At 47.7% G+C, this 69,698-nt stretch overlaps 1 protein-coding gene and 2 long non-coding RNA genes across 3 annotated transcripts; 2 read left to right on the forward strand and 1 right to left on the reverse strand.

Moving 5' to 3' along the window:
- Positions 1-42,042: 42,042 nt before the first annotated feature.
- DUSP1 (dual specificity phosphatase 1) lies at positions 42,043-45,126 on the forward strand. The gene is made up of 4 exons (XM_049648686.1): positions 42,043-42,671; positions 42,957-43,102; positions 43,455-43,674; positions 44,096-45,126. Exons 1-4 carry the CDS (start codon positions 42,305-42,307, stop codon positions 44,464-44,466), a joined length of 1,104 nt encoding a protein of 367 aa, XP_049504643.1. The 5' UTR covers positions 42,043-42,304; the 3' UTR covers positions 44,467-45,126.
- An 861-nt stretch (positions 45,127-45,987) lies between these two features.
- On the reverse strand, positions 45,988-47,633 carry LOC125935005 (uncharacterized). Its single transcript, XR_007461594.1, has 2 exons — positions 47,545-47,633; positions 45,988-46,857 (listed from the first exon to the last, which is right to left on the reverse strand). It is a non-coding gene; the product is annotated as an uncharacterized LOC125935005 (long non-coding RNA).
- Positions 47,634-47,668: 35 nt separating this feature from the next.
- On the forward strand, positions 47,669-56,264 carry LOC125935003 (uncharacterized). The gene is made up of 3 exons (XR_007461590.1): positions 47,669-48,950; positions 50,675-50,728; positions 54,193-56,264. It is a non-coding gene; the product is annotated as an uncharacterized LOC125935003 (long non-coding RNA).
- The last annotated feature ends 13,434 nt before the right edge of the window (positions 56,265-69,698 follow it).

A 69,698-nucleotide genomic window follows, 5' to 3' on the forward strand; every position in this document is an offset into this window, starting at 1 on the left:
GTCTTTCCAAATTTGAACTCTACCTGCCCTTTACCTAATCTGCTTGTGGTTTGTACCATGTTTCTTTTGGCTTATGACATCATCAAATGGGCCATTTAAAGGAGATTGATCATAATGCATGGGACAAATTGGCCACCTCTCTTTCCTGTTAAAATACCTCCATGGTTGCCCGGTACCCGGGGCTGGGTCTAAGTCCCCCAACCTGGTAAGACAAGATCTTCTAGACAGGGCTCCTTATAAATTCCCCAGCCTCCCTTGGTCAATGTTCCATTCGGAATGTGTTCTCCAGCACCTCCAAGCAATTGACTAAATTCTGGCACTATCTACCTGGAGATAGCACCAGATCTCAAGGATTAAGGACTCAACCCCACAAGACTGTCCCGCTTCAGGTGCCCTCCTCAAGTCCAGGTTGTCATCTGTGCTTCTGAGGGACCAGCTATAAATGAGAGGTTCCTGAGACCTCTTCCTTGGGTTAAATTATTTGCTAGGTAGGCTCACAGAACTCAGATGTTTACTTACTTACATTTACCAGTTTATTATAAAGAATATCGTAAAGGATACAGATAGCCGGATAAAGTACGTAGGGTAAGGTGTGTAGGAAGAGGTGACGAGCTGCCACTCTCCGAGCACCTCCACATGTTTACCGACATGCAAGGTCTCCAAACCCTGTGTCCCTTTGGGCTTTTATGGAGGCTTCATTGCATAGGTATGATTGATCAAGTCATTGCCATTGGTGATTGAACCCAATCCCCAGCCCTTCTCCCCTTCCTGAAGTTGGTGGAGGGGCTAAATTACAACCCTGCCAAAGAAGTTGTTGGTTCCCCTGGCAAAGGGGAACCATCCTTAGGGGCTTTCCAAAAGTCACCTCAGTAATGCAAACTCAGGTGTGGTTGGAAGGGGATCATTGTGAATAATAAAAGACAACCTTATTGTGCTTATCTTGTAGGAAAGTCTAAGGGTTTTAGAAGCTCTGTGTTAGAAATAGGATGAAGACCAAATACCTGTTTCTTATATCATAAAATCACACTCCAGAAAAAATAAACCACTGAAGGTTGCCTTCATGCCACACCGTTATTTCTCCCCCACTTCCTTGCCCATATGGTTTTAATGTTTATTTATTTTTGAGAGAGAGAGACAGAGACAGAGACACAGAATGAGCAGGGGAAGGGCAGAGAGGGAGGGAGACACAGAATCTGAAGCAGACCCTAAGCTCTGAGCTGTCAGCGCAGAGCCTGACGCAGGGCTCATGAACTGTGAGATTGTGACCTGAGCTGGACACTTAACCTGCTGAGCCACCCAGGTGCCTGGACCTGCTCTTCACCTTAACCTTTCTTTGCCTCCTTTACTCATCCTTTACGCATCCCTACAAATCCTTTGCCACTTGATAGAGTCTTGGTTACCCCCAGGCTGGGTTAGATGTCCCTCCTCTGTGCTGTGGCCCACAATGCTTTCTACTTATGGGCTTCAAAACATTTTCCATCCCATTCTAACTGCCATTATATCTGCCTCCCACTCTTGAGGGTGAGCTCCTTGAAGTGAGGGTCCCTGTCTCATTCATCTGTGTCTCCAGGCCCCAGACAAGCCCTGTACTCGTGGTGAGTGCCGCCTATATGTCTGTGAAAGACATGCCTGCCTCAAAACAGTGAACAGTGGAGTCTGTTGTCGTGTGTGGAGCTTTCAGTGATGATATGAGAGAGAAAGGAGATACATAAAATGATAGTGTGGAAGGAAAATCCCAACATGTATGGAATTAACTTTACCAAATGGCAGCTAATACTATCCAGATATATGGTGATTGGTTGAGCCCTATTTTCTCAAACCATCTTCCAGCTCAACTATTTCTCTTAGCTCTGGACTGTTCCTCTTTTTCTTCTCTCTCATCTGCTGAAAGGGGATGCGTGCCAAAATTTTCCTATGAAATCAATGCTGACAAGCGCTGGTTGAGCCCCGTGGCTTCATCTTCTTGATTATGTCCCTCGTTTCAAAAGGGCAACAAAACCCTCTGCCCACTCTTGAAACTGGCAGGGATTTCCTGAGAAGAGGGACTGGGGAGTTCACTTTTGGAGGAACCATTTCCTACCTCAACTGCAGTGGAAACTCATTATCTCTGAATTAGTATTTCGCCTCAAAATTTTAATGTCATCTTCTGCTACCACTAGAGTTAAGGGAAGCCCAAAGCTTTCACCCATGTCTCCTCATTTCCCTTTTCTCTGCACAAATCTGAGGGAAAATCTCTCTTCTTTTTTTCTTAGTATAATTTTTCTTTTTTCTTTCTTTTAATGTTTATTTTATTTCTGAGAGAGAGCACGCGCAGAGGGGCAGAGAGAGAGGGGGACAGATGATTTGAAGCAGGCTCTGCGCTGATAACAGTGAGCCAGATGCGCAGCTCAAATTCACCAACCGTGAGATCCTGATGTTCAATCGACTGAGCCACCCAGATGCCCCTAATATCATTTAATTCCTCTTTCACTATCAAAGTATGAAAGAATATTTTTAAAAATACAGGAAAACAAAAAGTAAAATAGCCTCCCTACTGAGACAACATCATGTGTAGAGTTCTTCCAGCGTTTTTTTTTTTTTTATGTATAGGTTAAAAAAAGTTTGTTTTTTTTTAATATTTTCTGTGTATAGGTATATGCACACCAAAAGAGTATATAACACAGATGTGTAACTTGAAGAATTGTAGAATGAATATCCATGTATCCATCACCCAGCTTAGGAAATAGACCATCACCAATATCTTAGAAATCTCTACATGCCCCTCCCTCTCAATCCACCCAGAGGTAGTCACCATCTTGAGTTTTGTGTGAGTCATTCTTTTCTTTTCTTTTCTGTTCTTTTCCTTTTAATATTTATTGATTTGGGGAAGAGTGCAAGTGAGGGTGGGGCAGAGAGAGGGGGACAGAGGATTTGAAGCGGGCTCTGCGGGACAGACTGACAGCAGAGAGCCCGATGTGCGGCTCGAACTCACGAACCATGAGATCATGACCTGAGCTGAAATCAGACACTCAACCAACTAAGCCACCCAGATGCCCTATTCCTTTGTTTTTCTTAATAGTTTTACTCTCTGTACATGGTGTCCCCAAACGATGTAATGTTTTAAACTATATAATTGGAGTGTATTATTTTGCAACTTGCCCCTTTCATTTATTATGTTCGTGAGATTCATCCAGGTAGTTGTAAACTGGCGTAGATTATTCACCGTCACTGCTCTGAGGTACTACATTGCATGTGTATATTGTGCTCCGACTTATGTATCCATTCTCCTGCTCATCAACATGTGGATGGTTTCCAGGTTTTCTTTTTCATCTTTAAAATGTTTTTTTTATTAAAGAAAATGATTAAAGATCTATTTTTATTGTGGTAAAACCTATATAAACATAAAATTTACCATTTTAGCCATTTTTTAAGCGTCCTGTTCAGTGGCATTAAGTACATTCACATTGTTGTGCAACCGTCACCACCGCCCTCCTCTAGCGCTTTTTCATCTTTCCGGGCTGCAACATTGTACCCATTAAACAATAATTTCCCCTTCTCTCCTCCCCCTAACCCTTGACAACCACCATTCTAATTTCTGCTGTTGTAAATTTGGCTACCTTAGGTACCTCATTTAAATGGAAAGTCTTTGTCATTTAGTGACTAGTTTATTTTACTTAGCATAATATCCTCAAGTTTCATTCATATTGAAGCATGTGCTGGAATTCCCTTCCTTTTAAGAACAATGTTTTTTTAACATTTTTCTTTTTTGAGAGACAGAGTGTGAGTGGGGGAGGGGCAGAAAGCGAGGGACACACAGAAACCGAAGCAGGCTCCAGGCTCTGAGCTGTCAGCACATAGCCTGACACGTGGCTCGAAGCCCCGGGCTGTGAGATCATGACCTGAGCCGAAGTCAGACGCTCAACTGACTGAGCCACCCAGGCACCGCTCCTTCCTTTTTAAAAAGATAAATAGGGGCGCCTGGGTGGCTCAGTCGGTTAACCGTCCGACTTCAGCTCAGGTCATGATCTCACGGTCCGTGGGTTCGAGCCCTGCATCAGGCTCTGTGCTGACTGCTCAGAGCCTGAAGCCTGTTTCAGATTCTGTGTCTCCCTCTCTCTCTGCCCCTCCCCTGTTCATGTTCTGTCTCTCTCTGTCTCAAAAATAAATAAACGTTAAAAAAAATTTTTTTTTAAATAAAAAAATAAAAAGATAAATAATATTCCATTGTATGTATATACCAACTTTTGTGTATCCATTCATGTATTGATGGATACTCGGGTATTGTTTCAACCTTTCACCTCTTAATGCTGTTCTGAACCTGGGTGTACAAATATCTGTTTGAGTTTCTACTTTCAATGCTTTCAGGTACATAAGTGAAATCGTTGGATCATATGTTAATTTATTTTTCATTTTAGAGAAACTGCCTTATTGTTTTCCACAGCAGCTGTACCATTTTACATTCTTATCAGCAATGCTCAAGGGTTCCAATTTCGCCATATGTTTGTCAACATTTATTCTTGGGTTTTTCTGGGATGTTTTTGTTTTTGTTTTTGTTTGTGTGTTTTTTTTGTTTTTGTTTTTTTGGAGGGTTTTTTTTTTTTTTTTTTTTTTGGTGTTTCAATAATAGCCATCCTAATGTGGATGTGAAGTGGTTTTGGGATTTTTTTTTTTCAGTTTATTTATTTATTTTTGATGGGACATTTAATTTTGTGTCCACCTTGATGTTTATTTATTTATTTATTTATTTTAATATGAAACTTACTGTCAAATTGGTTTCCATATAACACTCAGTGCTCCTCCCAACAGGTGCACTCCTCAATGCCCATCAGCCACTTTCCCCTCCGCCCCCCACCTCCCATCAACCCTCAGTTTATTCTCAGTATTTAAGAGTCTCTTATGGTTTGCCTCCCTCCCTCTCTGCAACTTTTTTTTTTCTCCCTTCCTCTCCCTCCTGGTCTTCTGCTGACTTTCTCAGGATCCACATATGAGTAAAAACATATGGTGTCTTTCTCTGCCTGACTTATTTTGTAGCAACTGGATGGAACTGGAAAGTTTATTTAGAGACAGAGATAGCACGAGCAGGGAGGGACAGACAATGAGGTAGAGAGAATCCCAAGCAGGCTCCAAGCTGCCAGCACAGAGCCAATGTGGGGCTCGAACTCATGAAACGGTGAGATCAGGACCTGAGCCAAAACAAGAGTCGGACACTTAACTGACTGAGAAACCCAGGCACACTGGTTTCAGGATTTTTAATAAACAAAACAGTTATGACTATTCTAATACATATATCCTGGTGCACATGTGTAAGAGTTTTTCTATTAATATAATTAAGAATGAAATTTCTGGGTCATAAGATATATGTGTGTTATTTTTCAGTGCAACAGTCCCAACATACACTGTTGTTCTGTGTAAAGGAGGTATATGAAAACGACCTCTAAAGGAGACATAAGATCAAAGAAAAAAGCTGACAAGCCCAGCCTGAGAAGTGGTTTATTAAGGGGACTTACAGACAGAAGTATGCCTTGGGTGTGTCTTGGGCAGCTGGAAGAGGAGGAGATCTCCGTGACCCCACCTCCTGCAAGACCTGCTTTTACAGCCTACAGACTGGACAGCACAGTGCTGGTAGTCTTATCTCCTGAGCAGATCAAGGATGTTATGTCCCAAGGGTGTATTTAAGGGCATGGTTAGACAAAAAGAAAGAATGTGTGTATGTGTGTGTGTGTGGGGGGGGGGGGGGATGCTGGTGTTCAAGAAAGCTTCAGGTCTTAGACCGGTCATCATGGCGGATTTGTCCAAGATGGCATCAGTATGGTTCACACACCTGACACCAAGGGTAGGTGATCCTTCTATCTAGCTGCTCTCTATCCTAATACTTAATATTGTCACACTTACAATTTTCACTGGTTTGATGGGTGTGAAATGACAATGTGGTTTTATTTTGCATCGTTATGAGTAATAACAAGATGAAGTACCTTGTCATAGGTTTCTTGGCCGTAATTGTTTCCTCTTATGTAGAATATCTAAGTCTTTTCCTCATTTCCCTATCAGATCGTTTTAGTTTTATGAATTTGTAGGACTTTATCTATTTTATATACTAATCATTTGTTGACTACGTGTTACAAATATCTTCCCCAAATTTATCACTTGTCATCTCATCTCTTGGGATGCCTTTCGACGAACAGAAATTATTTTAATCAGTTGGATGTATCAACCTGTTTCTTTGTGGTTTCATTTTCTATATTTTGCTTAAGAAATCTGTCTCTCCCAGAGATCGTAAAGATATTCTTTATTTTATTCTGAGAGGTTTCTTTCTCCCAGCTTTATGAAGATATCATTAACGACATTGGGTAAGTCTAAGGTATATGACGTGATGATTTGATACACACACCTATTGTGAAATGATTACCGCAGTGTGGTTAGTTAATGCATCCCTCCCCTTACATAGTTACCATTTGTGTGTGTGTGTGTGGCAAGGACATTCAAGATCCACTTTGTTAAATTTCAAGTATACAATGTAGTATTGTAAATAAAGTCACCATGCTGCAGTTAGATCTTCAGAACGAATTTATCTCATGACCGAAGTTTGTACCTTTCGATCAACATCCCATTTCCTCCACCCTCAGCCATCGGTAACCACAATCTATTTTTTATTTCTATGAGTTCAATTTTTTTTAGATTCCGCATACAAATGAGATCATACAGTAAAGTATTCTTTCTCTGTCTGACTTATTTCACTTAGCATAGTGCCCTCAGGTCCATCCATGTTGTGGCAAATGGCAGGATTTCCTTCTTTTCTGTGGCTGAATCATTCTTTTAAAAGTTTTTAAGGTTTTTCTTTCACAGTTAAGGCCTTGACCCACCTGGAAGTAATTTTTTGTATACTAAGGGGTATTGTTCTCCCCATTTGGAGAGCCAGTTTTCACAGCCTTATTTATGGAATAAGGGTTCCCCACCTCATTGGTCTTTAGGGCATCCTCTATCAGAAATCAGGTTTTCTGATTCATGTGGATCCCTCTATTAGAGCCTTTTCTTCTGTTTCATTAATCTATTTGTCAATCCCTGTATCAGTTTAATACTGTTGAAAATGCGTTTCCTTTATCATAAATTTTGGTATGTGACGGGCTAATGCCTTGCCCAGAATTCTGCTTTGAGAGTGTCTTAACCTTTCTTGGCCCTTTGGTCTCCCGTATATGCTGAACCTTCAGCTTGCTAAAGATTATAAGAAAAACTGAGTTGGGCTTTTGACTGAAATAGTGTTAGGACACTGAGGAGAACTGCCTTCCTCCCCATGAAAATGGTATGCGTCTTCACGTATTTAGGTTTTCTCGGATGCCATTTAATAAAATTTTGTAATTTTCCTAAAAAGGCCTTGACCTCGTAGGTACCTTAGATTTGCGGTTGCTTCTATAGATAGTATCTTGAGTCCATGTGTTCTAACACGTTCTTGTATGTATGTACAATACAAATATTCTAGGGGCGCCTGGGTGGCTCAGTCGGTTGAGTGTCTGACTTTGGCTCAGGTCATGATCTCACAGTCTGTGAGTTCGAGCCCCGCATCGGGCTCTGTGCTGATGGCTCAAAGCCTGGAGCCTGCTTCGGATTCTGTGTCTCCCTCTGTCTCTGCCCCTCCCCTGCTCATGCTCTGTCTCTCTCTGTCTCAAAAATAAGTAAAAACATTAAGAAAAAAAATTTTTAAAAATACACATATTCTACATCACGCTATATATAATGTGCTTTTTCCACTTATATCATATTACATCAGCTTTTCATAGACTTACTGAGTATCAGTAGGGAAGAGTGACTATCTCACTATCACCGGACACCTCAGACTTCTGGTTTTCAGTTTTCTCGAGTCTCGTGGGATGTTTAGTTTCCCTCCAAGAACTTGGAGTTTGGAGTGTGACCACCTTGAATCGCAATCCTTGCTGTCCCTCATCGTAGCCTATATCCTTCCTTCACCTTGCTGCACCTATGTTCCTCATCTCTAAAATGGAAATGATGATGATACCTCCTTCATGGGTTGATTGTGATGACTTAATGAGATAATATAGTAAATCACCTAACACAGAGCCTGGCACCCAGGAAGAGCTCAGTGAAAGCTAGCTGTTATTATTTCTTTTTTTTTTTTTTAATGTTTACTTATTTATTTTGAGAGAGAGAGCGTGCTCACGTGTGTGCGTGCACACACGAGTGGAGGAGGGGCAAACAGCCAGGGAGAAATTGAATACCAAGCAGACTCTGCCCTGTCAGCGCAGAGCCGGACGTGGGCCTTGATCCCACGACCCTGGGATCATGACCTGAGACGAAATCAAGAGTCTTCGTTAGGTATTGATTTTTCTAGCTGAAATCAGGGTTTGAAAAATCGAACAACAAAAGTCAAGATTTCTGTTTTCTGTTTCACCTTCTCTTCCTCTCACATTTTCCCTCCTCCTGCCACCTGCCCCCCACCCCCACTCTCATCCCTGGGTTAAACCCAGACGATCAATGTTGGACAGAGGGCTCCTTGACCCTCTAGGTGACAACAGTGGAGAATGAGGACACCTCCCCCTTTGAGGATTCTAACTCCAGGCCAGCTCTGTAATCTGTCCCCCCTTCCCCAGCTACTGCCTGAGCACAGGCCCCGTGGCCGTCCTCTGGTCTCCCTGCCTCTTGCTTCTTTCCATCTTGCCACCTGAGCAAGCCTGCCCACATCTCAGCTCTACCATCTGGCAGTGCCATCCCCGGTTTAGAGCCTTCCATGGCTCCCTACCACCCTCAACATGCCGTTCAAATTCACTCATCTGCTTTTCAAGGCCCCGTATGATCTGGGCTCCACCTAATAGCCATCACTGACCAAATTCCTGTTCATTGTCTTCCACGTGTTTTTGGTGATCTGTGATACAAAACTGCTGGGTAGGAATCATTCTTTCACTTTATAAATGGGGGCAGTGATACTCAGATTGGTGAAATGACTCCTCAGAGACCCACAATCACAAAGTACAGACACAAGATTTTCATCCCAGTCTCTGGCTCCCCAGCCAGTTGTATTTCCACTCACTCTGGCTCTCTGATTAAGAAATGAAATCTAGGGGCACCTGGGTGGCTCAATTGATTAAGCTTCCGAGTCCTGGTTTTGGCTCAGGTCACGATCTCACAGTTTCGTGAGTTCAAGCCCCACGACGGGCTCTGCGCTGGCAGCATGAACATGCTTGGGATTCTGTCTCCTCTCTCTGCCCCTCACGCACTCGTGCTATCTCTGTCTCTCTCAAAATGGATAACCTTAAACAAAAAAAGGAATGAAATCTCAAACACGGATTTGAGCTCATTCACACTACTTCTGCAGGGGTGACTAAGAGGGTCCGATATGGGTCAGGAAGAGGGTAAAGGTCAAAATTGCAGCTTGAGGTAAAAGGGAAAGTGTGCCCGCTGGTCCTTTTCCTCTAAGGCTGAACTGTGGGTACGGGGTGGGCTAAGCCTGGGGCAGGGAGTGGTGATGTGGCTAATGGGAGGGACTGGGTAGGGAGGGTGAATGAGGTAAAGGCTGAGGATGACGTAAGAGGTGATAAAGGAAGTGATTATGACCAGGAAATAAGTGTGCTGAAACCACCCTAGAAGGATCATCGAAATATTCCTGGCATCGATTGACATTTAAAAAATAGTAACCATTACATTTAAAAATCTTTGTGCCACTCATTTGCCTGGCCACCCAATCGTTCCGATAACCCAGAAAATGGTCATGACTATTCCCGTTTTACAGGCAAGGAAACGGAAGCTCAGAGAGCTTCAGTGGGTTTGTTCAAAGCCCTCAGCTAAGAAGTGACAAAATCCAGCATGCTCTACAGATCTGTCTGATGCCCCAGCCACGCCCCCTCACTCTGCCCTCCACCCATGTGCCATTCTGCACATGGGAACCTCGGTTCCTTCAAATGTGGCTGAGTAATTTGGGGGCCACATAAAGGTCATAAATGTTCTGCTAGATGTTAAATGTTCTGACAGTACGGAGGAATTTAAGGGATAGATGCTGGCAATCCTACTGTTGGGTAGAGGCAGTATTAACACCTCCTCACATGTTCTGGGCACCCAGGACCTGTGCATCTCCTGCTTACGTATTCCCAAGTTCACTTCCAGAGCCGGCACAGGCCTCTTTCCAGGTCCTACCTAGCAAGGGAAGACCAAGAATCTGCTTTTGGCTCTGGGGGAGTTGGCAGAGCAAATGCAGGCTGGGCCGTCCCCCCACAGCCACCCAGAGGCTGGATCCAGGACAGGGAGGGAAGGAGAGGGTAGGCAGTGGTCACAGGCCTCCTTTTGCTCTCTCTTTCTGGGCCCTGCGATGTTAGAGACGGGCCTGGGTGGGATATCATTATTTTTTTTAATATAAAGTTATGTACATGCAAAGAAGAAATAAATTGTTCAAAAGGGTATGAAATGATATGCCAAAGCCTTGAGGTCCATCCAGAAGTCATCACTGGAAGGAGTTTCTTGTGAGTACAGGTGAGACCCAGGACATTGAAGGACGGCAGTGCCCCAGCTTGACTCGAAGCCCTCTGCTTGTGTTGACAAATGCTCAGTCCCCCTTGGCTTTGGTCTTGCTAGGCAGGAAAACGGAAGGAGCAAGGAGAAAAAAAGGGAAGAAGTCTGGGAGCTTGGAGAGCGGGGAGGAGCGTTCACAGGTGGTGCTGGCAGTGGAGCGTTGGGAAGAGGTGGGGAGAGAGGCTTTGGGAAGGGGGCAGGGCTATTTCAGTGGAGTCTTCAGAAGCATCCAGAGCCCTGTGCCATGCATTGCCTTCCTCCATCTCTGTGGGGAACCAGCAGTAAATCTGATTTTGAGACTTCCAGTTCTGGCAATTCGGCAGACCCGACCATTGTATACTTTTCATACATAGTTCATAATAAAGAAAATTAAAAACAAAATCCAGACACTTGGCCGTACTTTGGGATTGGGTTTGTGGTTTGGGGGTGGGGGGAGATGGTCAGGCTATGCTGGGACTAGCATCAGTGCAGGGGCGGGGCCACTGGGAGGCCAGTTCCCACCCTGGGTAACGGGTCTGTGTGTCTCTGCTGTTTTCTTTCTGCCTCCCTCCTTCCTTTACTTCCTTCCTTCCTCCTTTCTTTTTATGTATCTATCATCTATCGAACGACCGATCGATCTATCTTCTACTCATTTTTTCCTGCGACCTAACTCTTCCATTCGATGCTATCTCTTGGACAGCTGTGTCAGCCCATGATCATCTATCCCATCTCACCCAAAGGCTGCAGGTGTTAGCAGGCATCTTTTTGAAGGCTGAAGACATCTTATGTCCATGGATGGCTTCTGCTGCTGGAAGGACCTGCCATCCACCCATCCTTCGGTTTTTTAAAAATGCATTTATCAGACTCTTGTGGTAGCCTCTCACGTGGTCCCCCAGGGGCCCCCATGAGAGTCTGTGTTCAGCTCAGCAGCCAACATGATTATGCCTCTCCCGTGCTCACAGCCCCCCTCTCATGGGGCTCACGGGCAAAGGCCCTGCCAGCGCCCTTTCCCCCTTTCCTCTCCGGTCAAGTTTCTCCAGCCACACCGGCCCCTTTGCGGTTCTTATCTCAAGAACTGCATGCTTCCATCTCATAGCCTGTGCACTGCCGTTCCCTGTGCTTGGATCACCCTCCCCCCAATGTCAGCCTCTCATCGTCTTGTCGCCTTCTCATGGAGGCTTTTCCTGGCTGTGCTCTTTGGAATTGCAACCCCCCTCCGCTGCAAGCACCCTCCGTTCCCCTGCCCTGCTTTGTGCTCCCACCACACCTAGTGCCACCCGACGGGCCATGCATTTTACTCGCTTCTTGGCTTCCTGGCTGTCTCTCCCTCTCCCCCACTGCCGGACTGCTAGCCCCACGAGGGCAGGCATTTTTGTGTGCGGCTTTCTCATCTCCGTCCTTCCCAGAACAAGGCCTGGAAGATAAGGAAAGCTCACGAAGTATTTCTTGAACCGGGTGGAATATAGAAATTGACTTCCGTGGCTGTGTTTCATCTCTGCTTGTTGAAGAGGGAGAAGCATTTCCTTTAACCCACCACTGAAGCCCCTTTGTGAGTTTGCCTTTCAACCACTCTGGCTTCTTTGCCAGCCCTTTTCCTGCCTGCCACCTTTATCCCTCTATACCCTACGATGCCCTCCTGGTCACACCCAGATTCCCACAAAGGTTACATTTCTTTTCATGTACACCTGTTCAGAGAGCCCTGACCCTAGGTGACTTTGGGCCTTCCAGACACAGGTGGCATTCCGGCACCTCCACCAGGTGACATGACCTCTGGGCTCCCCTGCCAGACCCAGAGGTCTGGCCCCTAAATATCGCCCCTCACCACAGAGGCCTACTTCTTCCTCTGCCTCCCTGGGGGCTCCTGACCCAAGCACCTGGCACACAGCAGGGCTCACACGTGGGTGCAGAGTGATAGAGTGAGTGGAGCGGGGCAGTGGGGGGACTCACCTGTGGCACGATTTGGTCAAAGGCGGCTCTTGCCCTGATGCAATCATGAAAGAAATACTCTATTCATGAAGGAATGGAGAAACAGATGAGCAATTAAATGCCTGAGTCCAGAGTAATGATGATTAAGGAATGTTGGGAAAGGACATTATTACAAGGCTCTGAAAGCATTTGAAAGCTCTCAGAGTTCAGGAGAGTGGTTTGGGCGGGCGGGACTCGACTTTTATCAGAAGATGCCAGGCCCCTCATTCCTGCCCCGTTAGGTCACTGTGAGCCCAGAGTAAGGCTAGGTGTCAACGTTTGCACCCCACCTTAGCTCACGCCCTTTTGAGAGGTAACAATGGGCAGATCTGGGGATGAGGGTCCCTGCAGGTGGATTCCTCAAGAAGGAGAATGTGGTTTGTAAAGTGGGATAACAATTATGAGACATAAAACTTGTCTCATGAATTAACTAAGGAGATCGAATGAAATCCTATTGAGGGCATGGTACAGGACTCCCGCCTATAATAAACCCTCAATAAATGTGGTAAAGGGGCACCTGGGTGGCTCAGTCGGTTGAATGGCCAGGTTCGGCTCAGGTCATGGTCTCGCAGTTCGTGGGTTCGAGCCCCGCGTCGGGCCCTGTGCTGACAGCTCAGAGCCTGGAGCCTGCCTCGGATTCTGTGTCTCCCTCTCTCTCTGCCCTCCCCCGCTCACGCTCTGTCTCTGTCTTTCAAGAATGAATAAATGTTAAAAAAAATAATAAAATAAAAAATAAATAAATGCGGCAAGACGTTGTTAGTGCGTATTTTTCTTCCAGAATGTCAACTCCCTGAAGCGGGAATGCTGGGTCTTTCCCCACAGTACCCTCAGAGCTTGAAACAGTGCCTGGCATACAGTTGGCACTCAATACACAATTGTCGAGGATGTGAGCAAACCAATTACGTAACTGTCTTCTGGTAACAGACTCGCGAAGATAGCTCCAGGGTCTGAGGACTTGGTTCTCAACGCACAGTGCCGCAATCCGCCCATTTCCCCGCCAGCCCTGCGCAGCCCTGACAGGCAGTGACCACACAGGGCGGATGACTCCCAGAGTACTTCTCTAAACGCTCCCCGGGGCCGGTGGAATCCCCAGGGCCTGGCTCATCAGGACAGGCAGATGACTTGGGGCCCAGTGTGGCCCATCTTCCCGTTAGCCCCAGCGCTGGTCATTAAGCCTGCCCGTTCTTGGGGTTCTGCCTGGGGAATGGAACAGAATGTTCAGTCCCAGGGAGGAGGGACACTGCACAGGTGCCCTAACGTGAGAAATGAACCTTGGCCTGTCCCACATGACAGCCCCTTTTTGAAGCTCCCTCCTCTCCTCCTCTCCCTGCTCTGCCCCTGAGCCTGCCTTCATCCTGGGAACCGATGGGGTCAACTTTTATGGAGCACTACTCCGTGCCAGGTCCTGTGCTAAATGAAACGACTTCATTTCCTCTGAAGAGATGCCCAAGTGTTCCCCAAACACTGTGTTCTTTGATGTGGCTGGGCCTTCACATAGGCTATTCCTCAGTTGAAAATGTTCTTCCGGGCTTTATCCATCTGGTGGATTCTCACCCTTTTGCACTCAGCTCCTCTGTCGCCTTCTCTTGGAAGTCTTCCAAAGTTTTCCCAAGACAATAACATCAAAGCTTCCAGTAGAGCCCCACAATCATCATTTGGGTCTATGTGTCTATCTACCCTTGAACTGTGGTTCCTCCAAAGCCCCAGGCTGTACCATTTTCACCTCCTTTTTTTTTTTTTTTTTTTTTTTTGAGAGAAAGCGAGAAAGAGGATGGGGAGAGGGGCAGAGAAAGAATCTTAAGCAGACTTCACATTCAGTGCAGAGCCTGACATGGGGCTCAATCCCACGACCGTGGGATCGTGACCTGAACCTAAATTAAGAGTGGAATGCTCACCTGACTAAACCACCCAGGGACCCCCGTTTCCACCTCCTTATCCTGCTGTCTACCTCCATGCCTGGCACATGGTAGGGGCATGAAAACACAGGTTTTTTTCTTCTCAGTTCCTTGGAACTTCATCTCCTTCTCTTAGATGCTCCTCAGCCCTTTGCCTTCATGTAATATTTTTGTCTTTATTCCAAGAACAATGCTAGTTACATTGGAGGTACTGACAAACGTAAACTGAATGACACAAATGAACCCCTGAACTTATCTGCGGGGTACCAGATAGGAGGCATTGAATTATTTGCCTTTAGAATCCATAATTACCTCCAGGAAGACATCATCAGAACAGGTAGGGAAGGATGAACTCAGAAGAAGGAAGAGAATGAGAGAAAGTGCTGGAGCTAACATTTTCCTTCTTTGTTCATTTTTTCATTTTTTTTTAATTTGAGAGAGTGAGAGGGCATGAGTGGGGGAGAGGGGCAGAGGGAAAATCCTAAGCAGGCTCCATGCTCAGCGGGGAGGCCAACATGGGGCTTAATCCCATGACCCTGGGATCATGACCTGAGCTGAAATCAAGAGTCGGACACTCAACCACACCCAGACACCCCTGGAAATAACTTATTCTGAACACTTGTGTGTGCCAGGCATGTGTTTCACTAACTCCCCACGACGATCCAGTGAAGTGAATACTGTGATTCTCTTAGTAGACAAAAAAATAAAGGCACAGAGAAGTGAAGCGACTTGCCTAAGATCATACAGTAAGCAAGAGCTGAGATCTGAGCCCCATCTGCCTCCTTCCAACAGTTGGGCAGAGAAGGCTAGGGTGTCCCTGCAGTGTGAGAGTATGGGGAAAGGGAGGAGGGGCTGGCAGACCCTGGGGGAGAAGGAATGGGATGCCTGCCCTGTGGCCTAGACCCAGATCCCTGGGCATGTGTCGTCCCTGAATCCAGATGTCCTATGTCATGTTTCCTCAGGACAGATGTTTGCTGGCCTACAGACTTACCCCAGACTCTCCCAATACAGTTAACCACTTTGAAGCTCCACTTTTAAGTAGACCCTTTCTTTTTTCTAGTATCAGTCCTGTCCTGAACACTTCCCTCTCAGTCCTGGACCAGGGTTTGGGTAACCATGACCCCACAAGATTGTGCAACAGCCACTGAAGGCTCCAGGAATCCACAACTTCTCAATAATGCTGAACTGGGCGAAATTTCCCAGTAACCACCTCCTCTGCCTGACTAACGCTTTCTTAGCTTGGCAATGCAATGTCCTATTTTTAAGGAGCCCAGTCATTTGGTTTAGATTCTTTATTTGTTTTATTTTAATGACCTTCTGAATCATTCATTTTTCTACTTTTGAACAGATTCACTTTTGGCCACTTCCTTGTATAGAACTTCAAACCTTCCTTTAAAACTCAGCACCAACAACCCCCTTCTCCTGAAAATTCTCACCCATACCATCCCCTCTTCAGGAAGAAGTATTCCCCTCCCCACCTTCAGTACTATTCATCTGGTATCATCATTATCATAATGATAAAAACGAGACGTGGCAGACACTTGAATAACTCCTCATAATTCTCTGGATGACCCTAGGAAGAAAGTAATTCTCATTTCCATTTTACAGATACTGAGACTGAGCCTCAAGGAGCTTAAGCCTCTTGTTCAAGCTCATGAAAAGTAAGTCAAGGAGATGAGATGTTAAATCAGCCCAGCCAAACTCCAGAACGAGTGTATTGAAAGGTAGCTGTTTGTGTGGGGGTGCCTCGCTCTTTCTGTGATGATGGTTTTGATGTCTGTTACCCCCTACCCCCAAGAGTGTAAGCTCGATGAAGTGTTTGTTCCCCATTTCATTGTACGCAATACATATCTGTAATAGATAGCTGGTGCTGACCGATGATTAGAAGACTTCCTGTCCCTTCTGTAGTGTTAGCTGCTTGAAACTTTGCACAATTCTGCAGTCTTACAACACCAAGAGCTGGGTAGCAAAACAACCAATGCATATTGAATGAAGGAAGTAGGAGATGGGCACACACTTGGAAGATTCCAGCGGATATATTTTCTAGCCGAACATCTTTGATAGAAAATTAAAAAAATAAATTTTCTCTGTAGCTCAGGACCACTGCTGCCAGATAAGATCTCCATATCATTTGGGGGGGGGGGTGGGTGGAGGGGGCTGAACTAACAAAATCTTACTGACTAAGGGTTCTTAGCTTTACTCAACATGCCTTTAATGGGTACCTATTGTGGTCCAGGCCTATACTCATAAACAAGTGCTGGAAATGACTGTGGACACAAGTCACCAGGCAGAAGTCCTTTGGGTGCGTACCCTCTGCCCATTCCTTCTGGGAGACAAGCTCACGACTCCTCTGAGACCAGGCAAGGGTAGAGCCTTGGGAATAGGGGGAGGGAGGGGCCATAGCCCTGTCTGGTCAAAGAGGACCAGGCAGGAAAGATCTCAACAGGCCAGCAGTCTCTAAGAAGTGAATGCCAGCAGCAGAATGGAGGCCTGGAGGAGGTTGGCTCATCCCTCAGGGAATTAATATGAAGACAAGCCTCTGGACCATGAAGTGACATTGCAGGAACCAGACAGCGAGGGAAAGGTCTGGGAAGGATAATAAAAATGAGAAGCCCGTTGGGGTGGTACCTGGAGACAAAGAGAGTCAAGAGTCCCCTTGTCATTTAGTGGAGTGCCTTTTACCTCAAATTCTGTTTTGTCCATTATCAGCATTGCTAGTCTGGCTTTCTTATTGTTTGTCTTTTCCTGATAATCCTGTGCCTAGCCTTTCGCTTACAACCGCCCAGGGACACTGCCCCAGGTGGGTCTTCTGTTACCAACATCTCACTGGCTTTTTGGGGTGGGGTTTGGGAGCCAAACTGCAAGCTTTGTCTTTTGATAAGAGCATCCCACCTGGGAAGCAGTAGGGCCCAGTGGCTAAAATGGGCCTCTGATGCCAGGCTGCCCGGGCTGGAGGGCCTGCCGGCAGCCTGCCAATATTTAATGGGGCATACCATGCACACCTAGCACTTTCTCTCTTGTTCCCAACCCAACAGTAAGGGAGAGCAGAGCACCCTCCCCGCTGGCAGATGGGGAAACTGAACCTCAGAGACTTCAGTCAGTTGTTCAAGACCACATGGTAGGAACATTTAATTGACATGTCAAGGGACCCACATATTGGGGTGGACCGATTGACCACCTTTAATCCGAGAGCTTCTTGACTCTTGGATCTGGCTGAAAGGACAGAAAGCCCTGACCCACTTGTCAAGGTCAAGGATAAGACTCAGACATGTGGATGGCAAAGCAATAATAACAGTAGTGATAATATTACCAGCAAACGTTTATTCAGAATTCACTATGCATCTAACATCATGCCGCACACTTTGTGGGTTTCATCTTGTTTACTTTTCTCAACACAATGCTTAAGTGCATGGACCCTGAAGCCAGACAGCCTGGGTGTGAATCTCAGCCAGCTATCTACTGGCCATGTGGCATTAGGCAAGTTGTTTTACCTCTCTGGGTCGCAGTTTCCTCATCTGTCAAACGGGGCTAGTGATGGTACCTTATAACAGATTCCTGGCACATAGTAAATAGGATATAAATATTACTGCTTCATTTTTTTTAAAACTGAACTATAGTTAACATGCAATATTACTTTAGTTTCAGATATACGACATTACTGTTCCATTTTAAAACTCTAGTATCAGCTTCTTCTTTTCTTGGCTTATGGATGGAGTGCATATAAAAAAAGAAAACTGATAGGATGGAATAGTTCATTTTTCAGAGCTGCAAGCAAATGGGAAGAGACTCTTTCAATGAAGAAGACATCAGAGTTGACAGCCACAGTCTCCATTTACAAATAGGGAAACAGAAGCTCAGAGAGGGTAAGCTAATTGCTTGAAATCGCACAGCTAACAAGCAGCAGGTGGAGGATTTGAACTCAGCTCTGTCCGGTGTCACAGCTCATGTCCCTAACCCTGACCCCATACGGCTAGCCCTGCTGGTCATGGAAAGATCTGGTGCCTGACTGTGCACTGAAAATGGAAATGCGAGTCCCCAGCCGCTCCCAGGGATGACTGGGGAGTGAGAGGAGCTCAGCTATGGGGCAGAATGTTCTGCCAGATGCTGGGGAGGAGCTGCCAGCAGCACTCAGTCTCTTTCATCCTGAGGAAAGGGAGGAGGAAGGCATGGAGGAACAGGGCTCACAAGCCAGCAGAGCGCAGCCTGGAATTTGGTGAGGTGACGTCAGGCTCACACATCTGGCCTCTGGAATGCTGAGGTCCCAGAGGACTGCCAAGCCTCTGCTTCTCCTTGCAGCTCTTCCTCTGAGATAACTCGGGCAGTTTTGCTGAGACAAGTCTCGGGCTTTCTAGACTCTCCTGAACACATTCAGGTGGTGACATGGGTATCTTCGTCCACGGATGACGACCAGGTTTCTGTAGACACAGGGCTAAAAGAAGCAAGACTGCAGAGTCAAACAGCCCTGAGAAGGATTCCTGGCTCGGGGATCCTGGCCGGTGCCTCAGTTCCTTCTTCCGTGCATGAGGATCGGATCCCTTCTTTGCAGGGTCTGGAGAAGGGAGAGCACGGTGAATGCCTGACACCCAGTCAAGGCTCCTGACCACCCGCCTGAGTCGGTGAACTAATGAGCCAACTGAGCTTGTTGTATGGCATCCTGCATAGCGCCAGCCTGCAGCGGGCGCTCACTACCTTGCTGACCCATGTGGTTAGAGGCGTGGTGCCTGACTTTCCTTTTCTGATTCCAGTTTCCACTCTGCTCCAAGAAGAACGAAGTCCCATCTGGCCTCTTCTAAGCACCAAGCTGAAGGCGCACAGTAAGGAGGAGCTCAGCCTTTCTGCCCTTGATTGTGCCCATTGATGGGAGCCCCACCTGACTCATTTTCAGTGCTTTTTACCTGGGAAAGTTTGGGACTGGCCAGTGTGACTTGTTGAGATTGGTGATTCATTTTAGTCCCAAAGGGAACAAAAGCCCAGGTCTTCCCAAAACGCCCTCTGCTTGGGGTGGCCTTATCCCTTGGTCAGGGAATGAGTCACCCCATCCTTATGGGTCCTCCTGTTTTCACTCTGCCTGGGCCTTCAGAAATCAAACAGCAGCTTCCTCTTTTCTCTGCTCCCAGGGGGAAAAAGGTGAGTATATAAAAGGAGAATTGAAGAGAGGAACTAAGCCACCATTCATTCTATGGTGGCCACCTAAAGGGAAGAGACTTCTCAGGGAAGGATAACTTGAAGTACTGCACATCAGGATCTCTTTCTCTGCCTGGCTGGAGGCAGGACCTGCCTCCTGTGCCTCCAAATACCCTCTCCACAGGTGGAAAACCAACCCATCCTCCACGATCTGCTGGAATTTAAAAAGGTGTCCTTGGGGCACCTGGATGGCTCAGTTGGTAGAGCACCCGACTTCAGCTCAGGTCATAATCTCACGGTTCGTGAGTCCGAGCCCCACATCGGGCTCACTGCTGTCAGCCTGCCAGTGCGGAGCCTGCTTGGGACTCTACCCCCTCCCCTGCCCTTCTTCTGCTTGCACTCTCTCAAAAATAAATAAATATTTAAAATAAATAAATAAATAAATAATAAATAAATAAGGTGTCCTTGACGATAGAATTCACCTGCGGCACTGGTCGCTGATTCCCTGCTTAGATAAAGCATATGACCTCAGTTTTCGGCAAAATGAGGATTGCCGAATGGCACTGGCAAAGCTGTCCTGGCTGCGAAGATGACAGTGAGGGCACAGCACCAGTGAATGTGCCCCCGCGGGGTAAATCCCCTCCCCGGGTTTCGATGAGGGCCAGGCAGTGGATGGGGCGCGAGCTCCTGTGATTCAGGGCTCTCGTATCTGGAAGTCAGACCTCCTGCCAAAGGCCGGACCCTCACGTATCTGGAGCTCAGCTGTGGGCCCAGAGTAAGCGGACAGGAACTGAGTGGGGACTGAGGGTCACAGGGCTCAAAGCGCATTTCTTTGATGTCTCTGAGATGGTCGGGATAAAAGGAGCTAGAAGGAGGATATCCTCAGAGCCCATCATCTGAAACAGCGTGACGTGGCCTGAGTCACTTCCCCTTTCTGGGCTGCAGGGTTTTTTTTTTTCCTTCTAATCAGTAGAATGGAGATAATAATTCTTACCTCACAGGGCTTTAGGGGCTTGGGCATGATCTAGTGCTTGCAAGCCTGGCTCTTGGGCTCAAACCCCAGCAGGATGAGGCCATCTCATCACACGGGCCCTACCTCGGGCATCCTTATGGTGGTGAGGAGGCTGGTGATAGCTTTGCAGAGGGTTAAATGAGAGAAGGGGTGAAGCGTTTATGGCTGGTGGATCCTAGCATTCGATAACTGTCAGCGGCTATTGTATCAGTCCGAGTTTAGTTTCTGGCATATAGCAGGTGTTCAATCAATGCTAGCTATTGTGGGGATGATGATGCCATTAACAGAGAGCACAAAAATAGAATAATGTCAAAGGGACAGTGGGCCGAAATGACAATCTTATTTTAGATCACCTCCTTATTTTACTACAGGGGACGTGGAGGCCCACAGGGGAGACGTGCCCAACCCGAGGTCACCTCGAGCTCATTTTTCTGTCTAGGGCTCTTCTTGGCCTACCTCACTTCACCCAGACGATTGGGGCCGTTTAGAGTGAGGACACTCATGGGCCTCAGTTTCTCCTTAGGAATTGCTGTGGGACTGCCCAGGGCAGGAATGAAGAGGCTTCAGGCTGGCTGGAGACATCCAGAAAGAACTGGAGGGTATCACTGGCAGCAGCAGAGAAATGCCGATGCCTTGCAGAAAGCTCTGCTCCAGCCTGTCAAGGTGACAGCCTGATTTTGGAAGCAATCCCGCTATTGGGGAAGGCACGTGTGTGCGCGTGTCAGTGTGTGGCTCAGAGACAGCTATTCTAGACGATCACGACGGCCATTTGGTGAGCCCTGACTGTGGTCCAGGCCCTGTGCCAGGTGTGCATCTCATAGATCTTCATGGCAGCTCTGTGGGGGTGGGCGCTGTGCTACCCCCAGCAAACTGAGGTACAGAGAGCCTGAGGAAGCGGTTCGAGGCCCCCAGCTAGTCCATGGTGGAGCTGGGACTTGAATGTAGGCCATGTGGTCCACAGCTTATGACCCTCCACACCCCCCAGCTGCCCCAATGGGCCATGCCTTACACCCGTGTCACCCTTCTCACTGTTTCACATGATCTTTACCTCTGTGATCTCCCGGTCAACTTGTGCACAGCCCTATGAGGCTCAGAGGGTCATAGGTGGGCCTAGCACCGAGTACGGTCTCATTCACTCAGCAGGTTTTTCTGAGCCCTACCACTGGGGTCAGAGCTGGGACAGGAAGAAGCGGGAGTAAGACGCTGGCCATCATGGGGCATGTGGCCTGGATTGGGCAGAAATCAACCTGTTCATGGTCTATGTCCTTTGGGTACTGGAGGTGGGCAGGGAGGCTTTGGTGGGAATGCTCAGCCAGGCAAAGGAAATGGGTGGCTGGGGTCAAGAGTCAGGGATTCTGGTCTCTGCTCTGTGCTTGGTCATTAGCAGTCACCGTGGCCAACCCCTACCTCTCATTGGGTCTCTGTTTTTCCCATTGGAACTATGAGGCAAGGGTGAGTGGATAGTCTTGAAAAGCCCTTTCAGGTGGCTGACACAGTGGGGCTATGACCTGCCTGGGACCTCCAACTTGGCTGATGTCAGTCTTGGGCTCTGGTCTGAGGGTCCGGGGGGTGGTAGCCAGTTCCCAGTCTGGCACCACCTGGGTCTCAGGCTGTATCCCAGATCCTTGGTCAGCCCCATCACATGCTGGTTCACGGAGTGATAACAAATGTCCCCATAAGTCCCTCCTTTGAGCTGACCATCTCATGCCTCCATCCTGACCTGGGCAAGGTCTCCTTTTATCTGTGTCCTTAGGCAGATCAGTTGCATCAAAACACGTAAGAAGACAGTGTGTTATGCTTTTCAATGTGTCTTTGCAGACATTTTCTCATTTCAAATGAATAAAACTCAAAATGTTGAATTAATTCAAAACGATAATAAAGGTACCATTTACGGAGTTGCAGGTGAAGGGGCTTTTGTGTACGCCTCTAATCCTCACAGGGACGCTTTCACGTATTATTATAATTATTATCGCATTTTGCGACAAGATCGAGGTTCTGAGAGGTAGAGACAATCACGTAAGGTCACAGAGCTGAGAAGTGACAGGGCTGGCAAATAGGGATGTGTCTCATTCCAGAGCCCAGGTTATTTCCTCTCTGACATCTGCGGTATTCGTTCTTCTTTCATTCAGAGTACCTACTCTGTCCCAGGCACCCACTAGGTGCTAGGGCACACAGGGAACCTGCCAGGCCTGCTCCCTGGGTGGGTCACAGTCCGTAAGAAGCCCATGAGGAAGTATAATTACTCAGAGAGGCAAATGGAAGGTCTCTCTGCCTTGGTTCAACTCTCTCCCTCTCCCCCCCGCCCCCATCTACCTAACACCTTTGTGACCTTGGGCAACTACCATCACTCTTTATGCCTCTGTTCCAAGGCTGTAAAATCGGGAAAATATAAATTTCCGCCTCACTGGGTTGTTGTGAAGGCTTCAGTAGGAAATGCACATCCAGCTGCCATGACCGTGCCTGGCCCAGAGAAGGTCTTTGGCACCCTGTCAAAGTCTGTCACTGCTCTATCTGAAAGGGTGCTCTGTGAAGCTGTTGTCATGATCAACCCCATTTGACAGCCAAAGAAATTGAGGCACTGAGGGGCCAAGTCTCTAGGACCACAGAGGAATAGGGAAGCTGAAATGGAGCCCTTGAGTGTCCCAGATGTATGTTCTGTTTCCTTTGAGCCACATGGCGCCTGTATTCCCAGGAGACTTCCCCTCTGAGTTCTGAGTCAGCTCCCCAGGAACCGGAGCCCTGACTCAGGGTGGATAAAGGAATCCCGGGAGACAAGGGGTTAAGCAGGTTGTTGCACTACAGCAGAAACTTCAGGAAGTACAGGGCTGAGAGACTTCTAAGACAGAGGGAGCTTGAGGGCCAGAGGTCAGCCTGGTTCCTGGCCCAGAGGCTGGCTCTCAAGAGGGCTCCAGCCCCCAGACCAACTTGGCTCAGCTCATGCACAAGGTCTTTGAGGCCGTCTATGATCCACCTCCATCCAGATCCTTCTCCAGGCTTGCCTCTTGGCCTTCCCAGATAGGTTCCTGAGGCTGAGGCCTGGTGGGAGGTGGCCAGAGCTGGAAAGAAAGCCCACTGCCCTACTCGGGTCCTCTTAGAGCACCTTAGGGCCTGTGCTCAGAGGCCAGGGGTCTTGAGTTCCGGCTCTGCCCCTTTTCAGGGGATGTTGGTCATGTGCCCCAGTGGCTCTGAGCCCCAGTTTTCTCATCTGTAAATGGGGGAAATTATAGTACTGCTCCCCTGGCATCAGGTAAAGTCAATCTAAGTACCTGGCATGGAGCAAGGGCCCCAGTAATGCCAGTTCCTGCTCTTGTAGGTGAGGAAACAGGTGCTGGGATCTTAGCATTCTAAGGGCTGGGTGTGGGGCTTTCTCAGTGTTCCTGTGCTTCAAATTTCCTGGGGTCTCCTTTAGGTCACAGACATTACTAGGGCCCCCGCTCTGTGCATAGCAGGGAGGCCACTAGGCAGAGTCCCTCGGACAGTGTGGGTAGGGGGCTGACCACAGCCCAGCCACAGGGTACTGTGGTGTCCTGAAATTCTGCGGCCTGTGTGGCTCAGGACCAGCTCCCAGGCATCCCGAGGCTGGCCTCAATGCCCTCAGCAGCAGCAGGAGGATCCTGATAGGGCCCTCACAGAGCACTGTGTGGCAGTGACATTAGATAACATGATCCTTAGTGGCTTCTCTGCGCCCAACTCTGTGGAGTTTTCTCTGAAACACCCAGAGGCAGGGCTGGGTGGTTGTGTCAGAGTGAGGTCACCAGGATGACTGGCCCCCCCAGACCATGGCCCAGTGGAGCTTCAAGGCTGAACTCCTGACTTGGGAACCCAGAAACCCAACCACCCCCGCCCCTGCTTCAGTTGTTAGTCTAGAAGCTCTGCTTCTCAGTTATGCCCACATACCTCAGGGTCCCAGCTGCCGGCCTGGAAGGGGCCTCGGGACTTTTGAAGGGATTTTGGAGGGAGGGCTGAGCCAGGCAGCTCAGCCCCTGCCGGCTTTGGTTCACTGACTCAGCCTCCCCCTCCCCTCCCCCCACCCACCGACCTTTCCTTCCCACTGGCTATTTATATGGGCATTTCCTGTCCCTTGAATAGGTAAAGAAACGGGAAGCGAAAGAAGCTCAACTTGGGGCTTCTTTAACCACTGGCAAATCATTTTCTTAATTATTAATTACACAAAAAGTTAGGGGCTTGGAGTGGAAACGGCCATGCCTGAGAAGCATGTACATCGAAAAGTGTAATTGCCTCTCCGACCGCATCCTCCTTCCAGAAGGACCTGCGTGTGTGGCTGGGGGCCTCCCAGGTCTGTCCTGTGTGATTGATAACAGGCCCACACGCATACATTAGCCTTTCTTTAAAAAAGGAGGGAACCTACATCGAGCCCCTGCTATGCGCCGAGCATTGTGCAAATTCCTCAGCTTGCTTTTTCTGTCAACAACATGCTGGGTATTGAAGAAATTCTTTAGGTCAGTAGATTTTGGTCTTGGCTGAACATTAGAACCCTCAGAATGGTCTTTGAGGTGCCTGGGTGGCTCAGTCGGTTAAGTGTCTGACTACTCTTGGTTTCGGCTCGGGTCACGATCTCGCAGTTCACGAGTCAGAGTCCCGTGTTGGGCTCTGTGCTGACATGGTGGAGCCTGCTTGGGATGCTCTCTGGCCCTCTCTCTCTGCCCTGCCCCTGATCGTGATCTCTTTCTCTCAAAAATAAATAATCTTTAAAAAAAAAAAAAAAGAAGAAAAGAACCCTCGGGATGATTTTAAATCCCGTGCACAGGCCCCACCGTAGGCTGGTTACATCGGAAGTGCCGGGGATGGGACCAAGGTGTGAGGATTTTGAACCACCCAGGTGGTTTCAGTGTGGAGCCGGGACTGAGAACCACTGATCTGGGCTACGGTGTGTGTAACGCGGGAGCTAATGTCGCCAGCGGTCTCTGCTTTGAAATCTGCCAGTGCTGCTTTCTGTCTTGGAAAATGAAAAAGAGAAAGATGTTGCTTTTTTTTTAAGTCAGAGAGCTATCCCTTTATTTTATCCTACTGTCATGTTGCCTTTCTCTCCTCTTGGGAAGGTGGCTTTGCCGGGGCCAGGACTTGGGTGAGGGATTGGGTATTTGCCTACCTGTTAGTCAAAGAAAGCTGTCACAAGGGACTGAGAGATGGACCCAGTGATGGTCTGTCTTGTGAAGAGCCTCCCCAGCTTATCCTGGAGCCCAGTGTCACCTGTCCCATTCATTTCTACAGAAACGGCTCTATGAACACTCACTCGCGTTGTGGACTTTGGTGTGTTGATAATTAGGTAGCTTACCAATGGTGTGCGTGTATGTGTTTGTGGTCCCGGACAAGTGTCTCTTCTTCACCTTGTGTCCCTAACGTCCCAGCTGGTGTGGTCTGTGACCTGTGTCAATAAATACCTGCCAAATAAAGGAACCTGAATAGACAGCACTGTTTGTGAGACGCTGACTCCAGGCCCTGGGCTGAGGGCTCACTGGCTCTGCCTTATTCTGTCCCTTTAGCGAGCTCTGTAGGAGATGTCGCTGCTATTCTCCCGTCCCCTAGGTGAGGAATGGAGGAGGTTCAGAGGCCGAGGAGGTTGAGGTGGGCGGGCAGCACAGTCACTTGTACTCTGCCCGTCCTTCACTCCCAACACCCCTGCACTCCAGGAGCTGACCACCTGCCCCCGGGCTTCCCGTGAAGCCATGGGTCCCCAGGATGGACATCCGTGACCTTGAGAGCATGTGCTTCACTTCTCTGGGCCTGCGGTGTCGGGGGAAAAATAGTGATCATGACACTAACTACTGGGTTTGGTGCTTGCTATGCGTTACCGTGCTGGGACTTAGCACTGTGAACTCATCTCATCCTCTCCCAGGTGAAGGAAGTCCTATCATTATCCTGTTGACACACGTCCTCCCTGTCACTGTTCTGCCCACAGGCTCCTGCCCCACTCAGAGGAGAAGCCCAAGCACTCCGAGTGCCCACCAGCCCTACAGGGGCCGGCCCGCTCCTGCTCCATCACACTGGCTTCTGCCTTCTCTTTCTTTCTCTGTCTTTCTTCTTCCCTCCCTCCCTCCCTTCCTTATGCCATATTTTATCCAGACACAGCAGATTCCCTAACCAATGTTTCCATTTAGCTATATTTCTCCCTTCTTACTTTTTATTCTCTGCCAACCCTTTAAAAGAAAGAGTACGTTGTTTGCTCACTTCGTTCACCTGGCAGTGGGCTTTTCTTCCTTTAGCCCAGCATTCTCTTATGTATAGGATAAAATGGCATCATTTAATTTTTAATTTTTCTTTTACATTTTTTAATGTTTATTTATTTTCGAGAGAGCACGAGCAGGGGAGGGGCAGAGAGACAGGGAGACACAGAATCTGAAGCAGGTTCCAGGCTCTGAACTGTCAGCACAGAAACCGACGTGGGGCTTGAACTCACAAACTATGAGATCATGACCTGAGCCGAAGTCAGACGCTTAACCAACTAAGCCACCCGGGTGCCCCAAAATTGCATTATTTTAATACTTTATACTTTTTCCATGCTGTCTCTTTTTTATTATTTTGACACTCATGTAGGTCTCAAACATAGACCTTACTAATGAGATCAAATTCTCTTTCTATTCATAAATTTAGCAAGACTTTGTGGAGTCCCATATGAGTTGCATTTTGTTCTAGGATTCTGAAAATAAATACTAAGTAAGGTCCTCAAGAAGTTTATCCCAAAGTGGAGAGACCGCTATCTAACCCCTACACAAAGGCTGTGCCATCATACTATGACCCATGGTTCTCTATGGCAAAAGTGTGGCATCTATCCCAGCTGTCACAGCTCAGGAAGGGCTCCTGGACCACGTGTAAACTGAATCTCAACCTGAAACCTTGAACTGAATTTTTGTAATAGCTTTATCGAACTATGTTTTAAATATCATAAAGTTTATCCTACTTGAGGATACAATTCAATGCTTTTTTGGTAATGTTACCAAGGGGTGCAATCACCCCAAAAAATCCATTTTAGAATGTTCTCATGGCACCCCAGTATGGTCTCTCCCTCACGCTCATTTACAGGTAATCCCTGTTACCACTCCAACCCTAGACAAACAGTCATCTACTGACTGCCTCTATCAATTTGCCTTTTCTGGATGTTTCACATCAGTGGAATCATACACTATATAGTCTTCTTGTGTCTGGCTTTTTTCACTTATTATAACACCTTTGAAGTTCATCCATACGGTGGCACCTGTCATTCATTCATTTGTTCTTTTTATCACTGGATAGTGTTCTGATCTATGGATTTGCCACATATTTTCCTATCCACTGATCAATCGGTTGACGGGCATTTAGGTTGTTTCCAATTAGGACCTATTATGAATAATACTGCTATAAACACTGACTCATAAATCTTTCTGCGCATATGTTTTCGTTTCTCTTAGTAGACACCCAGAAGAGGACTTGCTGGGTCATGTGGTAAATTTATGTGTAACTTTTTGAAGACCTGCCAAACTATTTTCTGAAGATGCTGCCCCATTTTACGTTCCCTCCTGCAATGTGTGAGGGTTCTGTTTCTCTAAGTCCTAGCCACATTTGTTATTGCCTGTTTTATTTTATTTTACTTTATTTTATTTTAATTTTTTTAAAGTTTATTCATTTTTGAGAGACAGACAGAGCATGAGTGGGGGAGAGAGGGAGGGAGACACAGAATTCGAAGCAGGCTCCAGGCTCTCAACTGTCAGCACAGAGCCGGACATGGGGCTCGAACTCACAGACCACAAGAATGTGACCTGAGCCAAAGTCAGACGCTTAACTGACTGAGCCACCCAGGTGCCTCATTATTGCCTTTTTAAAAAAGAAATTATAGTGGGTGTGATATAGATCTCATGTCACATTTGCATTTTCTTTTTTTTTTTTTAATGTTTATTTATTTTGAGAAAGAGTGAGAGAGCTGGGGAGGGGCAGAGAGAGAAAAGGAGAGAGAAAATCCAAAGCAGGCTCCACACTGTCAGCACAGAGCCCTATCTGACGAACCCACGAGATCATGACTTGAGTCGAAACCAAGAGTCGGACACCTGACTGACTGAGCCACCCAGGTGCCCCACATTTGCATTTTCTTAATGACTAATGATGTGGAACACCTGTTCATGTGTGTCTCAGCTATTGGTATATGTTCTTTAGAGAAATGTCTGTTCATATCTTTTGCTCATTTGTTGGATTAAGTTGTTGTTTTCTTCTTATTGAGTTGTAGAAGTTCATTGTAAATACTGGATACAAGTCCTTCGTGGGATTTGGTTTTGTAAATATTCTGTCCCACTGTATTGTCATGTCATTCCCTTAATCGTGGCTCTTAAGTACAAAAGCTTTGAATCATGATGAATTTCAATGTATTAATATTTTATTTTATAAACCATGCTAAGAAATGTTTGCCTAACCCAAGGGTTTGAGGATTTTTTTCCTATGTATTCTTCTGAAAGTTTTATTGTTTTGGCTCTTACATTTAAGTCAATGATCCATTTTGAGTTCATTTTTTTGTGCATGGTGTGAGGTAAGGGTCTATCTAAGTCCTTTCTTTTGCATATAGATGGGTAGCCAATTGTCCCGGTGCTGTTTGTTAAACAGGTTATCCTTTCCTCCAATGAACTACTTTGGCACTTTTGTCAAAAACTGACCACGATGTAAGGGTTTATTTCTGGACTCTTAATTCTGTTTCATTGATCTATTTAGTAGTCCTTACACCAGTACCACACTATCTTGGCAACTGTAGCTTTGAAATCAGCAAAAGGAGGCCCTACAACTTTGGTCTTCTTTTTCAAGAATTTTCTGGTTGTTCTAGGTGATTTTCACTTCCATACACATTTTAGGATCAGCTTGTCAACGTCTGGGAAAAAATCCTGCTGGAATTTTGAGATGGATCATGTTGAATCCATAGATCAGTTTAGGGAGTACTGCCATTTTAAGATCAAGTCTTAAAATCCAAGAACATAGCAATGTCTCTATATTTATTTAGACTTCTTTGATCTGCCTCAGTAAAGTTTTACAATATTGAGTGTAGGATCTTACACTTCCTTTGTTACATTTATTCCTAAGCATTTTATTCTTTTAGATACTGTTAGTGTATTCATATATTTTAAAAAAATTTTTAACGTTTATTTATTTTTGAGACAGAGCACAAGCAGAGAAGGAGCAGAGAGAGAGGGAGACACAGACTCTGAAGCAGGCTCCAGGCTCTGAGCTGTCAGCACAGAGCCCAACATGGGGCTCGAACCCTCAAACTGAGAGATCATGACCTGAGCTGAAGTCAGACACTCAACCAACTGAGCCACCCAGGAGCCCCAGGAGTGTACTTATATTCTTAATTTAATTTTTGGCTTGTTCATTGTTTGCAGGTAGGAAAAAAATTGATTTCTATACACTGTTTTTGTATCCTGTGACCTTGTTGTGCTTATTAATTACATAGTATATGCTTTTAGATTCCTTGGGATTTTCTACATATACATACCATGCTGAGAATAAAGACGAGTTGTACTTCTTCCTTTTTTCCTCTTTGTTGTTTCTTGCTCCTGTGAAGTCTATTCCTGTTTTGGGATGTCTGCCTCGATTGTTCTTCCTCCAGATACTCCCTGGCTCACTCTCTCCCCCCGCTTAGGTCTTTACTTCTTGTTGAGGCCTTCCTGGAACACCCTACTGAAATCAAACCCCTTCTGCCCACCCCCAGTGCCTGCCCCACACTGTATAACCCTTCTCTTGCTTTATATTTTTCACAGCACTGACCACTTCAGACTTTGTACCTCTCCTCTGTCAAGACGGTCCCAAGAATTCCAAGAATGAATAATGTATCTGGAAGGAGGGCCCAGGCTGATATCTGGCCAATGTTGGGTGAAGGAGTGTCCAGAAGGAGTTTCCTCTGGGGTGCTCAGTCCCCTGCCCCACCCTTCTTGGCTGGGAAGGGAAAGGTCTCTCGAAGCAGATGGGATGACATTCAGGAGGTATTGGGTGGGGGTACTAGCAGCTGCCAACGACACGAAGTTGAAGGGCATATCCACACGTGCCTGCCCTGGACACCCCACCCATACCAAGAGAAGGCCCTCGGGGATCCACCCAAAGCCTTTTTGCACTGGCCTTCTCCCGGATAGGAAATGCAGGTGCAGGGAGGTGGGGAGGACGGAGGAGGTTTCCCAGGGCCTCCTCCAGCCACCCATCCTGGTAGAGGGGATTCTGCTTTTGGAGACTGTACTTACTCCCTTAGGACCAGGAAAATACACTCCCTATTTGCATGGGATTGAGAAACAGGGTCTCTCTGCAGCCCCTCCCGTATCTGAAGCTTGCCGCAGAACTAGGATTGGGGCCGGGCAGGGGGGCTCCCAGACCAGGCATAGGGGCGCGGGGGGGCTGTGGCAGAAGAAGCCCCTGACTAGATGCCAGGCAATCCTGGATCCGGTCCTGCTCTGGGTTTGTGCAGCAGAGTGAACTTGAGCAGGAGGAGTTGAGCCCTCCAAACCGAGGTTTCCGCCTCTACCAAATGGATCTGAGGAAGCCACCCAGGGGTGGGGGGCTAGACTCCCGCACTCTGGGTTTCATTTCTTCATCTGTACACTCAGTACTCCTCACGGGCTGGAGGCCCCAAGAAGATATTATCCATCAAAACAATTTTTTTTATCATAGTAAAACACACTCAATATGAAATTTGCCATCTTAACCGGTTTTTACGTCTACAGTTCAGTGGCATTAAGTACATTCACCTGTTGAACCCCAAGAAGATACAGTCCTTTAAAAAGTCCTGTTCATCCCCCACCCTTCCCCCTTGTGGCCCACACCTATGCTCCGTGTCACCTCTGCCCTTGTTCCTGTCGCCCTGAGAGGTGCCATGATTTAGGGATTCCTCTCTCTCCCAGGCTGGGGTGATGTTACAGAGTGGTGCGGCAGGGCCAGCTGCCATGGGCGACGCTGTTGGGGCAAACTCGGGGCATCACTGGTTGGGCCCTGGTGGGCGTGTGGTCCAAAGCACACACCGTACATTTCAGCTCATTCATTCAAGTCCCTTATCCCTCCTGAGAGCTTTGGGGGAGGGCACTACTGTTATCTCCATTTCGGAGATGAGGAAACCGAGGCAAAGGGAGGCTATGGGACTTGCCCCCCAACACTCTGCCTTGTCACGTTACTGGCAGAGATGGGATTTGAACCCAGGCACTTGGGCAGGGCTGCACTGCTGTCCTCCAAATCATAAACCATTTGAACTTAAACTTTTTACTCGATGCCAGCACTCTACCCTGTGAAATTTACTATGAAAGTGGTCCAACTTTGCTTCCATTGCAAGTTCTCTTCTATTCGCACACCTTCATTTAGAGAATCCTAGAACCCTCTCCACTGACGGATTGCTAAGTGAATCATTAGGTTGAATGCACAATTGCTTTATTACAATCCCCTTGTCCTTGATTTCCAAGTGGTGCCTGAAATTACTGAATCTAAATTAGAGCGCAGAATATTAGCCCTTAAAAATAACTAGTGCTTGTAAGAGTCATCAGAAAGATCCCTGTTAACTCTTGGGATGACTCATTAAGTAAAATAACTGGGTCCAATTTAAGGCTGTTTCTCTCCAGCCTATTAAGGATTCTCGGGGTCTGGGATACATATCAGTTTAAAATCAACCAGCAGAGCTGGGAGAGTGCAAACCTCCATGGATTTAACAGTTACCAGATTGCTGGGGGCTTGGTTTCCTTGTCTGTAAATGGGGACCACCTCATGGGGATAGTATGAAGATTAATGAGTTGGCTATCTAAATAGTGCCTGGCCCCCACAGTAAGCATTAGATCATGTCAACAATTATTACTGCCTCAGCTGAGCTGGCTGCTTTCACGGACGGCTTTGGTTCACCAGGAGTTCACCTTGAGGCCATGTGACCGGACCCCATCTTTTATGATGAAAAATTTCAGGCATACAAAAAGGTTGGAAAACTATCATTCATAAACAGCCTTACATCCACCACATAGACTCAACAGTTGTTAATGTTGTGCCATTATCTTGTTTATTTGTGTGTTTTCTTCTGAACATTTAGAGGAAGTTGCTAACATCATGACCTTTCACTGAGAAATTCTTTTTTTTCATGTTTATTTATTTATTTATTTAGAGAAAAAAAGCACGCGTTCGCGCACAACTTGGGGAGGGACAGAGAGAGAGGGAGGGAGAGAATCCCAAGCAGGCTCTGCACTGTCAGCACGGAGCTCGATGCTGGGCTCAATCTCACAACCGTGAGATCATGACCTGAGCCAACATCAAGAGCCAGACGTTTAACCCACTGAGACCCCCAGGCGCCCCTCACTGATAAATTCTTCAGCATGCATCCTTTAAGAAAAAGATACGCTCCTAAGCAGCCACCAAAGGTAATAATAATTCCATAGTATCCTCTAACAACCAGCCCATAGTCAAATTTCCCTGGTCTCAGCAGAGGGGTGCCATCAAATTTTGGATTTTTGCCAATCTGATGGATGAGTCTCTCAGTGTAGGTATAATTTTCTTGTCTCTTATGATTACGAGTGAGAATCTTTGTACATGTTCAAGGTCCTTCAGCAATTCTGTTTCTGTGATCTACCTGCTCATGATTTTTGTCCATTTTAAGATCATATTTTTGCTTTTTCATCTCTACTTCTAATCACTCCTTATATATTGGTGAAATTAGCCTTTGTTTTTAAGTTACAGATTGTCTCCCATTTGTATTTTTTTAAAGCTTTTTTCACTTATGGTTAGGTGGTTTTTTTGTTTTTTTTTTTTTTGCCATGAAAAGCTTTTTAAAAACTTTGCTTTAATTTTATGTAGTTGAATGTTTCAACTTTTTCTTTTATTGTTTCTGAATTTTGACTCCTAACTCAAAAGGAGTTATATCCCTATCACTTCTGAGCTATAAAGGAATCCCCTCAGTTTTCTCCCACAAGTTGTAAGGTTTCATTGAAAAAACCTGAATCTTTGGGGGCACCTGTGTTAAGCGTCTGACTCTTGGTTTCAGCTCAGGGCATGATCTCATGGTTCGTGAGTTCAAGGCCCACGTGGGGCTCTTTGCTGACAGTGCAGAGTCTGCTTGAGATTCTCTCTCTCTCCTTCTCTCTCTGCCCCTCCCCGTACTTGTGCATTAATGTGTGTGTGTGCACGCGAGTTCTCTCTCTCAAAATAAATAAATAAATTAGTTAAAAATTCTGAATCTCTGGTCCATTTGGTATTTATGTTTGGTCTGAAGTTTGAGTCTACTTTACCTTTTGTTTTTCAAAATGGCTATTCAATTGTCTCAGGGTCATTTTTTTTAAAAGTCCGTCATGTCCTAGTGATTTGAGTTGTTATTTTCGCCATACATCAAATTTCCATTTGTAGTTGGGCAAATTTCTGGATTTTGGATTCTGTTCCATTGCTCTGTCTGTCTATTCATGTTCCTAACTATACCATTTTAATTGTAGAGACTTTATGGCATTTTTAAATATCTGGTAGGGATAACTCCTACCCCGCTGCCCTTCTTTTTTAGTTTTCCTGGCTATTCTTGATTGTTTATTATTTCATATCACCTTCAGAATCAACTTGTTTAACTCCAGGGAAAAAATTTAAAAAAAAAATCTTCAGTATTTTCATGAAGAGCATGTTAAATGGATCTCATATTTACATGAGCCAAATGGACATCTTTATGGTATTGAGTCATCCGATCCAAGAACATGTTATTTTCAGGGGGCTCTTTTTGGGGGGCACAGGCTTTAAACAGGTTGACTTGTGTCGCTCCCAAAAGGTATACAGAAGTCCTAACTCCCAGTACCCAGAATGTGACCTTATTTGGAAATAGAATCTTTACAGAGGCCATTAAGTTAAAATGAGGTCATTAGGCTAGGCCCTAATCCAATATGACTGGTGTCACTCTACAAAGGGAAATTTGGACACAGACACGAGCACAGGGAGAGCACCACGTGAAGGCAGACATCAGGGTGATGTCCCTGAAAGCCAAGGAACACCAAAGACCGCTCACAAGCCACCAGCCACCAGGAGAGGGGCTTGGAACAGATTCTCCCTCATGGCCCTCAAAAGGCACCAGCCTTTCTGGTACCTTGGTCTTGGACTTTTGGCCTCCAGAACTGTAAGACAAATTTGTTTCTGTTTTTTTGTTTTTGTTTTTTCGTTTGTTCGTTTTAAGAGAGAGCCAGCACGAGACAGGGAGAGGGGGAGAGGAAGAGAGAAAGAGAATCCCAAGCAGGCTCCATACTCAGCGTGGAACCCCATGCAGGGCTCAATCCCACGACCCTGGGATCATGACCTGAGCTGAAATCAAGTCAGATGCTCAGACCAACTGAGCCACCCAGGTACCCTGACAAATTTGTTTTTTTAAATCCACTTGGCTAGTGGTGCTTTGTTACAGCAGCCCTAGCAATATACTAGAGCCCACTTCTCTTAGGGCAGGAGGGAGCCGTCCACCCACTACTTCAGGACATGGGGCAGCATTTGTGTGCTTTCCTGTCCCTGACCCTAAGCAAGCCCAGCCTGGTCTGTTTCTTGCCTGCCTGAGGTTGGATGTGTGAGCCAATGAATGCATTGGAAAGCTGGAGGTGTGACTTCACTCTCAATGGGTGGCCAAACCCATTGAGGTCAAGGCCAATGAATGAGTCATCTGTGCAATGTGGCTCAGTGAGTCAGGGAGCGTCAGGCAGAAAGCCCAAGTGTGGGACCTATTTTCTCTTCCCTTTCCTCTGGAACCTAGAATCAGCCCCCTAAAAGTCATCAACCCCAGAAATAAACAGTGAAACAGGGTAACACATCACCTTCTTGACACACCCATTGTGTGCTGGGGAAAGATAAGGACAAAGGACTTAGAAAACAGAGAGAAAGAGTATGAGGCACCCAGCCGTGACACTTACTTGCTGTGTGCCTTTGGATGGGTTAGGTAACTTCTCTGGCTTCGGTTCCTCTGTCTCTTCACATGGGGGTTGGTAATGTTACCTGTCGGACAGGGTTAGTGTCACCATACAAGGAAATGAACACAAAGGACTTAGCAAAGGGCCAGGCTCAGAGCAAGAACTCAACAGAGATTGGCAACAATTATGAATAAGAACTGCCCCTAAGTAATGTACCCACAAAGACAAAACTGTGATCCACAACTGCCGAGTTTTCACCTGTGATTCTGAACATTCTGCAGGTAATTCTTCCCCCTCCTTCCCTCAGGGAAGAGTTTGGAATAGACCAGCCATGATCTCATTTGCTCCCTCCAACATTAATTAGTGTCTTCTAATTATGAAAAGGAAATTATGTCTCAATTCATACTCTAAGAGAAATTAACAACAGAAAGGTGTCATTTCTTAATGTGGCGTCAGTTCTCCCCCCCCCAGCAGCCTGGGGCGTGGCTTGGGGCTATGTTGGCAAGCTGTGTCCTCGGCTCAGGGACAGGTCTGAGTCATGGAGGCCCTGCTACTTCCTGGTCCTGTTCCTGGGCTCATCTTCACGGGTTTGTTCAACAAACCTGCTTTGAGGTTTGTGCTGGGGACCAAGAGAGGCAAAGAAACCGTGTCCTTGCTCCCAAGCTAGTGGGAGAGACAGAAATGGTCAGCTATGGAGACTGTTCAACACAAGATGCTGGGGCTTCATCTGGTCCCACAGCAAATCTGAGAGTTGGTCTCTTGGGTTATTGCTGCCCCATTTTACAGGGGAAGAAACTGAGGTTTCCAGAGGAAAGTGTTCGATAATCAAGGCCCATCTCTCAGAGAGACATTTTATCCAGACATTTCTATTTTATATCAGTCCTTCTGTCTCCAGGTAGACCTCCCCTTCTTTGGGTATCTTTCCCTCATAACCTTCTCCCAGCTGGGTGAGGGTCCCTTTTTTGGCCTCCCCAACCTGTACCCTGGCACTTAGCACCTGGCTTGTACTTACTTACTAACAAGTGTGGCCCTCTATGAGAATGTTTGTTAATTGAATGATGGCAGTGTTTTAATTTCTGTCCATCTCGAACCTTTTACTTTACTGTATTCTACTGGATCTAAGATGTCAGCAATTCTAAGGCTCCCTCACTAGTTTATGCACCATTAAGAAAGAAAAATGCTGCTAATTAGCTATGTAAATTAACTATTATACGCTTCTGATCGTAAGTCATGTAAGGAATATTAAAATATAAAAAGATGTGCCTTAGATTCCATGAGATATATTACAAAAATCAATTACTGCTTTTAAACACATCCTAGGGGAAGAAGATGCTATAAATATCCACATATTAATAATAACAAAGTTTACTAAACACCCTCAGCCAGGCATTGTTCTAAAGCAGTTTTCATTCATGATCTCATATCAGGGGTTGGCAAACTTTTCCTGTAAAGGGACAAAGGTAAATATTTTAGGCTTCGGGAGCCAAAAAGCGTCACAACTATTTACCTTCCACTGAGGTGCGAAAACAGCCACAGAGGATATGGAAACCAACAGGTATGCATATGTTCCAAAAGACTTGATTGACGGACACTGGAATTTGAATGTCGTACAACTTTCATGTATCACAAAATATTATTCTTGTTTGATCTTTTCCACAACCGTTTGACCTATAAAAACCATTCTTAGCTTGTGAGTTGTACCAAAAGAAGGAGTGGGCTAGATTTGGGTCAGGGACTGTAGTTCAGTGACCCCTGTCTCATATCAACCCTACAAGATGCTATTATTATCCTTATTTTACGCATGAGAAAATTGAGTCTCTGAGAGGTTAAGTAACTTTCCCAAGGACACACAGCTTGTGAGTGGTCAAGCTGGAATTCTAACCCAGGCAGTCTAACTTTGTATCTTGTCTTTAACAAGTTACCCTAAATAGAGTGACTATGGTTTACCCTAAATACGGGTGCCCTCTCATGTTTTTCACTCTTTCTCCTGATCACAATAGTTCCACTCTTGTGCTGAAAAATTCAAACCACACAGAGTTATAAGGAAGAAAATGAAAGTAACTCCACCCTCCAGAGATAAATGCTTACGGGTGTTGAACACACAGCTTTCACAATGCTGACTAGATTTAGAACATTCTGAACACTGTGTGACTTTGGAGAGGTTGCCTAACCTCTCTGGGCCCTTGTCTCTCAAGTGAGGGAGCTGGCTCCCATGACGCAGCCCTGCAGGCCCTCTCAGGCCTGACCCTGGATTTGTGTTTGTAAGGATTGCACAAGAGCAGCTGGTTCTGTCCTCACTGCTTGGGTGTGGAGGTGAAGTCACCCATTGCCAGCCCCTCAGGATGGGTCAATTGGTCCCCTCCGGTGGCTCCTCCAAATCCCAAGCACTGAGTGACTTCGGACAGCAGGGACACCAGGGCCTGACTCGGGGGTCCTAAGAGGTTCAGGCTCCCTCCAGGGATGGTGCCAGGAAGCCTTATGCCCAATGAATAGAGCTCCAGGCAAGCAGGGAGTCAAAGACTTCAGCCAGCAAGCCTGGGACGGAACGGGCACAGGCAGAGGCTTAATACACGGAGGCTCCTGTGGCGGGAGGCCTGGGCCCCATTCCATCTCTCAATCAGACAGGGCCAGGGTTTGGATCTGTGTCTGATGATCACCAGCTGCATGACCTTGGGCACATTCCCTCTCTGAGCCTCTCTCCTTGCCTGTGTAACGGGGAGAATAACCACCTCGGGGGATCACTGATTAGTTCTTCAGACGATACTGTAATGAGCTGGCACAGAGGAGAGGCTTAATAAATGGCCGTTTCTGTCCTCTTCTCTTCATATACTTTCCAAGAGTATGCTTGTATCTATTTATTTTTAAATGTTTATTTCTTTATTTTGGGGGGTGGGGGTGGGGGGAGAGAATCCCAAGCAGGCTCCTCGCTGCTGGCACAGAGTCCAATGCAGGGCTTAGGCCCATGACCCATGAGATCATGACCTGAGCTGAAACCAAGAGTCATACGCTTAACCCACTGAGCCACTCAGGCGCCCTTTGGCAGTATGCTTTGAAAAAGTTCTTCCACCGTGCCGCAGATTACGACGTACTGTATGTCAGGGCTGCATCTAAGGGAGTACAGGTGTGGAGGCCCACAGATGAGAAAAACAGTCCCTGCCCTCAAGCAACTCAGGGAGGGTAAGATAAGGATCTAAGAGACTTTTATACAAATAGAACCTTTGGACAAAGTCCTCCAGGGTTCAAGGGAAAAAGGTGGAGAGACCAGGGAAGGCTTCCTGGAGATGTCACTTTGGCTGAGTCTTGGAGGATGGAAAAAAGATATGGCTGAGCCCAGCACGAACAGCATCCTGGCCGGGAGAGGGGGAGCAGTGTGAGCAAAGGTGTAGGGGTGGGGACACAGGCCCACTGAATTTGCCTAGAGAACCAAAGAGCCAATGACAGTAGGGGGGGGGGGGGGTTGGGCCGGATGGATGGGTGAGGCCAGGGGTGGTGCGCTTTGGATTTGGTGGGAAAGGCGGAGTCTTGGAGGGTACTGAGCAAGGGCAGAGGCTGTCTGACAGCTTGGCCAAAGACCTATGGATTCTGAAAGAGAACATGAACAGCAGGAGCCAGCTCCCTCTCCTGAGAGCACCCGTTCTGGGTGTGACCCACCCAAGGCCCTTTCTCACACATGGTCTTCCTTAGTTCTAGACGGATAGTATTCCCAGTTTACCAGCGGGGAAACCAAAGCTGACAAATGTTAAGCTGCTTGCCAGAGCTCACAGAGTAGACAGTGAGCTGGGCTGCTCTCAGACTATAATCTGTGAGAGTGCCACCCTCTTTCCTTCTGTTACGCCAGGACAGATCCAAAGTCCATTCTGAGGGCAGGATTTGGACAGGGCTTGTAGGGTAGTCATTGCTATTATCGCCATCACAGGAAGGAGGGAGTGGAGGCTCAGCAAGGGAAGTGACTTAGTCAAGGCCACATGTTAAGGGTGGGGAGTCCAGGCCAAGCCTTCAGAGTTCAAACCCTTCCCATTACCCCCCACTGCCTCCGGGTTTATTTCTAAGCACATCTAAAATGGCAAAGAGCCCAGGGGCACCTGGGTGGCTCAGTTGGTTAAGCATCCGACTTTGGCTCAGGTCGTGATCTCACTGCTGGTGAGTTCAAGCCCCGCATCGGGCTCTGGGCTGACAGCTCAGAGCCTGGAGCCCGCTTCAGATTCTGTGTCTTCCTTTCTCTCTCTGCCCCTCCCCTGCTCATGCTCTGTTTCTTTCTCTCTCTCTCTCTCTCTCTCTCTCTCTCTCTCTCTCTCTCCTTCAAAATAAATAAATGTTAAAAAATAAAATGGGAAAGAGCCCAGGTCAGAAAGACCCAGTTCGTTCCCGAGTCAATACCCATAATTCATACTCCTTTATGCCCTGCCTGGCCCACGATTCCAGCCCCACTACCATCACCAAAGTCTAGATCATGTTGGGCATCTCTTGGACTCAATCCCCGATAAGAAGCAGCATCTCCACTGCCTGGACTGAGGTCTTCAGTGGCTACACCTTTACCACCACACTTCCTGAACTGAGCCACTGTGTTGGTTGGTCTCGAGGAGGGACCTTTTCCTGAGCTGTGCCTCTGTCCCAACTACACCTACCAGTGACTTGTGGTGACCTTCTCCCCAGGTTCTGATGCCAGACCCCGAAACACACGGTGGATGATGATATAAGAACTGCTTGCTGGGAAGGGGAAAACCAAGAGGTTTAGTGAATCATAGTGAGAAGGGGTAGGGTAGGGTCTGGGTTCCTTACAGTTACTGTCCTCTCACTTGGGCCTCAAACCACACACAAAGTAGACCGTTGTAAACCCATTCTACAGATGTGGGCTTAGAAGCCCATAGGGGAAGAGATTAGCCTAGGGTCGCCCAGAAGCAAAATAACAGCACGGGGGTTCAAACTATGCTCTTTCCAGAAAAAGATAAAGAGGAAAACCCACAGAGCTCAGCAGACACCTGACTCTGGGGCCAGACTGTGCCACCAGCACTATAATAGCTGTATAAAAAAAAGTTTTCTTTTTTTTTAAATGTGGGTAGAGGAATATATAATGAATGCTGTTGGTTAAAAAAAAAATGGGGCAGATAAAGCTGGTATGCTGTGAAAAGTCAGCAGCTGTAATATTTTATGATTCAATGCAAAAAATATGTTGAGTTCCTCAGCTGAATAAGTGGTATAAACAAATAATTTTTTCTTTCTTTCCTTTTTTTTTTTTTTTTTTTTTAAGATACAAGGAGGGTGTTGCCATTATCTGAGGACCTCTTTGCTGTTCTCAGACAATGTTCATCTGAAGGTAGAAAATGCCCTTAACAGCACTCAACCCTGAACTTTTCTAGAACGTAGGCAGAAAGTTTGAGCATGTGTAGACACGGAAGCTAAACAAGGCAAATGCAGAAGTTGCCTCTGGTGATAGTCCACAGATCAACGATACACGGTACATGAAATCCCCATCCCATCCCCCCTCTCTGCAACAGAGGGGAAGAAACCGCAGAATGTTCCTGACTCGGCACCCTGGCGGGGTGGCGCAATATTTATGTTTGTGTACCTAGCACAACGGTGCCGCCCTCCACTGCCCAGGGGGCCATCACTGACGCTGTGCGGGTGGCCGCACGGGGTCTTCCCAAACGTTTGCCCTGGACTCTTGAAGCGCCCTAGGACTGGATTTCGGATTCAGTCCGTAGAGATGACAAGAGTCAGGGCTTGGGGGTTGAAGCCCCTGAGTCCAGCTCATCCTAAGCGCCCTAACAGTATATATTCGTGGAGTAGAGACCTGGAGAGAGGCTCGACCTTAGGCGAACGCGACCAGAAACGTGTCCTGTGACCTCTGGGGGGCGCTGTCGAGCCACGCTAGGGGTCGCGTCCCCAAACGCCGAACCCCGAAATCCACGACACCTTGCGATCCCATACTTGAGATTTCAGCCCTCTTACTCGCCTTTCTCGGCTCAAAGTCCACTAGAACTACTTGCCTGGGGATAACTTGTTCCCTGTGGTGCTTCGGTTGGAAGGCATTTGACTTGTTAAATGTATGTTTTTCTAAAGTAGCCGGAGAGCAAATCTGGAAAACAGGAAAACTTTTCCCTGAACTTACTTCTCCACCCCAACTCACCCCGGTTATCCTTAGTAGGAACGACATTTCCACCGACAGACTTGTTAATTTTTCTCCAACTCTCATTTCAGGTTCTTCTCTGTACCCCTACCCCCAGCATTGTGACATTGGTCAAGTAAATCGCTTCTCCTGGGGAGCCTGTCCGTGCCTGGTGGTGACGAGGCAATGAGCGAAAGGGGCACACGTGTATGCAAAAGCGCAGGAAGCCCCTTTCCGATCGGGGCGGTGGCGGAGGGGAGCGCGGGGAGGGGTGCAGGGAAGGGGGAGGAGAGGCTGCGGGCACGCCGCCGCTTGGATCCTTGAGGTCAGCCCTTGGCTGGCAGTGCTCCAGCCACCTCGCCTCTGGGCCCGGAGAGCGGCGCAGGCCGGATCCCCAGGGACACGCCAGGGGCAGGCCGGACGGCCGGACTGGGGTCGGAGCCAGCGAGCAGCCAGCGGATCCCGCTCCGAGGCCGATGACGTCTTCGCCTCTGGCTCCGCCGGCGCCAAGCCGGGTAGGGCGGGTGACGTCACCACAGGTCACGTGAGCACCATTCAAACAAACAAACCCCCTCCCCCTGCGCGCCCGCTTCTCCCCGCCCCGCCCCGCCCCCAGAGAGGCCACATATAAACGCGTTCCCCCGGGCTGAGCTCGCTGCGAAGGACGCTGGGCTGTACGTGTGGTTGGGGCAGGAGGGGCAGTCAAGGTAGCAGCAAAGAAGCCGAGGCGGCTGAGAGTCCCGCACGACGCCCCCTCACTCAGTCTAAAGGCAGTTTGGGGTTCGGCGCAGACAGAACCAGGGTCGGGCTCTTCCTCGAAAGCCGTTGCCCTGCCCTTGGCTTCCGAGGACAAAGAGCACCTAAAACAGGCACGCTGGGGGCGCTGGGGCCGGCCATGGTCATGGAAGTGGGCTCCCTGGACGCCGGAGGCCTGCGGACGCTGCTGCGGGAGCGCGCGGCGCAGTGCCTGCTGCTGGACTGCCGCTCCTTCTTCGCTTTCAACGCCGGCCACATCGCCGGCTCGGTCAACGTGCGCTTCAGCACCATCGTGCGGCGCCGGGCCAAGGGCGCCATGGGCCTGGAGCACATCGTGCCCAACGCCGAGCTGCGCGGCCGCCTGCTGGCCGGCGCCTACCACGCCGTGGTGCTGCTGGACGAGCGCAGCGCCGCCCTGGACGGCGCCAAGCGCGACGGCACCCTGGCCCTGGCCGCCGGCGCGCTCTGCCGCGAGGCGCGCGCCGCGCAAGTCTTCTTCCTCAAAGGTACGCCCTCGGGGAAGCTCGGGCGGCCGCATGCCCCCTCCCCTTCCCCGCCGCCTTGCCGCGGGACCCCCCCTGGCCCTCAGCCCCTGCGGGCCGCCTCACCGGGAGCGCGTGGGCGCCCGAGCCCTGTTCTGGGGACCCGGTGGCTTTGTTTGGCTTTAAGAACAAAGACTTGCCTGGGCCGCTCCGGGGTAAACTTCAGCCCTGGTGGGTGGGGGGGGAGTTGTGTGAAGGTGCCCTGTCCCGGATACTAATGGAAACAAATATGTCTCTTTGTCTTCCCAGGAGGCTATGAAGCTTTTTCAGCTTCCTGCCCGGAGCTGTGCAGCAAACAGTCGACCCCCATGGGGCTCAGCCTTCCCCTGAGTACTAGCGTCCCTGACAGCGCTGAATCAGGGTGCAGTTCTTGCAGCACCCCACTCTATGATCAGGTTAGTAGGGACCCGTGCTAGAGGGGGAAAGGAATCGCTGGCAAAGAAGAGCAGTACTAGTGAGAATATACAAAGTAACCTGCAAGTTTATAACGGAGGGGGCACAGGGATGTTATTTATCCCGTGGTTAAGTGGTCTGATGGAACGGAGTCTAATTGCTGGCATTACAGAAATGAACTTGGTGGCTCTGCCCAGGCAAATGGGTTTATTCCCCTATTTATTTATACTCCGGCAACAATACTAAATTCGCTCAGTATCTGAAACTGACCTTTCCAGCAGAGAGTTTTTGTGGGGATGGGCTCCGGAATTGACTTTGTGCGAAGCTTGACAAGTGGATATTTCTGGATTTCAGGGTGGCCCGGTGGAGATCCTGCCCTTTCTGTACCTGGGCAGTGCCTATCACGCTTCCCGAAAAGACATGCTGGACGCCTTGGGCATCACTGCCTTGATCAACGTCTCGGCCAATTGTCCCAACCATTTTGAGGGTCACTACCAATACAAGAGCATCCCTGTGGAAGACAACCACAAGGCGGACATCAGCTCCTGGTTCAACGAGGCAATTGACTTCATAGGTAAATGGACAGATACCTGGGACGTCTGCCTTGCTCCTCCCGTTTTAGTCACTGAGCCCAACTGTATGGCAAGGACTTGAATGACATTTGTCTGAGCCTTTCTCCGTACGTTAATATCAATCTGGGGCAGGCAGCATCCCTGCAAAATAAGGGATTTCGTGCCCCATGTAATAAATTAGCAAACCGAGGTTCAGAACATGGAGTTGACTTACCCATCGGCTTCATGGAGATGCCTGGTTTTGGTTTAAATCCCTTGCTGTTCTTTGCACAATGCCTGTGTTGCCTCCACAGAACGCTGTGTGACGGCGTGACGTGATGTTGCCATTCTCTGGACAGGACACACGTTTCTTAGGCACCCTCTGCCTGGGGTTAGGGTTGTTCTCGTGAGCTCTTGAGTAACTGGCCACCCTTTGTTTTCTAGACTCCATCAAGAACGCTGGAGGAAGGGTGTTTGTCCACTGCCAGGCAGGCATTTCCCGATCAGCCACCATCTGCCTTGCTTACCTCATGAGGACTAACCGAGTCAAGCTGGACGAGGCCTTTGAGTTTGTGAAGCAAAGGAGAAGCATCATTTCCCCCAACTTCAGCTTCATGGGCCAGCTGCTGCAGTTTGAGTCCCAGGTCCTGGCCCCACACTGCTCAGCAGAGGCTGGGAGCCCTGCCATGGCTGTGCTGGACCGCAGCACCTCCACTACCACCGTCTTCAACTTCCCTGTCTCCATCCCCGTCCACTCCACGAACAGTGCATTGAGCTACCTTCAGAGCCCCATCACGACCTCTCCCAGCTGCTGAAAAGCCACGGGAGGTGATCTCCACAACCCCCCGGGGACTCTAGGCGCCCTGAGGAGAAATGCAATAACTCTGGGGAGGGGGCTCGTGAGGGCTGGTCCTTATTTATTTAATTTCACCCCGAGTTCCACTGGGTTCCTAAGCAGTCATGGTGATGATTGAGCATCAAGGCGTTTGCTGAACTCAGCACGTTCGGGACCAATATAGTGGGTACATCAAGTCCCTCTGACAAAAAGGGGCAGAAGGGAAAGGACTCAGTTAAGGAGCTGGTTTCTTTTTGCTTGCTCCTGTTTTTTGTAGGAACTCTTCATGCTTGACATACCTACCAGTATTACCATTCCTGACGACACACACCTATGAGAATATACCTTATTTATTTTTGTGTAGGTGGTCTACCTTCACAAATGTCCGTGTCTACTCCTAGAAGAACCAAATACCTCAATTTTTGTGTTTTGAGTACTGTAATACCCTGTAAATACGTCCTAAGCAGGTTTGTGTTCAGCACTGATGGAAAGCACCAGTGTTGTTTTTTTTAGTTGCCAGCAGTTGTATGTTTGATTATTTATGAACTGAAATAATATATTTCTTTTAAGAAAGACATTTTGTTACATAAGGATGACTTTTTTTTATACAACAGAATAAATTATGGCATTTCTATTGAAACCTCAATGCTTTGTTTCTTGGGCAGCCCCGACTGATCCCTTTCCCATCAGTGAAACAATCTGGACAAGGGCCTCCCTGACGTATGTCTTGGGATCTGGTCTCCTACTCCTTGGTGGCCCTTCCAGTCCAAGGTGGCTGGGTTGCAAGGAAGGTAGGAAAGTGATCTGTCGTGAAAAACCAGGTACAGTAGCTGAACTCTTAGTATCAGATCCAGGTGTCTATCCATGTATTCCTACCCTGTTACACAGGGAGCCCAAGTGTTCCCAGAGCCAAAAAGAAATGACCGTTTGCTTGGGTTGCTTTTTTAATTCAATACTTTGCCCAGGATAATATAAAAAGACGCCCTCTCCTTTCTGAGCCGTGCTAGAATTAGGAGGATGATGGTTTTCCAAAACTGCTGACATAAATGTGGTCCTACTATGTGTAAGGTAGTGTGCTACCTGCTCCCAGAACAACTCAGCAGGACCGTTTTTGCAGACAAAGCTGCTGAGACCCAGCATAGCTAAGTGGCGGGGGGTGGGGGGAATCGGGCCCTACATCTATCTGTTTTGTTCCCTAATTCTATGTGGTTTGCACTTTATCATTTGCTTCTCTCATGGGCTCCCTTTTTGCCTTTGAAAAGACTTTTATTTTTGTGAAAAGAATACGAAACACTCTAAGTAAAATACAACATGGACAAATTGCCTGAAATTCCCACCCCCAACCTGACCATTATTCGTGCTTTGGAGTACATCCATACCAGCATCTATATATATATATATATATATACACACACACATATATATATATAATACTATAATACACACACATATATATGTGTATATATATATATACACATACACAGAATTTTTGGTGGCGGCCTCCTTCAGGTCACTTGCTAGTCTGATTTCATAATTTTGTTGAAGATAGGCAATCAGATCTGACTTGCTCTAGGGTAAGATCCTGGATTTTTGCTCTTGTCAATCAGGCCAAAACAGAGATGGTGTAATTGCCTACCAACTCCTAATCCAGTCTATGATGTTGAGTTAAATAACAGTCAAGCTCTTGGGTCACTGGTCCCTTAGCTCCTGTCCCTGCTACTTGTCTCTGGATGAAGTGATGTAGGAAGCAGAAAAGGAAACCTCTCTGTTGACTTTAGTAGTGCCCTGAACAGTGGTCCTGGTCCAGCCAGGTCATTTAAGGCCTTGACACACAATCAGTGTCCTTGACCTTTACCCACTGGTTTACCATCTGCCGCTTGACTCTCATGGCCTGAAAGATCCTTGTGTTCTAAGTTCTAAGAACTTACCCTGAGCTGGCAAGCTCATTTCCTTGGCTGGGCTTCCCATTGGAAGTGTGTTCGTGCCTTTCAAAACAAACCGTACCCAGTGTTTTTTTCAAACCCTAGAAATTTACTATTGCAAATATCTCCTTTCGTGGAAACGTACCAGCAACTTCAAGTCCATGGCAGATGCCGTGGCTGACTTCCCCCGTGGGCTCAGGCCATCACTTTCTGCTTAACAGGCACTGGCTGAACCAGAATTAATCTCCAGTGTAATCCACGCAGTGGAAAAATACAGCCGCTGCCTAGGGGAGCCGCCAGTGAAAACAATTCACTCACTACGCCCAGTCCAAGCTGCCCCACTCCCGTCAGCTCAGGAGAGCAGGGTTGATAACCATCTTTCTTCTTGTATCCGATTCCTGGTCTTTGGGCCCTCCAGAGAATGTCACTTTTGGCCTGATACTGCTTTTCTTAGGGGGGGGGAAAGTACCTCGTGATGAGGAGAAAGATAAACTATTAAAATGTTTGTTTCTCAATGGGAGATTGAAATAGAGACAACTCCATCATTTAATACTTATGATGTGGTAATAATAGCTCTCAATTTTAGAGCTAGCGCTGTGTTAACTGCTTCACACACCTTCACATTAAACCTTTAGCAGCAACACCCATCTTACAGAGGGGGAAACGGAGGCTCAGAGAGACGAAGGGACATGTCCAAATTCACACAGCAAGTAAACAACATCGCAGAGATTGGAACCTGGGTCGGAAAGACTGGGAACCAAAGTCCGAGTTCAGTCCAAACATCTTGAGGGAGTGGGGAAAGGATGAATTTTGTAGCCAAACAGACATCACCATGGTTTTACCACATAATTTTGGGGGTGGAAAAGCTATTTATCCTTTTGGGCCTCAGTTTCCTTACGTGTAAAATGAGGTCATAAAATCAGCTTCAGGAGTGAGGGGGAAATAGGCTCATGGATGGCAAGTGCCTGGCAGGTAATGGGCCCTGGGCCCTGGAGGAACATTTAGGTCCCATTCCCCATTCCTAACGACTTCTAGCGGTTCTCTGGTGTCAGTTTTCCCACTCCAAAAATGACCACTTTGCCCTGGATCTAATGGGTAAGATTCCTCCCGGTCTTAGAAGATGTACCAATGCATACTTTATGCTTTTCTGTGGTTTCCATTAGGATAGTTCCAACCGCAAACGCTTCCACCGCATCCTCTCCTTTCCTTGGAATTTTGCAAATCGTAGCTAATTTGCCTCGGACTTGCAGCCTCCGGAGGCCATTTCCCTCCGTCCCTCCCCAGCCCATCCAGGATGACATCATGGTGTGTACACCTTTAAGATTATATAAATCTGTGATCAGACAGTGGCCTCCATCCCCATGGTAACGCGGAGGAGTTTCCCTTTTGTGAGGAAAGCTGTCATGTCACTTCCTGCTGCTGACAAATCAGTTTAGGAGATTAAAATACAGGGAGGGGGGCGGGGAGCTGGAGCAGGCCTCTGAGAACTGCCGGCTGCGGTGGTTTCTGGTTGCCATACACAGAGGCAAACAAAGCCGAGGCCACGCGGGGTAGCCCCGCCCAACGCCAGGCTCCGGCTCCGGTTTCCCACCCCTCACCGGGTGGAGCCAGGTCACCCCGGGATGTTTTCCTGCGCAGGTTGCCTTCTGGGGAGCAGGTGGGAGGGCTGCCCACCTCTAGGGACTTTTCTGGGGCTCTGTAGGGCCCGCCTGCTGGAGAACAGCCTCTGGGTCCAGAGGAGCCTCCGCGCCCCTCTTATCAGCTCAGAAGGCGGTGTGGTGCTTGGTTCTCCGGAAAACAAAGGGTATGCGCCTTGGGGCACCAAGCAGACAAAAGTGCTCTGCTAAGGAAAATACCTTAAAACCACCTTTTTCTCCACGGTGGCTTTTTATGCTAAGCAGCAGGGCCGTTCATTCATTCATTCATTCATTCGTTCATTCAACAAATATTTTTTGGCACCCTATGCCTAGGGACACTTTGGCCCAGGACAAAGTTCCCATTCTCAAGTAGCTAACAATGGGGGCAGGGGGTGGAGGGAGGGGAAGAAGGCAATATATAAAGAAGATCATTAAGAAATAAGATGAAGGGGCGCCTGGGTGGTTCAGCGGGTTGAGCGTCGGCTCAGGTCATGATCTCATGGTCCCTGATTTCGAGCCCCACGTCGGGCTCTGTGTTGACAGCTCAGAGCCTGGAGCCTGCTTCGGATTCTGTGTCTCTCCCTCCCTCTCTGCCCCTCCCCTGCTCACGCTCTGTTTCTCTCTCTCTTTCTCTCTCAAAAATAAACATTAATTTTTTTTTTTTTTAGATGAAGACTATGAAGGTGGAATAATAAAAGGGGAGGCTCCTTTAGATTCTGGTGGTCAAGGAGGCCTCTCTGAGAGGTGGCCAAGACCTGAGAGATAAAACCTACTTGCCCATTTGAGAGACAAGCTGGGAAGAGAGTTTCCTGCCAGGAGGGCAACAGAGACTTGAGGTTGGAGGGGGATCTTCATGGACCACTAGATAGAACCAGTGACTGGGAGTCAGCTAGACCTGAGTTCAGGTACTGATTCTGCCACTTATTAGCTGTGTGACTCACTGTGGGTAAGTTACCAAACTCTTTAAACCTCGGTTTCCCTATCTGTCATATGGGCCACTAACCACCGACCTTCAAAGGCTCTTCAAGGATTAAATGAAAGGTGGATTAAATGAAAGGCAGTCACCTCTGGGCACATCAGAAAGGCTTGAGAAAGGCTCTTTGTCCTCTTGTGATTTAGCTGGTCAACATTCTGTCACTCAAGCAGCAGTGCCACTCCCATGGTGTCCTGGTGAAAGGAAACAGGGAGAAGTGGACTGTCTTTCCCCATCCTGACAGATACCCTGAGCCTGTGCTCATATCATAGTTCCCTCTGGGGCCATCAGAGCTTCGTTTGGGGACAGCCTTTACTTGGAGACCACCAACCCTAGCCTATCGACTGTGGCGAGGTATGCCTTTTCTGGGCCTCAGTTTCCTCATCTGTAAGAAGCACCTGAAGAGACCTTCACGTGTTCTCCTTTCCCATCCAACTGCCAGCTCTAAGCCCCTGTCCTCATCCAAGCCTGGGAATGCTCTGGAACCACTGAGGTTCATTTGGGCTGGCTCAGGGAGACAGAGGGAAAAGGAAATAGACACTACCTGGGAAGGGGCAGCAAGGGGTCTTGGACCTCTGGAAGACAGAGGTGTGATGGAGATGTGACTGGTCCCCATGGGAATGAGTCCCCATACAATCTCCTGCAAAGTATCACATACTCCCAGCCCCCTTTTCTCCAACTCCGGGTAATCCTTTGCCATGGGCCACACAGCAAAGTTCGGGTTTAAAAGCTTCATTAAGGCTGACACCAACGATCCCTTGAAGTTGGCTGCCTCCTTTCTCATTCTTCATATGTATTCATGTATTCATTCATTCAATAGATATGTAGTACTTACCTTGAGTTTGTAAAAACACTCCATATTTACCTCTCCACAGCCCTACTCACTCTCTGGAATTTGTAAACTTGTCTACACTCCCTTGACCAGACTCACTTTGGCACATAATTCAAGGTCCTCCGAAGATGTGACCACTGCCTTCCTTTCCAGATCTTTTTTTTTTTTTTTTTTTTTAATCCCAGCTCCTGTCCTCCATGCACGTTGAGACTTGTACTTCTCATAACAGGATATGCTCTTTCTTGCTACCCTTACCTCTGGACTTGCTAGGCTTTTGCTTGAATGCTCAAAATGTCTCTTGCTCAAATATCACCAAATCCATAAAGCTTTCTTTGACCTTTAAGACTTTCTCATCTGTCATCGGTATTCTGAAAACATATAGCTTTCATCCCACTGCTGTGACCAAGGGTCATAATCCAACTGCCTCCTGGACCAGGTAGGCCACATAACTGAGAATTGGGCCACTGGGGACTGTGGTGACAGAGGAAGTTCATGCTCTGTACTACAGGGAAGCTGCCAATCAAGGAGGAAATGGAGGCCCGGTATTGCCAAACCTTACTGTGTTTGTTTTGTTTTGTTTTGTTTTTTCACAGAGAGAGAGCATGGGAGTGGGGGGAGGGGCAGAGGGAGGGAGAGACCGTCTCAAGCAGGCTCCACACTCAGTGCAGCCCAATGCAGGGCTCAATCCCACAACCCTGGGATCTTGACCTGGGCTGAAATCGACCTGGACGCTCAACCGACTGAGCCACCCAGGCGCCCCTGGACCTTACTATTTGTAGTAAGGAAGCCAGGAATTGGTATTTTAACATAAAATCTTTTTTCAGAAACTTTGTATGGACCAAACAAGACAGCCGCAACCTGGATGCAGCCCACTGACTGTGAGTGTATGACTGCTGCTAGCCAACTTTGTAAACGTCTCAATGTAAGGGTGACTTATGTGACCCTGGGCTCCTGGGTCTCAGCCCAGGGGTTGTGAACAGCAAGTACTTATATATGTCTTCTGAATAAAAGAGTGACTAACGGTCATTTATCCCCTAGAAAGTGCTCGGTAGATGTTGAAAAACACCAAGAAAATTCTGAGATTTTGTTCCAAGTGCCTGGGGCAAAACTGATAGATAACTAATACCTGTATGGCCTTAGGTGGATCACTTCTCTTAAAGCCTCAGTATTTACATCTCTAAAAAGGGAGTGGGGGAGGTATTTGCTGGGATCGTCCAGATGAAATGACATAATGTGGAGAAAATGTTCTACACAGTACTGGACACACAGCACAATAAATGTTAACCATTTTAATGGTTATTATCATGATCATCATCACGCTTTGTTTCCCTCAGATGCCTGGTTATTTTCAAATAAAGTTCGGCCACTGTCTATGAAAAACTTAGGAGATCATTTGAGGTTTAGGTGCTGTTATCCTCTTCTCAAGAGCGTTTGCTTTCTTTTTTTTTTTTTTTTTAAGGTTTTATTTTTTCAGTAATCTCTACATCCAACATGGCGCTAGAACTTACAAACCCCAAGATGGAGAGTTGCATGCCCCACGGATTGAGCCAGCGAGGCACCCCTCAATAGGGTTTACTTTGCTGCAGGTAGCTAGGGGCCTAGGAATCCCAGACCATCCAGACCAACCAGAGATTGAGATGGTTTGAGAGGACCCGAAGCTGGGTTTTAGACCCTGTGATAACTTGCTTCATTCTTATTCCAAGGGTTTATCCTTTAGGGGTTTCAACTAGAAGCTTGGGGGACTTACCTGACCCCCCGGGCCTTGATTACTTTTTGGAGGGTAATACACAAACAAGCATGGGGTGTTACTGGGTCCCCCCACCTCCACTCGCCTCTGTGTGCCCTGAATTCCATTATTTGTCCCATTAGACTCATGAGTCTTAAAAGCTCTGCTCCAGTTCGTAGCCTTTCAGCCCCCTGTTTCAGAATTGGCAGATACCCACTGGGGAGAAGAGGCCCCAAATACTGTCCCCATCTCTCTGGTTTTCCTCCTCCAGACTTGATTCCACAATTCTTCACTGTCCTTTTAGTGCTTGAATGTCTTCAAGTATTTAAACTTAAGTATTTAGAAATATTTTTATCTCACTTTACCATTCCTCAGCAGTAGGGCAGTTCTGAATTACATGATCTGCCATGACTAGAAGGGAGTTAAACTTTTACAAACCCAGAGTGAAACTTCTAACACATCAGGTCATTTTCGTCCTCTACCCTGAGCTCTCTTATGGTTCCCATCTCACTCAGGCTCAAAGGCCGACTCCTTACAAAGGCTGAAAGAGCTAATGTGACTTGTCTTGCTGATGTGTCTCTGACCACATCTGCCCTTCTTCCCCAACTCCCCCCACCCCCCCAACTCATCTCCAGCCAAGCTGGTCTCATTGCTCTTTCTAGCATGGGCAAAATCCACCCTTGCTCCACAGACCCATGCCCTTCCCTCCACTGAGACTGATGTTCCTTCAGCTTGGCGGGGCCAGCTCTGTCACTTTCTTTAGCTCTCTGGTCAAAAGTCATCTCATCAGTGGGCCATTTCCTGACCACCCTGCCCCAACCCTGGCATCCTGTACCCCTTTCTTTGCTTTATTTGTCAACATAGACTTACCACCACCTAATCTTTATTTAGTTGTATATGGTCTATCTCCTTATTAGAATGTAAAGGCTTGAGGGCAGGGGCCTTGTCTGTCTCATTCACTGTGGGATCTCCTGCTCTTAGAACAGTTCCTGGCAAGTGGTGGGTGCTGAATAAATTTCATGAATACGTGAAAGACCTCTGAAGGCTCTGGATAATTCCTCCCCTTTCTGGGTGAGTCCTGGGCCCAAACTAGAGGGAAGTGATTCTTCTTTGTTCAGTCAATCTCTTTCCCTTCCACATGAAGCAATTTCCCTTGGAGACTTTCCAGTCACACAGAGTGGTGTGCAAATGAAATAAAGTGTATAAAAGCACTTTGAAAGCAGGAAGCAACATGAGAGTCCTGGCTATCTAAGACCTATGATCCTGGGGCTCCATTCTTGTGATCAGGGCTGTGATTCTAGAAGGGGTGCTGGTGAGAAAACCTGCTCAGGGACTCCACTCTGAGCCCCATCCTCCCACTGCTTCCTTCCACAACTCCTCCCTCCTGTCTGAAGAATTCCCCATGGCGTGTGCCTCTAATGAAGAGAATGGGGCAGTAGGTGATTCATGGGGAAGTCTGTAGGCCTGCTTGGGGCTTATGACTCACAGCTTCTCCTCTAATAGGAGAATTAGATATCCATATAGCATATCCTGGAAATGTCCTTTGGCAAGGTCTCTAGTGACCATTGGGGATTCTCCCCAAAGAGCTCTCAATAACACCTTCCTGGCACTCACCACGCTGTGTAGATGTATGTCTGTTGCTCCATAAGTACACATGGAAGGAAAAAAAAAAGGAGTCAACAGAGGAGGAGGAGAAAGGGAAGCAGGGGGAAGGGCATCTGCCTCCCTCCCACCCCACCACACTGAGACACTGAGGGTGGGATCATGCCCTTTTCATTTCTGGGTCCCCAGCTTCCAGTGCAAGCCTTGGGATATAGTTGGGGAAGTGAATGGTTGTATAAATAAACAAACACTGGGGGTCTTGAGGGACTTTAGTCTAGGATATTGCCAGGCCTGACAGAGCCTGAAGTCAGTAGCAGGGAGAGGGTTGTCAGTGGGAGCCTGGTTGTAGTTTGGCGTCCCCTGTGGATGACACTGGAGAAGCTAAGATAGATGGTCCTGGTTGATACAGATGCTCTAGCCCACAGCCCAGTCATGCTAACTCATGCTAGGCCCCGTGCTGGACGCTGGATCCTCAGAAATGGAGAAGCCATGGTCCCTGAACTTGGAGTCTCTTGACAAGTGGCAGAGATGGATGGTTTGTCCGGATTTTAGGTGGCGAGGTAGGGACAGGACAAGGGGCAGGGAGATGCAGGGGGCAGGGGAGCAGGAAGAGGGGAAAACAAGGAGGAACAGCTTTCCGCAGGGGGCAACCCTTGCGTCCTAGCAGCCAGAAAGGACTTCTGTCTGCAGGGTGATGAGTAGTGGTCTGCAGCCAATTTATTATTCAAAGGATTTTATGGAAGAAAGAAAGGCCCCTACTTGCCCTAGAAATGAATTTCCAAGAGCACTCTTAAGAGTCCCTGCCCTTGTCCCCTTCTTATACATAATGGACCAGAGCCTTGTGCCTCCTATGGTGGGAATTTCAAAGTGTGGGCACCACGGTGCCCTGAGTGAAGCCAAGGAAATGACCTCCAAGGAAGAAAGACTGAACAGTATTAGCTTGGACTTTGGCCCCCACTTCCTCTCAATGTGATCGATCATTGGATGAATTGGGCTGTTCTCCTTTCATTGCAGGCAGGGGAAGGGTTGCTACAGGCTTTGCTGGCCACCCTCCTTCATCACATCATCATCATCACCACCAACGGCTAACACTGTCTGAGCAGGAGTCAGAGGCTTCAGGCCGGAGCTTTATGTTCTAGACCCAAGTATAGCATCTCCTTGCTGTGTGACTCTCAGCAAGTTACGTAGCCTCTCTGGTTTTGTAGTCCTAAAACGTGGAGAAGATGAACTGAGAGAGACCCCATGGACCTGAGACCTGCAGAGTACAGTGTCTCATGAAAGTGAGATAACTTTATTGTGACCGCCTTGTCCCCCCAGCACTGAGTGAGCCATCTGGGCTCCCACTCTTACCTACTTTGAACTTCAAGGGGCACAGCTAGCATTGAACCCTGGTTACTCTACTAAGAACGGTTTCCCTAGTGTGAGGGGCCCTGCAGCCTTGGAGACACAAGACCTGGGGTCCCATCTGGACGTTGCTCACCCTATTGTAAAGTCTATAAGAGATTGGGGATGACTTTGTTTCTTGTGTCAGGCCAGAGCTAGTGCCTAATTTAGCCATGACAGCTCAGGGTGGGAGAAGAAAGATAAAGGAAGTCTTTCTTTCTTTCTTTCTTTCTTTCTTTCTTTCTTTCTTTCTTTCTCTCTGCCTGTCTCTCTCTTTCTTTCTTTCTAAAATTATTTATTTTGAAAGAGAGAGAGAATCCCAAGCAGGCTCCGTGCTATCACTGGGCGCAGAACCTGATGTGGGGCTCGAACACATGAACCGTGAGATCATGACCTGAGCCGAAACCAAGAGCCAGATGCTCAACCTACTGAGCCACCCAGACACCCCAGAAGTCTCTTCTGTTGAGCACCTGCTATGACTCTTTGCTTTACATACGTGATTCATTTAATGCTCTTATCTGGCTCTCTGGCAGGGCTTAGCATTATCACCATGTCACAAAGAACAGTAACTGAGGCATAGATTAAAGGACTTGCCTGGGGCCACAAGTTGGGCTGAACACAGTGTCTAGTCCAAGGCTCAAGAGTGTCAGGGTCTTTCCCCTGCACCAGGCAAGACTGGAGTGAGTCCAGCCCTTACTCTGAGGTCCACTATCCTGCTTTAGAATGGGGGAAGGTGGAAAGTGCTAATGATGAACTACTAGGTGAGGTTTCCCTACCGAGGGGTGAGGAGAGGATTATGGAATCTTGGGTTATCAGAACCTTCAATACATTCACAGGCCATGATTAAACCACGTAAGGCATGGATGCCTGGTTGCCCCCAGTTTCTGTTCTTTCTTCCTCAGTAATAGATTTTTAGCCAGGTACCTGTCTTACATTTTCCAGTCTCCTTTGGAGCCATTTGAATATAAGCCTAGGGTGTATGCAATTTCCAGGGAGCTTTCTTATAGAGAGGGGAAATGTTTTTCTTCCCCCTTTCATCTTTCTTGTGGTCTGAAACACAGATGTGATGGCTGGAGCTAAGAGCAGCCATTTTGAACCACAAAGCAATGCTGGGCATGATGGCAGCGCAGCAAGATAGAGAAGTCTGAGTCCCTGAGGATTTGTTGGGGGATCATTCTCCATGGAATTTTTATACTTCTTGTGATACCTTTTGTCTGGAGACTTTTTTTTTTCTTTTTTTCAAGAACATTTGTATGGCAAATAGCTGGGGGGTTGGCGGGGACAGAGATAGTGTGTCTCCTTCTAGAACAGAGAACAGAAGTGTTTCCTGACCAGGATAATAAAAAACGTCATCATCCAGAGCAAATGTTGGCTAGATTTGCTAGCAGTTTTTCAGAAGATTAGGAGTTTTCTAAACTCAGTATGTCTCAGCTCTGACACACACCCACAGTGTGCACACCATCCATCTGGGCCTTCTGTATGGGCTCCATGGAACTTAGGGGACCAGGAGAACCAGTGTAAACATGAACCTCATGCTCCCTGCTGTGCTGTAATAAAATCCTTTGTCTCTGACCCAGGAGTCTTGTGTCTTCTGTAAGCATCTGTGAAACTACAGTAGGCTCACTTGTTAGTTTGCAAGTAGGAAAGAAATCTCAGACTCTTCGTGTTTCTAACAAGGACTTCAAGGAGCAGAGCACTATCATTAGCTCTAGAGGGCTTTTTTTTTCCTTTCCCTAACTTTATTGAGATAAAATTTGTCTCTATAAATGCATCTATTTTAAGCTTCAAGTTTCATGAACTTTGACAAGTTTACACAGTTTTCTATATTTTTGACTTTTGAGAGATGTATACAGAATGTATGATGCCTACCAACACATCCAAGATATAGAGTATATCCATCACAAAAATTCCCTCATGCCTCTTCCCCGTCAATCTCTACTCCCTATCTCAGCCAGCTAGGGATATGCGTTTTGTCACCATAGATTAAATTTGTGATTTCTAGAGTTTCACATAAATGGAATCATATAGTATTCTTTCTCTTGTGTCTGGCTTCTTTCAAGTAACATAATTTTATTTTTTTTAATTTTTAAAATTATATTTTGAGAGAGAGAGAGAGAAAATGTGCACAAGTGGGGGAGAGGGGCAAAAGGAGAGAGGGAGAATCTTCAGCAAGCTCCACACTTGGTGTGGAGCCTGACACTGGGCTCGATCACGAAACGTGAGATCATGACCTGAGCAGAAATCAAGAGTCAGATGCCCAACCAACTTCGCCACCCAGGCGCTCCTCAAATTGCATAATTTTCAGAGATTAATCTATCTTGTATCAGTATTTTTTTTTTCTCTCCTTGGTACCTGTATCTTTACTCAGTTCTTTCTCCTAATCCACAGACACCTGCATTTATTTATTTATTTGTCTGGCTTATTTTATTTATTTTTAAATTTACATCCAAGTTAGTTAGCATATAGTTCAATAATGATTTCAGGAGTAGAACCCAGTGACTCATCCCTTATATGCAACACCCAGTGCTCATCCCAGCAAGTGTCCTCCTTAATGCCCATCGCCCATTTAGCCCAAACCCCCACCAGCAACCCTCAGTCTCTTCCCTGTATTTAAGGGTCTCTTATGTTTTATTCCCCTCCGCGTTTTCGTATTATTTTTGCTTCCCTTTATGTTCATCTGTTCTGTGTCTTAAATTCCACATATGGGTGAAGTCATGTGATATCTGTCTTTCTCTAATTTCACTAAGCACAATGCACTCTAGTTCCATCCATGTTGTTGCAAATGGCAAGATTTCATTCTTTTTGATCACTGAATAATATTCCATTGTATATAGATACCACATCTTCTTTATCCATTCGTCAGTCGATGGACATTTGGGCTCCTTCCATACTTGGGCTGTTGTCAATAGCGCTGCTATCAACATTGGGGTGCATGTGCCCCTTCGAAACGGCACAAAGGATACATCCTTTGGATAAAAACCTAGTAGTGCAATTGTTGGGTCATAGGGTAGTTCTATTTTTAATTTTTTGAGGAACCTCCACACTGTTTTCCAGAGTGGCTGCCCCAGTTTGCATTCCCACCAGCAGTGCAAAAGGGTTCCTTTTTCTCGGCATCCTTGCCAATATCTGTTGTTGCTTGAATTGTTAATTTTAGCCATTCTGGCAGGAGACACCTGCATTTATTATTGTTTCTTGTTTGAAGTAACACACAGTGTTATATTAGTTTCAAGTGTACAATGTAATGATTCCGTAGTTCTATACCTTACTCAGTACTCATCATGATAAGTGTACTCTTAATCCCCTTAATCTATTTCACCCATCCCCTCCACCCCCCATGTATCAGTAGTTTTGGAAAAGTTTTTTAAACAGATTTTATTTTTTAGAGCAGTTTTAAGTTCTCAGAAAAATTGAGTGGAAAGCACAGTGAGTTCCCATCTGCCCCTGTCCCCAGACAGGCATAACCCCCCACCCCCAATATCAACACACCACACCAAAGTGGATGTTTGTTACAACCTACACCGACACATTATTATCACCCTAAATCCATAGTTTACATTAGGGGTCGCTCTTGGTGAGGTACATTCGATGGGTTTGGATGGATGTATGATGACATGTGTCCACCATCAGAGTATCATACAGAGTAGTTTCACTGCCCTAAAAGTCGTCTGTGCTCTGCCTGTTCATCCCTCCCTCGCCTCCAACCCTTGGAAACCACTGATCTTTTTACTGTCTCCATAGTTCCATCTTTTCCAGAATGTCATTAATGATTACCCAGGATGTAGCCTTTTCGGACTGGTTTCTTTCACTTAGGGGTATGCATTTCAGTTTCCTCAATGTCTTTTTGTGGCTTGATGGCCCATCTTTTTCAGTGCTGAATAATACCAGCACTGTCTGGATGGACCATAGCTTGTCTATCCACTCATCTACTCAAAGACATCTTGCTTGCTTCCAAGTGTTGGCAATTATGAATAAATAATTGTACGTATAATTCATAAATAAATATTAGAGATAGCTACGAATAAAGCTGCTATAAACATCCACGTGTAGGTTTTCAGCTTCATCGGGTAAAGAACAACAAGCCCGATTACCGGATTTTATTGTGAGAGAATGTTTAGTTTTGTGAGAGACGGCGAGCTATCTTCCAAAGTGGCAGTACCGTCTTGTGTTCCCCCAGCAGTGAATGAGAGTTCCTCTTTCTTCCATCCTCATGAGCATTTGATGTCGTGTTTGGGATTTTGGCCATTCTAATAGGCATGTAGTTGGTATCTCGTTTTTACTTGTGATTCTCTAATGACATATTTGTGATCTTTATATCTTCTTTGGTAAGGTGTCCGTTCAGATCTTTGGGCATTTAAAAAAATCAGGCAGTCTGTTTTCTTAGTGTGGAATCTTAAGGGTTTTTTTTTGCGTAACAGTATTTATCGCATGCGTCTTTTGCAAATATCTTCTCCCAGACTTTGGCTTGCCTCCTCTTCCTGTTGAATCTGGTGAGCTTTCATTTGTGTGTGAGAAAATTGTATTTCTGTCTTCCCATGTTGTTTGCACCACTGTAATGCCGGGCATTTCTTGCACCCAAAACTAATTCTAACCAATACATGAAGTCGTACTTCTGCTTAGAACCTTCCAGTAGCTTCCCATCATACCCAGAATGAAGCCCAGCTCCTTCTGTGGCCTCCATGGGCCCGGTTAGTCTGGTCCTTGGCTGAGCGGTTAAGAGCAAGGCCTTTGGAACTGGGGTTCATGTTCTGGTGGTGCTGTTTCTCATCTGTGACCTTGGGTCACAGTTATTTAACTCCTTGGCACTTCAGGTTCCCATCTATACAATGCATGAATAATAGGACTACCATATGGAGGTGTTGTGGGGCTAAAACTGCAGCAGCCACGGTGTTTGGCACATGGCAGGTGCTCAATACATATTGCTACTGGCCTGGAGCCTCTTCCCACCCCCCCCACCCCCCCCCCACCCCGTCACCTGACCACTGCAATGAACTGCATTGATTTTCTTTTATTTACTTTATTAACTGAGCTCGTTCCCACTGTGGAGCATTTGCATTTTCCCTCTGCCTGAAACTTGAACCTCCACACCCATCAAACACACACACCACACACACACACACACACACACACACACACTCAGGTGCATATGCTCACGCACTCACACCCACACATTCACAAACACTTCCAAACACGTGCAGCACGCACACAAACACACACAGTCAAACACAGATGCGTATCCAGGGTCATCCACCTATGCTTGCGAGCACACTCCTCCCCACGCAGGCTCACATTCACAGGCCTTGGCTCACACGCGCGCACGGCCGCGCATACTCCTCTGTGAGGCTGGCTTCTTCCCCTCCTCCAGAGCTCTTGCCTGAACACCTTTTCTAGCACAGCCCCTCCCTCCACTTGTTTCTCCACTTGGCACTGTGCTCGTTGACTTCATGGCCCCTTTCCACCATGGTTGCCCCCACGCAGCCAACATTCATTAAGCAACAAGAGGCACCGGGCGCGGCCCTTGCTTCTGTTCCAGGGTAACAGTGGTTTACTGTTGCACCCCATCTGGACTGTAAGCATCTTTTGGGCAGGGGCCCTATCGGTCTTATTCACAGTTGGAGCCCCAGCCCTAGCACAGGTCTGGAACATAGTAGGTGCTCAAAAAATATTTGGGGGAATGAATGAATGAGGGGGCCCGGCTGTGCCTTGACTCCCTTCTTGGATGCTCAGGTTTTGTCAAAGCTCGGTGGGCAGTTCTTTCTCTGCATTTCCACAGGGACAGGGATGTGGCCTCCAGTCCTTGGTGGAGTGGCTGGGGAACACCCTCCTTCTGCTTCCATTTCCCTCACAGAAATGGAAGGCAAGCAGGCTTTGGGCAGCAGCAGAGAGAGAGCCCAGGCAATGTGGTAGTGACCCCAGGCATACTGGCCTCTCAGGCCTGGGCCCTCTCACTGTGCACAGCACTTTCTGCCTTGCTCCCACCTTAGACCAGAGCTGTGAGGCTCAGGCCGGGAGGCTGGGCAGGAATCTGGAGCCCCCACAGATGCTCCCCAGGCGTCCTCCTTCTTTGTTGCCTTTGGGTTCTCGCTGACTCGATGGGAAACGGGTAGAGGTCAGATATCAAATCTCGGGAATGGAAAGTAGTTTGGAAATAGTTTGAAAATGCATATTCAAACTTTTTTTTTTTTTTTTTTTTTTTTTTTTTAAATCCTGTGTACCACCAACAAAAAGCGAGTTTGACAAACATCCTCTTGGGGGTAGGGTAGGGTAGGGGTGGGGGACAAATCGAAGCAAAGATGTTAAAGATTTGGAAATCCTGCCTGAAGAATGGAGAGACATCTGCCTAGTGAAAATGAGAGGCTCGGTGTGAGTGTGTGTGTGGCTGCTTAGTGTGTATGCAGGTGCAGGTAGGCACAGAGGGAACAGCTGGGTGTCCCTGCTTGTGTGAGCACTGCTGAGGCCCTTGTGGGCTTGCTCAGGTGTGAACACGTGTGATGTCTTTTCTGGATGGAGGGGAAGGACGTGACATGGGAGGAAGGGGCATCTCTGAGTGGCAGGGCAGGGTGGTCCCGGCCCAACAGCTGGCCTAAGCGGAAGCCAGCCTTTTCCGTGTCCTTGGTCAGCCAGACCAGCAGAGCGCATGGTCATTTAAGGCGCTGGCTGGCGCAGGCAGCTCATAGGGTGTCGGGCCACCCTGGGCCAAAATGGGGCAGGCCTTCCAGGGGGGGCCCTAGGAGCTATTTTTAGTGGCCTGGGCTAACTCCCAAATCCTGCTGACTATTTCTGGCAGCAGAAGATTGCCCTGAAGGATGTGGAAAATTTTCATGTTAAGAATGTCTGGTTTCCCTTTGGCTATGCCAGGGCAGAGCGGGGAGACCAGGACAAAGGGCTTGAGGCCCGAGGGCTTCTGGGAAAATTCACCAGCACTGAGAGCATGAAATGGCCTTATTCCTGCCTGCCCTTTGGAACGTGTCGTGGACTTTTAAAAACACCAGAGTCGTTATGGGTGACCATCCATCCCGGTTTGCCTGGGATGTCCCAGTTTTAGCACCAAGAGGGTGTATCTGAGACACCCTTCAGACCCAGGTAAACTGGGACAGTTGGTCAGCCAAGATCCCTTTCAACCCCTTTACGTTCCAGAAGTGAAATTAGTAAGAACTGAACGACATTCATCATCTTCCAGACTGTCGACAATCATCCCGTGCAGTCGGTACTATCATCTCTGTATTACACACTAGGAAACTGAGGCACAGAGAGGTGGAGCAGCTTAACCTATTGCAGGACAGCGAGCTAGCTGCATAGTGGAGCCAGGATTTAAATTCTGCTGTTTTGGGGCCAGAGGCCCCCAGGATGTTGCCCAGAAATAGGATGGCTTTGGACCGAAGAAAATCTGGGCTCACCCATTTTTAAGCCAGACCCTTAACTTGAGATAAGTAATACCTATTTGGCCAGGTGGTCATGAGGGTTAGATGACAAAGTGTCATTGCACAAGGCCTGGCACTAGAAGGTACTCAGGAAGTACTGGCTTCATTTTGCCCTGGTGTCCCTTTTGAGATGGCAAGACCTGGCTGTGTAAATCTGCTGGTCTAAGTTGTCCTGAGGCCAACCCCTTGCAGTCCAAACAGTATGGTGCCTGGTCACCAGAGGCCCCCAAATTGCTGCCCTCTGGGGCTCCCTTGCCAGGCAGCGAGAGAAGAAATGCAGGGTAGCGAAAGAGAACCGGAGCCTGGGAGCCCCCAGCCCCGTTTCACCTTGGCCTCCTTGTGTCCCTCCGGCCTCTGCTTTCCTCAGCTGGGGAATGGGCGAGTAAGCTCACCCTCACAGGGGTGGGGTGGGGTTCGGGGAGATCGGCGGGGGGGGGGTACCTACCGTTTCCCCCCTCACCCAGGCCCCCCTCCAGATCACCCCTCCCCAGGCCCGCCCAGAGCCCGAGCACCCCGAGAGGGCAGCGGCCGGGACACAGGGAGGGGGCGCGGGAGTTGCGGACGTGCGTGAGGCCGGCTGCCTGGCACGAATGGAATGCGCTGGCCCTGCCGAGAAGCTGTTCCTTCCGCAGGCCTCACGTCAGCGCCCAGCAGGAAGGGTCGGGCTGCCTCTCATTCCCAGCCATCCTCCTGGCTGGGGAAGTGGCTGAACAATAGGGCCGCCAGAGGGACCGTGCCTGTGCGTGTGTGTGTGTGTGTGTGTGTGTGTGTGGCCTGTGTATGTGGTGGAGTGTCTGTGTGTGGGGGGATGTCTGAGTGTGTAGGGGGGTGGGACATGTATGTGTGGTGTGTGTGTGTGTGTCAGGGAGAACAGGGAGAGGCCCCCTCGCTGGTTTTACTAGGGTGCCAGGCCTATGACCACATTTTCTCATTTAGCACCTAGAGCCACCCTGAAGAGAGCGCTAGAATCCTCACTGCACAGGAAACTGGTGCGGAGGGGGCCGCCGGAAGCCAAGCGGCTGTGTGCGCTGCTTAGGGAAGGCCCTGCTGGCTTCTGCCATCTTCCAGCAGTGCTTTTGGACTGAGGCTGGGGCAGGGGAGAGTCTGAAGAACCTTGCTGCGTGCCCTGGTTCTACAGTTCGTAGACAGTATGTGTGGACACAGCCTTTGGTAAGAGAACTAAGAATAAGGCTGTGAGTCCACCAGCACCCCCATTTTACAGGCGGCCACCAGAGGCTCATAGTAATGTGCCTACTCAAACTGCGAGTACATATTTATTGTACCAAAAAGGATTTAAGCTCCTAAAGAGAAAGGAAGAATTGTAATTAGCCTTACCCTTTCTGTATGAAAGGTACCTGAGGGTAATGAAATGGTTGACGCAGGGAAGTTTCTATTTATAGATGTATACCTGCTTAAAAGTGTAGAAGGAATGATAGAATTAGAGACACAACATTTGTGAACCCCTAGTGGATGATTTGGGCAGCCGCAGCGGGTCACATCGCAAAAAGGCGCCTCCTGATGGAAGGATGTGCGTCGCCCATGAAGTAGCCTTGCCCCAAACTCAAATCAGAATCTGATCAAGCCCCTAGATTGGAGCAAATTACAGAAACTACAGGGGACAGAGGAACATGTTAAATGGTACCGCACGGATGTGGTCAGCCAACTTAGATGCTAAAAAATATAGATGGACAGCTGGTTTCTTCTACAAATAAATTTCAAGAAGAAACAATAAAAAGGTATGTAAATACATAAACGGGGGAATCGAAAGGGGGAGATTTGGAGACACATCAAACAATTACCAGGTGTAGACCTTATTTAGGATTCTGATGGAAACAAACAGAAAAAACTCCAATAGATGAAAACCATTCATGAAATAAGAAATTTGAATGTATCCCTAAGAATAACCTGGTTAGGGGCTCGTGCTCTACTTTGAACAATGCTCCTAAGATGGGATTCTTGGGATCAGGCAGCTTTAAGACTCCCGACTTCTTCTTCGAGTGAAATGAGAACTGTCCCAGGACACTGATACTTGCCCGCCTCCTCCCCCTGGAGGATGTATTCTCTATCTCTCCTCTGCCCTCAGGATCATCTTTTCGTTTTTTGTTTTTGTTTTTTTAAGTTTATTTATTTTGAGAGAGAGAGAGCAAGTAGGGTAGGGGCAGAGAGAGAGGGGAGAGAGAATTCTAAGCAGGCTCCACAGTCAGTGCAGAGCCCGATATAGGGCTCAAGCTCCCAAACTGTGAGATCATGACCTGAGCTGAAATTAAGAGTCGGACACTTAACGGATTGAGCTACCCAAGCGCCCCAGGGTCATCTTTTTTTAGTGCATGCATCTTGTAGGTAGCCAGGATCTGCTTTTTTTGTCTGTCCAGAACCCAGGGTTTAAAATTAGACCCCTTGAGCCAGGGGCTACTATGATCCTGCTCCCTGGGAAACAGTGTCAACAACAAGGTCCAGTTGCTGGGATGTAGAGCATGTGTCCAAATCTGGCGTGGCCCTGGATAGGGCCTGGATGGGGACTGATGTCCCACCCCTCTGAGGACAGCCCAGCTGAAATCCAGCAGGGGCCCTCAGGCCAGGATCATAGTGGTGGGTGCTGGAATGTGAGCTCTATGCTCTCTTCTCTGGATGGTCTTTCCATTTTAAAGATGGGGGTAATGGAGTTGCCAGGAGCCTTGCCCAAGGTCAAACAGCAAGTTTATTATTGTTATTAATTCATACATATTGGTTTAAAAACGTTCTTATTTAAAATGGTTTGCTTTCATTATAACAGGTTAGGTCATGTCCGTGGCAAAAGATTAAGAAGTACCCAAGAATCTGATCTGTGATAAGTGACTTCTTGCCACACCTAACCTTAGTCTCTTGTTGGAGGAGCTGGTGTTATCAGTTTCTCATGGGTCCTTCCAGAGATGGTCTGGCCAGCCCTTCCCAGCTGGGTTCCGTGAGAGAGCTAGGTCTTAATGCCCCTTGGGATCATTGTGTATAAAGAAATAGCCTTTCTCCTCTGTATCTTGTGTGGTACCAGTTATGAAACATCCATGAGTGAACTGAGAATTTGTCTCATGTCATTTTCCATGTTCTGGGTCAGATCCTGATCCCCAGCTGGTCAATTCAACCAAGTGTCCCATACCTTTCTTTCCCCTGTACTTTATCTTGGAGATGGATATTGTTCCCATATGGAGAGCCACACCTCTTGGTTCCAGCTGTGGGGTACCCCACCACGGAGATATATGTAATTCATTAATCTGCCTCCTCTGGTGGGCATGTGGCTTGTTGCTTTGGTTTCTCTCCATGATGCTTTGCATATACTCTCATGCACATAAGTGAGGGCATCTGTGAGATAAATTCCTGGAGGAACAGGACCTTGCTGATTTATATCAGACCTGGTCCTAGTGCCCAGGCTTCTGGGACAAGGATCAAAAGGTTTTGCAGCCCAGTCTGGGAACCTGGCCTGGTTTTGCAGTCTGGAAGTTAAAGGAGGGCAACAAGAATTCCAGATATTCAGGGAAGGGAAGGAACAGTTGTTGTGGGCCCACTACATGTTAGGCGTTTCCATGTTGGCTTTGCTAATTTTCACAGCAGTCCTGTGAGGAGGTACGTATTCCCATTTTACTGCAGAAACTTAAAGAGGTTAAGTCACTTGCCCAGGGAGCACATCGTGGGTAAGTGGCAAAGCTGGGATTCGAATCCGAGTCTGAATCCAAAGCCTGTGCCCTTCCTGCTCTACCGTCTGATGGGCTGCAAGGGTTTTTAGAATGGCCAAGGGTCAGGCTGCCCATCTCCAGAGGGTATCATCGACATTGTAGTCTGTGTGCAGATGCCCACGCTCTGCTCTCAACCACAACAGAATCACTTCAACTCAATTGCTGCGTTTAACAGCATGCAATGGCGAATCAGCTAATTCATTTAAAATTTTTTTCTCATGTGTTCATTAAGAAATCATTAGTAGGTACTGATATCAAAGTTGAGAAAGAGGTGGTGTTCTGCCTTCCAGGGGCTCTTAGTCATTGTGATTTAGAGGTCCTTTTTGATGGAGGAGGAGGATTGGACTAACCCTGCTGGGCTGAGGATCAGGGAAAGCTTCTTAGAGGAGGCAGTTGGCTGGGCCTTGAAGGATGAGTAGGAGTTTGCCAGGTGAAGAGGGGTGAAGGGGGAGTGAGTGTGGAGGAAGGGCATTTCAAGCAGAGGGACTAGCCAGCAGAAGAAAGAAGGTGTGAAGGAAGCAGGCCTGCCCTGAACTGCATGTGATTCCTTAGGACTTGGGTGCAGGGACTGTGGGAGAAAGGAGCAGGGGGAGGAGGTAGGGGGGGCCTTTGGAGGGGATTAAAACACACATATGTGTGTACAGTGGGCAAGGAAGGAACCCTGGAGTCCCCGGCGTGGGTTTAAACCTTGATCTTCACTGAATGACCTTGGACAAGCCCTCCCCAACTCTGGGCCTCTTGTCTGAATGTTGAGGGACAGGAAGTATCGTGGTAACATTCAATGAGGGGGTCCTTGGCTGAGATTGTGCATGCTGAGCCCTGAGCACACAGGTCACTCGGCTGTCCTTAGCAATGCGCATGTGCCTCGTTTGCCATGACCCTCCCTCCTGGGGTCAGGTCCAGCCAGTCAACCTGGGAACTCCCAGGGCGTGAATTGGGGCATGGTGGGGCAGGGGAAGGACAGGCTGGTTCAGCCAGTCTGGGAACTGGATGGGCTGGGCATGCAGACAGCTGGGAGACTCCTTCCCATCATCAGCCACCACACAGGGCTGTGGGCATGGGGCAGGGGGCAGTGGGAGCCAGAAGGAAGCCAGGTATTGAGTACCTACTGGGAGCCAGGCCTGTGCCCAGCCCTCCATTCACACGGCCTCATTTAACTCTCCCTGAGGCAGGGACCTTATTCCCGTTTCACAGATGAGGGAAACCGTGGCCCCAGTTTGCACAGATGAAAAGCAGTCTTAATCCCGCAGCCACTACTCCAGAGTCTGGGCTCTTTCTGTTCTTTATATATTCCTCACTGATTCCTTTACCTCCACTTCGGGCAGGGGTCAGAATTCACCGTCCTCCGTGGGTTTAGATGACTTCTAAGCTTGAGGCCAAGATCGAACCTGGGGTATTTTCTGCAAAGCAGCCTCTTGCACTGGACCCTCCAGCAGTTTCCCATTTTGGGCCTTCATACCTTTATATATGCTGTTCCCACCGCCTGGAATGTTGAGATTCCTCTGTATCTAGCTGCCAAATTCTGTTTTAACCATCAAAACCCACATGAGCCAGCACCTTCTCCTGGAAGCTGGCTATGGCTGCCTTGGACAGAACCAATCCCTCCTCCCTCTGGACTGGTGCCCCTTGTAACCTCCTTCTCATGCGCCCCCATTACAGATGCTTGTGTTTTACATGTGGGCTTGTCTGTTCCCCGGCTAAATGATTGATAATCTAAGGGCAGAGACCGTTCTTCTTTACCTCTGGACTCTCAGCCCTTAGTCCAGGCCCCAGTACACAGTAGGTGCTTAGGGAAGCCTGCATTTAATCGAGGTCTGTTTGATTTGTGAAACTAGATAGTGTTTGGTTGAGTCTGTACTGTGCGTGGCACTGTTCTAAATACTTCTCACAACAGCTTCCTGACGATGGGTTATTATCCCCACTTCACTGAAGAGGAAACTGAGGCCTAGAGAGGTTAAGTAACCAGCTGAAGGCCACACAGCTGGTAAGTGGCATAGCCAGGTCCTAACCTAAAGTACCTAGTCCTAACTTACATGTTGGTACTTCTCAAACCAGCTTGTGATGATTTGAACTGGTACTTAGGTTAGTGGTTTTTTTTTTTTTTAATTTATTTTCATTTGTATTTATTTTTTATTTTTAAATGTTTATTTTTATTTTTGAGAGCGAGAGGCAGAGAGAGAGGGAGGGGCACAGAAAGGGGGAAAGATGATCCGCAGAGGGCTCTGCACTGACAGCAGCGAGCCCGATGTGGGGCTTGAACTCATGAACTGTGAGATCACGACCCCAGCCAAAGTCAGAAGCTCAACTGACTGAGCCACCCAGGTGCCCTCCTTCCCCTCCTTTTTTAAACGACTGAGTATGTATTTGAATGGGTATTAGAGAAAAATAACTAGTGTATCAAATTCATGTGTTACTGGTAACTTTTTTTCTTATAATTTCACTATTCACCTTTAGTCTTCAGATAATATTCACTTATTCATTTAAAAACCTTTAATAGTTGTATGTTTATGTTAATGTGTATTAGGGAGAAAGTCATATATCAGATTCATGGCCTTTGGCTGTGATATAATTTCTTTATAAAAATATGTTTTTTAAATAAAAGTAGCAATTGATTAAAAACATTTTTTATGTTTATTCATTTTTGAAAGAGAGAGAGAGAGCACAACCAGGGGTGGGGCGGAGAGAGAGGGGGACACAGAACCCGAAGGCTCCAGGCTCTGAGCTGTCAGTACAGATCCCGACGTGGGGCTCGAACTCACGAAACGCGAGATGGTGACCTGAGCCGAAGTCGGACGCTCAACCGACTGAGCCACCCAGGTTCCCCAAAAGTAGCACTTGATTTAAATGACAATTTCAAATAAAAACAGTAAAGGTATGGACAAGTCCATTCCAGTGATCTAGAATGGGAGGGGATCTCTTGCCCATGACCTTGTGGCCTCCTGGACACAGTGGAAAAGATGGAGGACAGAGGCAGGCAGACCCTTTAGGCAGCTGTCCTGGCCTCAGCTTTCTCCATACCTACCACCTGTCCATTCCCCTTATCTTCCCCAACAGCCAGAGTGACCTTTGAAAAATGTAAGCCCCATCCTCTTCCTCTCTTGCGAACCCTCCGGTGGCTTCCAGTTGCCTTTACGGAAAGAAAACTCTTCTCCGAGGCTGAGAAGGCCCTACGTAACCCAGCCTGCTCCAACGTATTTTCTCTCCTTACTCACTGGCTGTTAGGTGGAGACCACGTTGGCTTCATTACCAGTCCCGCCTCGGGGTCTTTGCACATGCTATTTACTCGGCTCAAACCATTCTTTTTCCAGATCTTCACCCAGATGGCTCTCTCTCAGCTCCCTCCCTAGAGAAGCCACTCTCCCCACCCTCTACAACTAAGAGTGGCTCTTGGAACTTCTCACAATCAGTTCACACTGGTTCATTAATCTCAACCGCACCCTCTGCTACCACGTAGATTTTTTTTTTCTTTCCTTTTTCAAAAGCCCGTATAATTTTCGTTCCATTAGAGCAAGAACTCTGTCTGGTCGCTGCTGTGTCCCCGGAATAGTGTCTGGCGCATAGTAGGTGCTCAGTAAATATTTGTCGGGCATACGCATGTGGACTGGTGGCTGAAAGGGCCGGGGAACGGTTTTAATTAAGTTCATGCGTCCACAACCGGGAGGCGAGCTTCTCCAAAAACAGCTGAGAGGTTTGAGGTTCTCCAGCTGAACAGTTCAGGCAGCTGAAACCGAAAATGCAGATGGAATTAGTCACCCTCGGAGCCTGGTAACGCGGGCACCAAATGCATTCCCCATCCAAACACATCACAACACTGCGGGCCCTTGCGTCGCCAGGGCCCCCGGTGGCAGCTCTGGCATCTGGGAGCTGGCAGCAGCTGAACACAGCTGAGTATGGGCACGGGGTGGGGGTCGGGGTGGGAGCTGAGTGTATGGAACGAGGTAGGCTGAGGGCCACAAACAGCCTTGCCCAGCCTGGGGACAGGCAGTGGCGGTGGCGGGGGTTGGGGGTGGGGAGG

The sequence above is a fragment of the Panthera uncia genome (assembly GCF_023721935.1).
Source record: "Panthera uncia isolate 11264 chromosome A1 unlocalized genomic scaffold, Puncia_PCG_1.0 HiC_scaffold_17, whole genome shotgun sequence".
Taxonomy (NCBI): Eukaryota; Metazoa; Chordata; class Mammalia; order Carnivora; family Felidae; genus Panthera; species Panthera uncia.

Bases quoted from the DNA above. Each gene is read 5' to 3' on its own strand.
- DUSP1 (XM_049648686.1), top strand. From the start codon at position 42,305: ATGGTCATGGAAGTGGGCTCCCTGGACGCCGGAGGCCTGCGGACGCTG. The intron at 42,672-42,956 runs GTACGCCCTCGG...TTGTCTTCCCAG, and splicing joins GCAAGTCTTCTTCCTCAAAG to GAGGCTATGAAGCTTTTTCA. The intron at 43,675-44,095 runs GTAAATGGACAG...TTTGTTTTCTAG, and splicing joins CGAGGCAATTGACTTCATAG to ACTCCATCAAGAACGCTGGA.